A 72,089-nucleotide genomic window follows, 5' to 3' on the forward strand; every position below is an offset into this window, starting at 1 on the left:
TTTGCTTCCATTGGTTTCTGCTCTAATTTTTATTACTTCTTTTCTTCCACTTATTTTATACTGAATTTGCTCCCCTTTTTCTAGTTTCCTATGGTGAAAGCTTAGATAATTGATTTCAGATTGTCCTTTGTTTCTAAACTATGCTATAAAATCCCCCTAAGCACTGCTTTTGCTGCATTCCATGAATTTTGATAAGTTGCATTTTCATTTTCATTTAGTTCAAAACATTGTTTAATATTTCTTCAGATTTCTTCTTTGACCCATGTGTTATTTAGAAGTGTGTCGGTGTGGGGGGATTTTCCAATTATCTTTCTATTATCTATTTCTAGTTTAATTCCATTATGCTCTCTCTGAATGCAGAAATTATATGTCTTTTATTTTAATGTTGTTAAGGTGTGGTTTATGGAACAGAATGTGGTTCATATTGGTGAATGTCCCATGTGAGCTTGAGAAGAATATGTGTTTTACTGGGTTGGATGCAGTAGTCTATATATGTCCATTATATCAAGTTTATTGGTGATGTTGTTGAATTCAACAATGTCCTTACTGATTTTCTGCCTGCTGAATCTGTCCATTTCTGAGAGAGGGGTGTTAAAGCCTCCAACTCTAATAGTGGATTCACCTATTTCTCCTTATAATTCTATCAGTTTTTGCCTCACATTATTTTGATACACTGGTATTAGGCACATTAGGGTTTGTTATATCTTTTTTTTTATGATTTTATTTATTTATTTGTCAGGGGCAGGGAGAGAGCACAAGCAGAGGGAGAAGCAGGCACCCTGCTGAGCAAGGAGCCTGATATGGAACTGGATCCCAGGACCCTGGGATCATGACCTGAGCCAAAGGTAGACGCATAACCGACTGAGCCACCCAGGCATCTTATGTCTTCTCAGAGAATTGACATCATTATCATTATGTAACACCCCTCTTTATGCCTGATAACTTTTCTTGCTGTGTAATCTGCTCTGTCTGGGATTAAGATAGCTACTCCTTCTTTCTTTTCATTTGTATAGCATTTAAAATTTTTCTCTATCCATCTATTTATAATCTCTATGTGTCTTTATATTTTTAAAGTGAGTTTCTTGCAAACAACATGTAGTTTGGTCTTAGTTTTGATCCACCCTGACAATCTGTTTTAATTGGTGCATTTAGTCCATTCATATTCAAAATGATTATTGATATATTTGGATTGCTATCTACCATATTTGCTATCATTTTCTATCTGTGGCTGTTATTATTTGCTCTTATTTTGTTTTCCATCTCTTTCTGCCTTTTATGATTTGAATTGAGCATTTTATGATTCCATCTTCCCATTCTTATGTATCAGTTATACTTCTTTTTTCACTTTTTATAAGTGGTTGCTATAGATATTGTAAAATACATTTACAACCAACCCAAATCCACTTTCAAATATCTCTATACCACCTCATGGATAGTTCAAGTACCTTATAATAACAAAATATTCCTGATTCCTCCCTTTTCCATCCCTTTTATCATTGTGGTTATTCATTTCACTTATACAAAAGCATATGTGCATATATATAAAAGAATACATTGTTGCTATTATTATATTGAACAAACTTGTCTGTTAGATTAGTTAAAAATAAGAAAAATAAAAGTTTTTATCTTATCTTCACTTATTCTTCCTCTGATGCACTTCCTTTCTTTATGTCAATCCAAATTTCTAACCTATATAATTTTTCTCTCCCTGAAGAATTCATTTAGTGTTTCTTACAAGACAGTCTACTGGAAATAAATTCCCTCAATCTTTATTTGTCTAATAATGATTTTATATCTCCTTCAGTTTGGAAAGATAATTTCATAGGGTACAAAATTCTACATTTGTGGGGTTTTTTTTTCCTCTCAACACCATAAATATTTCACTCCACTCTCTTCTTGCTTCAATGTTTCTGAGGAAATATCAGATATAATTCTTATCTTTGTTCCTATATAGGTGAGGTTATTATTTTTTCCTCTGGCTTCTTTAAATTTTTTTTTTTTTTTAATCTCTGATGTCCTGAGGTTTGTATTTGATATAGTTAGGTGTGGTTTTGTTTGCCTTTAAACTATTTGATGTTCTCTGAGTTTCCTGGATCTGTGGTTTGGTGTCCAACATTAATTTTGGGTAAATCCTCATTCATTATTGTTTTAAATATTTTTGTTCATTTCTCACTTTGTTCCCTTTCTGGTGTTTTCATGACATGTATGTTATATCTTTTGGAGTTGTCTCACAGCTATTGGATATTCTGTTCTTTTTCTTTTTCTTCAGTCTTCTTTTGTGTGTGTGTGTGTGTTTCAGTTCTAAAGGTTTCAATTGAGATATCCTCAAGCTTAGAAATTGTTTCCCAGCCATGTCATGTCTCCTAGTGAGCCCCTCTAAAGCATTCTTCATTTCTGTTACAATGTTTTTGATCAGTAGCATTTATTTTTTCATTCTTTCTTAGAATTTCCATCTGATGGCTTACATTATCCATCTGTTCTTACACGTTGTCTACTTTTCTTATTAAAGCCCTTAGCATATCAATCACAGCTTTTTAGATTCTTGGTCTTGTAATTACAACATTCCTCCCATATCTGATTCTGGTTCTGATGCTGGTTCAGTTTCCCCAAACAGCTTTTTCTTTATAGCATGTCTTGTAATTTTTTATTGAAATGAGGACATGATGTACTGGGTAGAAGGAACTGTGGCAAATAGGTTTTTAATAATGTAGTGGTACTGTATGGGGGTAGAGGAAGCACGGCATAGTCCTATGATTAATCTCAGTCTTTTGGTGAAGTTGTGCCCCTAGACTATGAACTTCAACAGTGTTTTTCAGTTTCCCCCTCTTTAGGTCAAACAGTGTGTTCAGAAGCGCAAGAATTGGGCATTTCTCTTCTCCCATGTGGAAGGCTAGAGCCTGCTGAGGTTGAGTATTTCCCTACCCTCAGTTTGGTTAAGCTCTGCAAAAACCTTAGCGGATTAGACTCTGGTAAAAAATAGCTTCTCCTGAGGGCAAGTCTTGTTTTAAGAACAGAACGCCCTGGAGTATTTCAAGATGATTATTTTTTCCTTCCCCCTGCCAGAAGCACAAGGGGATTTTTCTCTGGGATTTACTGCAAGAATCACGTAGAGACTAAAGGTAAAACTCACCAAACTGGGAGACAACCCCCACACCACCATCACCGGGAGTGCTTGGAGTTTTTAACTCTCAGACTTGTCTACTCTGAGCCTTCAGCAATTTGTCAAGTACAGTTCAGATTCATTTGCCCCAACACTGGCTCCCCACGGGGTGTCTGCTGACAAAAGTTGTGATTCTCTTAACCACTTGTTCATCTCTCCAATTTGGGGGGGCAGGAGTTTGCCCTGTGATCTCACTTCTACAGCATATCTAAGAAGAGTTTTTGACTTTTCAGTTTTTTTCAGCTTTTCATTTGTTGTGAGGACAGAATGGTGACTTCTAAGCTCCTCACATGCTAGGTCTGACACTGGAAGTCCTCTTCTCTTTTCTTCCACATTTTTATTCAACTTCTAATAAAGTACCACATAGTTTATATTGATTATATATTTTCTGATATTGATATCTAAATTGTTTATATATGTTAACAACTAGATGTTAAGCTTCCTTTGTTGAGGAAATATACCTCATATAGTCTTCATTCCACTGTGCCCACTTGGTACAGTTGCTTGGTACAGTTCAATAGGTGTCCAATAAATGATCAATAATTGATTGAAGTTTGTTAACAGTTTCTAATCTGTGAGCACTAAAAAAGTCTGTGACCCTCTACCCAACTGTAAGTGTATACTGAATACCTTGATTATGAAAATGTGCAATAAAAAATCTACTAGATATCAGTAATGCATCTAAATATGCATTTTATCAATGCAAAAAGCATTAAAAAGAGTACATGCATTTGTAAGACCTAAAATTTATTTTGTACACATATAGAAAATGCTTGTGAACAAATTGATTCTATGTGCATTCCTTGAAAAATCTTCATAGCACCTAAGTACCTCCCTGCCTTCCCATCACTCACCTGAGACAAGTGTAGTCCAAATCTTGGCTTTGTCACTTACTAGTGATGGGGATTAGTAGGTGTCAAGGGGAAGTAACTGGCAGTTAGTTTAACCTCTCTGAGGCTCAGTCTTTTTGTATATAAAACTGTGATTATTCCTCCCTGTGGGGTGTTCATGAAAATTAAATCAAATGGCATACATAGAGTCGTTAATGTAATACCTGGAACATAGTAGGTGCTCCGAAAATATTCTCTTCCCACTTTTCTCATATATTCCATGTCAAAATCACTTTTCAAGAAAATACAGTCTTTCTAAATGAATGTATATAGGTTCTCTGTTGCCAGAAAATAGAAGCTCTGTAATTCAATCTCATTTCCCCCTCAGTTTTCACTGCCAATAAACTCTGAGCCAAATCAAATGCCCCAGTGTTTTGATCCACCAATCTGTATTTCTGCAAGACTCTACTTTCTTCTGCATCTTTTATATGGATGAGGATCAGTTTTCAATGATATAATCTCAATCATCACAAAATGTCAAATACAAAAACGCACATATCAATTTAGGTACAAATCATACATAATGGGAAAAGCACTGCATTAAAGCATAAGAAAATTTGAGATTTACTCACAGCTCTAATACTAACTAGCTTATATGCTTAGGCATGTAATTTAGTATTAATAGGCATTAGTAAAATTAAATGATTTGTGAGACCATTTTAAATTATAATTTGCAATTATTCTGATCTTTAAATAGGGACACATTCAGAAGAGACATTATGCTCTATATAATTCTCTTACTGTGTCAAATTTTGAAGTCAGAAACTTAATGTACATCTCAAGAAAATGTCTACTAATATTTCTCTCTTGAGCGTGCTTTTAGGTAGCTGAAAGTAGGGTAGAAAAGACATTTAAATCCCTACAACTAAGAGAACTTGATATTTTAGTGAAGAAAAAATATTATTTTTTTAAACATTTTATTAATTTATTTGTCAGAAAGAGAGAGTGCGAGCATAAGCAGGGGCAGAGGGAGAAGCAGGCTCCCCGCTGAGCAAGGAGCCCAATGTGGGGCTCGATTCCTGGACCCTGCAATCATGACCTCAGCCGAAGGCAGACACTTAACGACTGAGCCACCCAGGTGCCACATGGAAGTTCAAATCTTCTTGAGGCCCTTTTAAGAATGTTTCTTGGACGCTTGGGTGGCTGAGTCAGTTAAGCCTCTGCCTTTGGCTCAGATCAATCGCGGGGTCAGGGGATCGAGCCCCACATCGGGCTCCCTGCTTGGTGGGAAGCCTGCTTCTCCCTCTCCCACTCCCTCTGCTTGTGTTCCCTCTCTCACTGTCTCTCTCTGTCAAATAAATAAAATCTTAAAAAAAAAAAAGATTTGAACTTCCATCTGATGCCGGTAGTATCTGCATTTTTGCAGAAACATTGTCCAATGGAAGGAACATCGGATTAAGGGGGGGAATAAGAAAGTATGCTGGGTAAGTAGTTGTAGTTAAAATAAAAAAAGCTCTACAATAATACTAAGGTATTATTTTTATAAGGTCCCTAAATGAACTGCTAAACATTTTTACATACTCAAATAACAATATTTTAAAAACTTAACTATTTAAATTTTAAATTGTAATATTATTTTTATTTGATGAAAATAAATAAGAATTGTTTCATAAAAATGATAGTAAAATGAAGCTATCTCAGCATTAATTAATGTATGTTTCTAATAGTGGTGATAAATTCATGCCAATTTATCCATTCCATCTATATTAATGTATAATATATTTTCATGTATTGACATAATTCACTTAGACACTAATTATCCCATCTTGCTAATATATGTTTGCTTGATTTCATGTTGGGTCCTTAGTCATTTTCCTTTGTTATTGCTGTTGTTAATTATGCAGACAAAAATGAAATAAACTTATCAGGGCGAAGACATATTTATTTATTCAATTCCCTATGTCAGTTCTCCTAACTTACTAAGAAAAGCAACCATTTCCAAGTATCGTACCTTACGCCAAAGATTTGTTTGTTTATAACCTGTTAAGTGCCTTCTCTGAGCCAGCATAACACTAACTGCACTCATATGTAGTCCTGTAAACAGAGGGTACATCTGATCATCTGACTCTCATGGCACTTTCTAGTGTAGCTTTCTGGCTAGAGAAGCAAAGTTATCCACCCATGCCTACAAAATACTTTCTTTTACTAGAACCTACTTATTCATTAGGTGAGTATCTGCAGGGACTGAAATATGTCAACAATCAAAGTCCTCATAAATACTTAAGGATAACGGCTTTACTAATATACCACCCTTAATGACATAACTTTATCCTTTTTCAATATTCTACTTGTTTCATTTCCTCAAAATGACCTCTAATACCTTGAAAACAGGCTTGGCAGATTAACTGGAGTTAAAACCACAGAAAATACCAGACAGCACATCATGCTTTACCAGCGTAGGCTAATTTCGAGTCTGACTTTCTCAGAGAAGAAAATGAAAAAGCTAGATTAAAAAAAAATATTTTAAAAGAATGATTCTTTTTCTCAGATATGTATTATGCTAACAATATTTCAAGAAACATGAAAATGTTCCAAATATAAATGAAATGCTGGCACCATTAAAACATGTAAATTAAGGAAAAAAGGAAACCCAGGGTTAATTCATAATCCACTGCAAAATAACGTTTGCAAGGGTTCCATATGCCATTTCTTCTGCTAAATGTCTTCCTTTCACATGTGCTAACAACCTGTATTCACTGCAGGATATCAGGGGCAGGAAGTGAATTGTATCCTTTTCTTCATCATTTGATGTTTGTAGGTTAGGGGGAGCACGCAGAGAACACTTGCTTAGATAGCTGGAAACGCTGTTCTACCCTTACTAGGGCATTTACCAACTTTAGAATGTGAATGAGTCCCTTCACTTTTCTGCGCGATTAGAATTTACCCAGCGTTCTGTGTTTGTAAAATATAAGTATGGCTTCAAAAAAGTAAAGGACAAAGGGGATAGTTTCTTCCAGATAAGGAAGAGAGCTCTAAAGGAAAACCACTTCAGTTACATAGGTTTTTGGAAGGCCAAAGGCCCTCAGCAGTGAGGGAAGACAACCCTGAAAACATCCTTAGCAGGATTGTCAGCACAGATCACAAACCATAAGCGTCCCGCCTGACATAGGCCCTTCATGAGAACTTCAGATCTGAGTGTTTCCCTTAAGCTGATGCTCCCAAATCCAACCTCATGACTGAATGGTCTTTGTTTTTGGTTTTTTGTTTGTTAGTTTGTTTGTTTACACAATCAGGGAACTTTAGAAACGGGAGGTTATCTAGAAGTTAGGGAAAAGTGGATTATGAGAAGGGTTAACAACTTGTCCCAATTTGCTCAGTGATTTTCCTGGGTTTTTTTTGTTTGTTTGTTTGTTTTTTTGACTGAATGATCTACATTTTTAGGAAACCTGACTTCCTGTTGCTTTTTGCATTTTACTATGTAACCCAGAGGAGTTAGGACCTAAATCATTTATATGTTATTGTTAATTTGTATATCAACACCTAATCCTGTATGTGTGATTACCATGTGGCTCCTATCAGGCTCAATGCCTCATCTTCTGCCATTAATGATACACCCCCATACACACACCACAACCCTGCCTGTGCACGCTGAGCTGGGCATGCATACACAAAGCCACCAGGGATCTCAATTGAGAAGGAAACTAGCACACTCGCTGAATTTACTGGACCTCATTTTCAGTGGCTGGTAATAAGGCAGTTAGAATCAACTACATTGGAGAGGTAATATTCATTATTTCAACTTTGGAAGCCTATTCCAGTCCATTTTGAAATTACAAGACATTATATCTGAGAACAGAAGAAAATAGGTGGCTCCACATAAGATGAAATGGAGAAATGAAAGGATCATTGTCAGTTTCGGCTACTAAGAGTTTCAGTCTTTGTACAGTGACTTTCGTATCTTGTTAGAGCAAAGCAAACCAAAGGGGTTGCTAACAACTGTGGCAGCCGAGGGGAAGCAAGGGAACGACAGATGCGGTCGGTTGAGTGATGGCACCCCCAAAGTATCCTGGTCCGAAGCCCTGGAAACTATAAATCTTACCTTATATGGCAAAAGGGACTTTGCAGATGTGAATGAGTTAAGAATTTGGAGATGGAGAGATTATCCCGGATTATGCAGGAGGGCCTTAAATGCAGTAACAAACGTCTTTATTAGAGAGATGCAGTGTGAGATCTGACACAGAGGAATGCAACCTGACACTTCTGGCTTTGGAAATGGAAATGGAGTGAGGGAGAGAATGCAGTTCTAGAAAAATGGAAAAGGCATGAAAACAGAGTCTCTGCCTGGAACTTCCAAGCGACCACCTTAATTTTAGCCTAGGGAAACTGATTTCAGATGTCTGTCCCCCAGACCCGTTAAGACAAGAAATGTGTGTTGTCTTAAGCAACCACATTTGTCGTGATTTGTCACAGTAACTATAGGAAATTCATACAGAACATGCCATTAAGGAAGCTTACACTAGGACAAGGCTAATGGGAAGGCAAAGGAAAAGGGCCCAGTTTTCAGACTGAGTAGTAAGACACCAAAATCTGCTTTCTGACAATGTTAGAGTGATACCGAATACAATAGTAAAGTGAATAAATCCACTTCCAGTTGATTCTTTTGGACAACAAAATTAACAACAGAAAAGGAATGGTCCTTGTCACAAAAATATTGGCAGTTAAATCTCATCTGAAAATACCTCCAACGTCCAGACCACGAAAATAAATGAGTCAAAGATAGGCATGTTATAGAAAATATATATCACACTTGAAATAAGTGATTTTTGCAGAAAATCATTAAAGATCAGGAAACTCCATTTGGGTGCTCGTAGTTTTGGGGCAAATCCTTTGCAAAAATAAACAGACAAATAGCAGAGCTCTTTTTCATTGAAATGCTCACCAAAAGCAAAGCACACACATGCAAAATATCAACAATCATAAAAACAAGAGACATCACGGCAATAGTTTTCAATATTAGTGATACTACACTATAATGGCTGGAACTCTTGCCCTTTTCCAGAAGGTTTGTAATCTTTTGACAGATAGATCAAAGACAAACATGAGGAAGGATTAAAGGAATTTAGGCTATATGTATGTTAAGAAAAACAAATGGGTTTTGAATAAGAAACTTAAGAAAATCCTCCATATTGCAGGCCAATATTGATGAAGGACACATTTTGTCTAGGGCCACTTATGGGCTAATAAAAATGCTTCATACTCAATTATCTGTGATAAGGCAGGATTAAGAAAAGACCTGATTTACATACCCAATGAAATGCAGATTTTAATTTTAGTGAGATGATACCCTTCATCCTCTATCTTCCTCTTCTCAGCCTTGTCTCTTACAATATGACTGGTTAGATACACCCTCTCACTAAAGACAATGAAAGACCCAGATTAGACAAAATATATATGACTTCTTTTCAAAGCTAAAAGTGCTGCCAAAAATAAGGAAATACTAAGTACAATATACAAGCAAAGCTTGAAATTCGGGGAAATAAACAGATTTCTGAAGTCAGATATAGTCTAAAAGCATTTTTCAAATATGGATAAAGTTAGTTTATATTTTCATAGTCCTTCATAGTACTTGGGAGAGAAGACAAAACTTAGTGCCCCCCAAATGGATGTTCTTTTTATTTTAATATTTTATTTATTTATTTGACAGAGAGAGAGAGAGAGAGCATGAGCAGGGGGAGGGGCTGAGGGAGAGGGAGAAGCAAACTCCCTGCTGAGCAGGGAGCCCGATGCGGGGGCTCAATCCCAGGCCCCTGGGATCATGACCTGAGCTGAAGGCACACACTTAACCAACTGAGCCACTCAGGCACCCCTCAAATGGAGGTTCTAATAGGAGATTCACCATTATAGATCTGAGATCCCAAAGGGCTGTACCCTCAGTGTTAATGTGAAGCAAAAGTAAACCCAAGTGACATTCTATTCCAGGAGGCAACAAAGAAAATTGTGTTGCCAATAGAAAATGGAGTGGGGTCCAAAAGATCAATTGCAACCAGAAAAGCTGTAACTGGAAGATGACCCTTGTAACTATGACAAAAAGATTTGTAATTCTGAATCACATTACCTGTATTATCCAAAATAATCTCAAGTCATTAATAAATCAAAGAAATCCTGCAAATTTTACTGACCCAAAGTACCAGGCAGAAACAAATGCAATACTATCTGCAGAAAATACATCACTTTAGGTCTCAAAAAGAATAAAAAAATATTTTTAAAAATGCCTCTTAATTAAAACTCAGAAAGCAAAGAAGAAAAAGTCACTTGACTGACAGCCCACAGAAACAATAGAAAAGGAGGCCTTGCAAAGATTTTAAACATTGGGATAATCAAGTATGAAATATAAAATTCTTTTACTTGATAATCTTTAAAGGAGTAAAAGATAAGTTTAAAATAATGCATAGAGAATTAAAGTATTTTAAAAATAACAGAATAGATCATCTAGAAAGGAAAGCTATAAGAATTAAAATTTAAAATTAAGTGAGTAAATGTATAACAGATTAGACATAGCTGAAGACAGAATTAATAAACCGGAAGGTGGGTTTTGTTGGAATTATCCAATGAACAACATTAAAACAAAAAAAAAAAAAAAGAAGAGAAGGTAAGACAAAAAGTTGAAAGGATGGGGTGTAGCACACAGTTCACTGAAGTCTAAACTGAAATGAAAAGTTCAGCAAAAGCAATATTTCAAGGAATATTGGACACTAATTTAGGAAAGATATTAATGCATAGATTCAGAGAAACCAGTGAACCTCAAGTGGGATATTTAAAAAGAAATCCACATCAAGACATTATCATGAAACTGAAGAACATCAAAAACAAGGAGAAAATCTGGAAAGCTGCCAAGTAAACAGACAGATTATCTTTTAAAAAAGTGACAAATATTGGAGAAGCTGGGTGGCTCAGTCTGTTAAACTTCAAACTCTTGGTTCTGGCTCAGGTCGGGATCACAGGGTTGTGAGATCAAGCCCTACGTCAGGCTCCATGCTCAGCACAGATTCTGCTTAAGACTCTCTCTCTTTCTCTCTGGACCCCCCCCCCACTCTCTCTTTCTCTCCCTCTTTCCCTCTCTCTCTAAAATAAATAAATAAATCTTTTTAAAAAAGTAACAAATATACAACTATCTTTCCAACAGTTGTATTATAAATTAAAGACAGTGTATTGATCTTCACTGTCAGATAAAGTAATGGCCAACCAAAAATTTTTTACCCAGAAATATTGGTTCCAAGAATGAAGCAAATATAATTTCTAAAAAAACAAAAACAAAAAATTTACCACCAGCAGAAGAAAGAAAAGGAAAATTCTCAAAGATACATGTCAGGCAGATGGCAAGTCAAACCACATAGAAGGATGAGTAAGAAGCAGAGAAAATCTAAAGTTACATTCCATAAAAACTAATAACCTGGTGTTAGTTTAAAAGCAACAAGTTAGGGATGCCTGGGTGACTCAGTTGGTTAAACATCTGCCTTTGGCTCAGGTCATGATCTCAGGGTCCTGAGATCAAGCCCCACATTGGGTTCTCTGTTCAGTGGAGTCTGCTTCCTCTCTCCCTCTGCCCCTACCCCCCACTCAGGTGCACTCTCTCTCTCTCTCCCTCTCAAATAAATAAATAAAATCTAAAAAAATAAAAACAAGATAGATTGAAAATACATGAAAGTAATAGCATAGAACATGGGGAGAAGTTAATGGATTCATTGTGTAATAAGGTCCTTGTTATCATTCACTTTAGACTCTGATATTTTAAATTTGTGTGTGTAATTTTAGGATAACCAGTAAATAAAGAGAAAGTGTGTAAAACCTCCAAACTGGTAGAAAAAAGAAATGGAATAAGAAAATCAATCTAAAGAAACTAAAAGGGAAAAGAGAAAAAGAATACAGCATACTTTGGAAATGAAGGAATATAGAGTAAAACCTTGTATCAGACTCTAAATAAATCAGCAATCATATGAATATAAGCAGACTAAATGCTAAAAACCAAAGACTGTCTCATTAGACTTTTAAAATCCAACTATATACTATTATGAGGAATATATCTAAAACTTAAGAAAACAGGAAGGTGAAAATAAAAGTACAGAAAAATATATACCAGACAAATTTCTACCAAAAGAATATTAGTGCATCAGTTGGTATGGTATTACCAGATTAAAAAAATATTTTTAAAAGAAATAAGCACTACTATATATAAGGGTATTTACTGAAAAATAAAATGTTCAAGTCACCAGAAAGGGAAAACAGTTATAAATATGTTGCTACTTGAAATGTTGCCGAAAAATATACATAGAAAAAACTGACAGCTCTGAAGAGAAAGAGACAAATCCACAATCATACTGAATGATAGAACTGAATACACTTCTCAGTAACGGGTAAGATAAGCCAAAAAACAAAACCTCAACAAGGATATAGAGGATTTAGAAAACACAATCACCAAGCTTGATTCAATGTAATTGGTCCCTAAGTAGACAGTATTTTTTAAATGAAAAAATAAAATAAAATAAAAACAGCCAAAACTATAATATGGAAACATTTGGTATCCATAAAATCAATAAAGAATTAATATCCACATTCTTTAAAAAACTTCCCCAAGTAAGTTTTAAAAAGAAAGGTTAATATAACAGAAAAATAGGCAAAAGCCTTGAGCAGTTACCTTACATAACCGGTGGCTGCAACGGTTTCTGCACAGAAACCATTCTGATATCTCCTTTGGGCATTGTTCCCATTGGCACAGACTCCAAGCCAGGTTCTCCGACAGTACTGGAGATGCTGTGAGTCTAATGTTATTTAGTAAGTTTCTTTTATGCTCAAGCTTGCCAAAGTAGGTCTTTATTTCATTTGCTTGTTTGAACACAAACTCTGAATAGCGCAGATGCCAACATGTGACTTGGATAGCAAAGGTTGGGCATCAGTGACTCTCTGTAAACTTACTAAGGTGCAAGCTTTGTGCAGCCACCACTAGCTGACACCCACTGTCCGTAATCTTTCCAAATATGCCATCAGGTCCTAGTTCTGCTGGGTCCAAACTCTCTTCTCATTGGACTGTCCCCTGGCCCCTCTTTCTAACATCAGTGTTTCAGTTTCCCCAGCATGCCAACAAACTCGGAGCTGAGTATCTCTACAAGCCACTTTGTAGCAGAATTACCAGTGTTAAAGCAGAGATTATATTTCCTAAATCACACTGACCAACCTTCCTGGTAGCCAGAGAGGAAGTAGGAAAAGTGTAGGAAAGGGAAAAGGAATCACTAAGACCTATCAAACAGAGACCATTACAGAACAGAAAACATAACAAACCACATCTTTTCCCACTGAATTATATTTCCTGAAGGGGGAGAATCATGAGGATAAACTTTTTACTAGCCTCTTTTTTTCTCATAACTTATTCTGCCCAGTTACGAACTTGACCTCTTGCCCAAAATTCATATTCCCCAGAAATACTATCATCGGCTGTCATGCTAGAATGGTTTGCTTATTAATTCCATTCTCTACACTATGGCTTTCTCTGTTTTGTTCAACCCAGAAAGCCTACAGTCTTGCTTACAAATAAAGCTCATTGACTATTGATTCTACTGTTCTTTAAAAATGATGAAATGATAGTTTGAACACAGTAGTTAATTGACTCATCAGAGTAAGCAGGTCCTCGTAAAAGACTGAGGTAAACAGAACTAAATGCCCATACTCCAGACCCCTCACTCGGTGACATTCTCCTATCATCATGGGTATGGGGACACTTGTGCCTGAAACCACACAAAGTGCAGCTCAGCCTTCTCTGCTAATCTTCCACCAAGTATGTAAACCCTGTTCTGATTCCTTCAGAGCTGCCACAATCACTATCACCCAGTTCAAATCACAAGGTATGCATTAACTCTCTATTATATACACGACAAATCTACTCCGGGAGCTTCAAAGTTAAGCAAGATGTAATTCCTGTGTACTCTCTATTTTATACTCAGTAAGTTCTCTGGCCAACATAGTCCTGCTGGACAAAAGCAGGCTATTATTTCGCCTCTAGTCCTGAATCAAGTGAGTGAGCAGAAATCTTGTCTTCTCAGTACAATTTTCTTTCCAGATAGAGACACTGGAGAGTAGAAATAAAATAATGTGACTTCACAGGTACATGGTGATTTTGACCTCACCTGAGAGGAACAGCAGGTGCTTACAGAGACTCAAGTTAGCCATATTTTCTACATACCCAGCCTTAGTCCTTCACAACTGCACCTATTGTCTGTGGCACAAATCCTTCCCAAACTCCAACCTGACCTTCTGCTTGGTGGGCTTCAGGGGACCATTTGGGATTTCATCTCTAATTAATGTTCGCATATGGTTTTCTTTACAATGGCATTCCCACAAAGAAGACTCCTGCCACCCTCGTGACAGTCCTTTGGATTCTGCCCAGTGCAGTCACTATTGAAACCTTCACCTGACTAAACTTTCCCTGTGTTTTTAGATTCATAAAATGTTGTTATCAAAAGAATGGAAATATTCCTACTATTGCCAGACGGCTCTCTCCTTGTTTTTTGTCATTGTTGTTGTTCCTGTTGTGTTTTTTGTTTCTGTTCTCATCATTTTCCTTTCTCCCCCTCTCTAATTTACCTCAGGGTGGAGCTGAACTCGATAGTTCCCCTACATGTATTAATGACATTTTAACCCTTTTTATTTCTACTAGCTATTATGCCTTTTATTCCTCCTCCAAAATAGATCCCCTTCTTAATTGCACTTCTGATCAATCCTCCCAATTCAATATGCCTCAGTCTCTGAAAGTGTCTTTCTGATCTTTATTGTCTCTCCATAAAATGGGTATATTGTGATTTTTCTCTGCATGCCTCCATTTCGGTTCTTTTGTCACAATATTACTTTGCTATATTACCTCAATGCTAAGAGAAGAAGAGATACATTATTGCTGTAATTCTCTTCTTAAACTACATAAAATATCAATTCTCCAGTTCATTCTTCCAAGGTACAGTACACTCTTAGTGAGCTGCCTGTGTTTCATTGGGAAGCAATGCTTTAAACTCTGTAGATTTGACCCACTTCTTGTTTCTAATTGTGCTGCGTTCCTTCCACTGTTTTCTCACATATTTTTCATTGCTGTGTCAGAACCAGTCCAAGCTTCTTGTTTTTTGGGGGTTGAAATGTAGCTCAGACTTGGAGATGTTCTCAGGAATAAAAATATCCTGCAGGTTAAGACACTTTGACTTCTGTAATTAGCTTTGCACTGTTTTTACATACATGTTGGAATCTTCAGGACCCCAAAAATAGCAGCTTTTTTTTTTCCTATCCAGGATCTGAACAAATTGTGAAGTGGAAACAAGTAAGTGGCAGATGAAAGAACAGAATACTATATTTCCAAAAATCTAATACCTCATGGTCTGCAAGGCATTTTGCAATTTCAGAAATAATAAATGTAAGAAGTACATCATTGTTGAAATGTGCTAGCACCTGTATTCCTGATAAGGGATAGGCTGTAGAGTGTGATTTCTGTCCTTTGGAAGGTGTCCCTACTCACAATGAATTACAGATGAAGACTCCCACGCCATCACAGGCAAGGCTGGCCAGGAGCACCTCCCCCACAGAAAGGAGGGTTGGTACAGCCCAGGTTAAGACTTGTGCCTTAAGAAGCAGAATACATCCGTGCCCTACTGGCAATTTATTCCTAGGAGCATGATGCAGGCAGAGAAGGCTGGGCTATGCCAACCCATTTTCTCCTAATCTCAGCAATCAAACTCCTCATTGCCCCTCCTCCCCCAGCCCAAGGCAAAGAATGATTGAAGTGCAAAGAGAGGCCAGGAATGCTCCCGCAAGAGTTGCTCCTTCCTTATGGAAGAAAAGAAATCTGGAACGAGGCATGCATGGCCTCTCTGTCCCACCACACTCCTACCCTGCAAAAAAAAAAAAAAAAAAAAGAAAAATCCTGTACTTTTTAATATAAACTGCCTCGAAAAAAATGTCAGCTACAAGGCATACACCAAACCAAACAAGCCTCTAAAAGAAATCTTGAGGTGGCAGCGACCAGAGATTATTATTTTGGGGCACCACTCTAACTCCCCATAGAAATGTGTGAAAGGCAGTTACTCTTTCCCCAACCAAAGGGGCAGGAATTACAAGCCTGTCCCTGATTATTATGCTCTTGCCACAATGCAATCTTGGGCCCAACTCTTTATACAAACTTTCATTTCCAGACAACCGCATGACATTTCACAATACTATTAAATTCTGTCTCATAGAGGACTACCACAATTTTACGGGCTGAGTAGCAAAAGTATAAGTTACTATACTAGTCCACGAAAAGAGCCATAAATGATTCGGTTACAGAAGACACAGGGAGAGCCAAACATCTTATGCAAAATTCCTCCATATTTTACATGTCTTTCTGCATTTCCATTTTCTCTTGGAAAAAAAAAAAAAACACCCTCTGGATTTGATAACCTTTCAACTGACTAAAACTACACTGTAGGATGCATGTCATTTGGATTACACAATAAACAGCATCCCCTATAGATGTTAGAAACTCAAGTATATTAGAGACACTTTTTAGCATTTTGGGTTTGTTTCCGTTTTAGTGTGATCACAGACATACAGCCTCTTGAACATCCTCCTCTGTTCCAACAGGCTATCATTTTTCTTTCTGATGCTCAAATTCTAACAGCTTGGCCACTCACAGGCTGCTTTTTCTGCTGGCCTCTTTGTCAAACACAACCCCAAACATCACGGAAAATATCTTTGCTTTCTTGCCAGAAGGTATTTCAGGTCCATATTTATTTATTCTGCCTCAAGATACGGCCATAGTTCTTCTCCCTGGAGTTCTGGTTGCCTTAGTAAATTGTATTAGTGCTCAAAAACTGGGGGGTCAAGAGTAGCATGGAACTAATTTCCACTGGGTGCTTGCTGTAGACAGAGAAACTCCAAAAAAATGATGGGGGGGGAAATACTTCCTCTAGGGTAGGAGTTTACATTGACATGTTCAAACTACCTCTATCTTCAGCTCACCTCTTTATTTAACTTGCTCAAATATGAAAGCTTAATAATCCAATTTTTCTGGGTTTTTTTTTTTTTGGACTACCTCCTCTTTCCCCACTTTGTCCACTGTTCTTATATATTTTTTAAGATTTTATTTAATTTGACAGAGAGAGAGACAGCACAAGCAGGGGGAGGGGCAGAGGCAGAGGGAGAAGCAGACTCAGCGCTGAGCAGAGAACCTGAAGTGGGGCTTGATCCCAGCACTGCGGGCACATGAACTGAGCCAAAGGCTGACGCTTAACGGACTGACCACCCAGGCACCTTTGTCCACTATTCTAAATGTGCATTCTATATACTGTGTCACACCAAGCCCTCTTCCCATTACCAAGTATACATTTTCCCACCTTCTTCATTGACTCAGCCAGTGCATCCGGGAGTTGACTCCACAGTGTACAGGTCAAGGTGATTCTGTCTAGAAATGATAGCCCACCCCAGATAATTTGAAAGCAAATTACTAACTATGCACTTAATAAAAGCAAGGATGTGTGCAATACAGTACAGCACCAGCCCTCAAAATTCTCTCTTTAAGCTCTACTGTCTTTCCCTTCCTTTTCTTCTTCTTTTATTACTTTGTCATTGGCATTTCGGGGATTGATGTTAGTCCATTAACAATTCCATATTTACCTTTTATTTAGATATCTGCCATTTTCATTACAAGTAATTTCAGGAAAGTTGTCTTTAAAACTGCTGAAATAGAACCTGACTTACCAGGAAAGATACCCACACATTCTGAATTACAGCATCAGATGCTCCCTCTGCAGTAAACACAGATATCGCTGAAAGCTAATTAATTCAAGTAACTGGAATATACTCAGAAGAATCATAGCACCTCCAGGCCAGAATATATTACTGTAAGGGAAGCAACTTTCACGCACATTTCAAAACGGAAGTACGTGGACACAAGCATCCCCTCGATGTGGAAATGGGTCAAAGTTATGAGTTGGGGCTGAAAGGAAGTGTTTCCTGTCAGGTATGTTTTCTGACATGTGCTTATTACAGAGCAAAGTTGACTGGCTTTTGTGATCTCTCTTTTCTGAAATGCGAGAGCCCTCCATTTCAGGGGGTGGCACATCCTCCTCCCATTCAGCAAAACCGCTCCTAATAAGGTTTGTATGTAGGAAGGCTCCATACACTTCAGGAGGCACTCTAAACCTCTAATCCTTGCTACTTTGAGTAAAAGGTAAAGTATTAGGGACTTGAGGCTCCTGCCACTGAGTTTTGGGGAAACCCGTTTGCTGCGTGTGACAGGCATGTGTCCACCCTGACTGTATTTCAGAGTGATCTCTCTGCTTAAGTGGGGCTAGGTGTTACAGTCAGCCTACCAGGCAAAGATCAGGTATAATCTAAATGACCCTTCTAAAATTCCCGTAAACATGCTTACCTTGTCAGGACACAAGACCTTGGACTCTTAAAATTAAGAATATGATTGACGGTTTCTCTCTGCATTTTGGATTTTTCCTCTTTTCCTTCAGAAAGTGGAGACCAAGAGATAGAGTTTGAAGATGGGAAAACAAAAGAATACAAAAAAGGGATGTTCCTCCTATTTAGGTGAATGCAATTAGGTTAAAAGGTCGTACAAGGCCATTCAAAAATATAGTCCAGATATTTGACAGACGTTTACCGATCACTTTCTAGGTTCTGGAGATATACCGCTAATAAGCCAAACAAGTGAACCTTACATTCTATAATGGTAATTACACTTCAGGGATTCCTAGTTTTATTGAAGGAGGGTTGTTCGGGTTCCTTTTCCCCATGATTTTTTTTTTTTTTTTTTTTATCTAATCGCTAGCTTGTTTCAGAAAGGAGATGAGGTAGAAATACTGTTATTTTGCTGTCTTTAAGAAGTCACCGTGTTGGGTTGGTTTCATTTTGTTCTGTTTGAATGCAATGCCATGATGAGTGGATTAGAAAGCAGCCTCGTTTATCTGGGTCAAAATAGCAGACAGTATTCATTGCACATTGTAGGGCTTCATGTATGCTTGCTGACTCACTGAACCAAAACACCCACACTACACCTAAACACACCCGCATACAAGCACACAATATTTAGGGCAAATAACAGGAACTTAATGTAAATTTACGGACGTGATAAAATTAGTCTATTGTCTCTTGACTAAATTTTTGTATTAAAACCTATAACCTTTTCCCACAGTTTCTAACGTCTATCCAGGTTGTCAAATCACAGAAAAGAATTATCACCAAGGTTTTTGTTAATAGAGTACCAGTCCTCATGGTCGCTGTTCTCTCTTCTCTACTGCAAAAAAAAAATAAAAATAAAAAAGAGATCCTATATTTTTACTATCAGAATTCCTCTAATGCATCATCATTTCTAAAATTGCTCTGAGACCTATTTTCCGGCTAGAGAACCTAGCAGCTCCCTGTGAATAAGATAGCAACTGTCATTCATTGTATTCTCTGAGGCTAACTACATATGCCCTTCTTTATCAGAATAGTAGCCATTTCTGCTGTAAAATTCTTATGGTCCTTGTCCATTTCTGCCCAGATTGTTTTTGACAGCAGTATGAGCCCTGCCTCTGCCACCTTCTACGATTTCACTGCACCCAAAGTTTGAATTACCATGCGATGCAAGCACAAGCCCGTATTTCTTGCATAATTGCCTTTGATTCAGTAAACTGTGGGATAGGTAAGACCATCATAGCTCATAAAGAATATTTAGGACTCCTACTGAGATAAAACATTTCTGATAAGAACATATTTTGCATTCTCTCCACTTAGACCATGAATTACTACTGAATACGCTCTGTGTTACTAAAGTAATTGATTTACAAAATAGCTTCTGTGTAGCACATACAAACCCACTCTTTTGCCAAATATGAAAGATTTTCAAATGCAACAGTTTGGTAGAGCAGAGAGCCTGCTGAGCTGAAAAGTAAATACAGCTATCTGATTAATTGATTCTGACCTCATAAATATTATACTTTGGGGGCTCTAATGGAACTTCCTAAGGGTAAATTGTACGGTTCACCTCATTCATTTATATCTCTGGCTGACAGATGTACATTATAAAATGTCACTGAATATGGTGGCAATAAATGAGGTATAACATTAGCATCTTGATTCTGTGGTGGAATTTTTATGGAACGCTTTTGTTAAATGATTCCAACAGTAGTAAAAATATTGCAATATTATTCACTATAAGTCGTCCTTTCTATTTTAATCAGTCTCTCAGCATTCACATTGATCTCTTTCCTTATAATTAAAATGTCTGCACTTATAAAACAGGGGGTCTCTCTTATGCTGTGTGCTACCTCTCCCCCATAATGAGCAATTGCTGACTATTGCTCGCAAGAAGTTTTGGGCATTCCAGTTGTCGTGCAACTTGTAGTATTTATTTAACCATGTAAATAATTTGATGCAAAATTTTAAGCAAGATGAGGCAAGACTCAAGAAATATATCACACATTGATAGTATTGCTTAGAATTTAAAATTTTAATCTCCTGATTATGAAGAAGCTATCCTTTCATTTAAAGAAACATTTATAAATGCGAAGACTAGATGACTAAAGAAAAAAAAATTTTACACAATTATATAACATATTTTAACATAATAGTATATTTTGTTATTGTATGAACATCTCGCCGAGAAAAATGTATTTTACATATGCTGTGAGCCTATAAAGCATGCAAATTTCAGTGAACATTAATCTTGCCAATGAAAGGATGATTATTTTAAAGACAATTTAGCTTCAGGAAAAGGATAAAAAGGGAACTAACATATCTGCCAAATGGAGCAATTTAATAATGTACTTGATTGAGGTGCCATTATTCTTGTTTGTTTTGGGTTCCTGGAACTCAGGGAAATAAAAGAAAATTCACTTTCCAAAAGTTAAATTTAAAAAGACATTCAGTTCTTTTCATGAGTAAAAGATTTGTGGATTCGGATATTATAGATAAAATTTCCCACTGGTAACACGGTTATCACCATTCTTATAAGGCCTCCATTTTCTTCATTTTGCTATAATCACGTATGTATTGATATGCCATTATTTTTATAGATCTGGAAGGAAGACATATTTGACCTTATTCTTCAAGTTGGAGGCATGAATATAGGAAAGCTACAAAGCTTGGTTATGGTTTAAGGAAAGCGACAGTCAAGCTGGTTATCATCAAACCTCAGAATTGAATTCAGTCAGATTGGATGGGTTCAGTCTGTCCTTTTATATTAATGGAAGCCCAGCTAAGTAAGTCACTGCAACCCTCTGAAAAACATACAAGTCGAAATGCAGATAATTTCTAGCAGTATCGTTAGTGGATTTACATTTACACTTCCCAGGTAAAAAGAAATAGAAAGGCACGTGGTGTTGTCCACCGTAGAAAGAACCACATTCATTAGAAATACAAATAAATTGGCAGTGAAGTATCCAGACCCTGCTGGTGTAAAGGATTAAGAAGTAATTAAAATTTACGCTATGGATATATTTCCAGACTTCCTAAATTAACTTTTACACATCCTTCAGATCTCCACGTCTGACCCTAATGCAGGGAAATCTTCCTTGATCCTCTTTTCTCTGTATGTTATTGTTACTTTCTTTTTTATCCCATTACGCTTTTACATTCACGGGTGAGACTTTGATTAAGATCCACCTTTCTCACTAGACAGTCAGGCTATGAAAGAAGGAACTAAACATGTTTATTGTATTCCCAGAGTGCTGGGCTAATCTCCTGAAATTTTAATTTTATATTACATTTAAGTAAAACTTCTGATTTTCCTCAGATATTTGTGATATAAATTCTGTGCTCTATAATTATATTAGGTTTTAATTTGCTAGACGTAGCTCCAATATTCCTATTCCCTATAAATGTTCATTATCAGGTGGGAAATAATAGCATTAGATGTCAGAAATTTTTATTTTTCATTTTTATTTCCTTTAAGATTTTGTTTATTTTTTTGTTTATTTATTTATTTGAGAGAGATTATGCAAGGGGCAGGGAAGGAGGGAGAGGGACAAGCAGACTCAGCACTGAGCACGGAGTCCAACCCGGGGCTCCATCTCATGACCCTAAAATCATGACCTGAGCTGAAATCAAGGGTCACTTAATCAACTGAGCCACCCAGGTGCCCCAGAAATTTTTATTTTTTATGGCATTCCATTACACCAATATGTTCACATCCCTTTACAATCCTTTGATTTCTCCTATAGCATATAAACATTATGTTTGTTATTGTTTAAGAAATGGATTTTATATTTTTATTTCATTCCTTTTAAAGCTTTTAGGTAAAAAGCACAATTGGTTTTTTGATAAAAATCAGCAACTTGATCATTTGGCAAACTGACTTTCAATAAATTGATTTAAGGCAAATTAACCTGCTTCTCATTTCTAGTATCACTCACAAATCCTCGCAAAGTAAGTGCGTTTGGTTTTATTTTGACTTGTAATCTGTAAAGTTCTATACAAACAGTAGTTTTTATAACATAGGAAAGATTCTTGTAAAGCTCCTTTAGATAGATAGAGGCTGAGTCACTTCAAAAGGACCTGTTAACCTTTCTCAGTCATTCTTTCTTCCTTTGAAAAGAAGACACCAACAACTCCCAGGGTCTGACTCCGGAATTTGGGAGGGATTGTCATGTAGATGCAGGCCTTTTGTAAATTGTGGAGTACTATAAAAATACAAGGCAGTCACAAAGCAGCTCAAGCTAAAGGGTCATTTCATATGACCCATCTATCTTTGCAAAAATTTTCCACACTCGAGTTAACGTTATCCGGAAGTCTGAATGGCACATTCATTCTTGAGGGCTTTTGGAGCTAATCCACCAGAGGTCCAAGGTTATAGCAGTTTCATGGGTATTTCCAGGGCATTTGTCAAATACCTTTTTTTTTTTTTTTTTTAAGAAAAGCAAACATAGTATTTCTTTCTTTCTGGAATTCCTCTAGGATTGTAATCCACAGAGGGTTTGCACTGCAAACCAGGACCAGCTGATTTGAAGTCAGGAGGAATCAATTTGTCAAGCATTAGGAAAAGTGTCTAGAGCCTTCACTAAAGGAACAGAGCTCAAGGCGGTGGGGAGAAAAGAAGGGTGTTTTTTTTCTTCTACATTCCTGTTTTTTAACACTCACAAGGAGGAGAGAAAGCATCTGGGGATTCCTCTCCTTCATAAACTCGCAGACACCTTTCTTGCTCTTTCTTAGGGCTCTTAATGTATAGGTCTAGAGATGTGAGTTTAAACAGCAAGGTATCAGTTCTTTTCTTACCTCAAAATTTGCCAGTGAAATAAGAGATGTCCCAACTCCTGGATCTATGTAGGTGGATGTCAATGGTGGCCTCATGGCAGAATGACTAGAAAAGCATCAGTGTAGTCCATTTTGTCCCCATTTTAGAGATGAAAACAACTGGAGCGTAGTGAGCCTCAGAAGTTGGTCAGTGGTTGAACAGCTAGTAAACCTTGGAGCTGGGAATCAGCCCTGGGGCTCTGTGGTTTAGAAAGCTGTGCCCTAACTCATTGTAAGAGTTAGGTGGCTGGTACCCTTCCCACAAATGCTTTCCTCTTCAAAACCAATAAATCATTTCTCAACCATTCATTCACATGTAACTTAATGCAAAATACTTCCAAATTTTTCTCTTCTTTTTAACTGCTGCTCATAAAAGATAAAATTTACTCTTCCTTTCAATACAAAGACACAATACAAAGAGATCTACTCTAAAATCAAATGTCAGTGACAAAACTGATTCATGATTTATGAAAGCCAGAAACCCTCCAGCTCCATGTTTTGATTCCCACGGTGACCTATGAAGTCAGATGCAAGGGGAAGCAAGAAACTTGAAAGGAGAATGGTCTTGCATCTTAATGGCAAGATTGAGCTCTACCTCCACTCCCCCACCCCCCAAAGTTCTTCATTCGACAAGACCACTTTGCCTAATTGCTGAGGCTCCACACCCCATTTCTGGAGCCCCTAACACTTTGAGCTACTTCCTGTGCCCTTGGGTCCCTGGTTCCTCAGACATAAAATGAAAACAATAATATTACATAATCTTTAGGGTTGCTATAAGGATTAAATGTGATGACAGAATAGTGACTGGCATTTAGGAAAAGCCAAGATACAAGCTACTGCTATTATTGTCATTATTATTAACCTAATTATAACCAATCAAGAAAGAGAAGGAAGATGAGACCAAATGAAAGGATGAGAAAGAAATCCATGTGTTTTTGTAGATATCTAAGAGACAGAAGCTAACAGAGAACACTCAGTTGGTAAGGTGTTGCCCTTTTCCAGTCTCATGCCTGCCAATCTCTTCCTTGATCCCTCTGCTCTAGACATACTGGTCTACCTGCCACTTCCTAATATACCTTTCTTTTGAATACTCTAACCTTCTGCACATTCCATGACTTTTCTTTAGAACAATGTAATTGTCCATCTTATAATTCTTTGCACAATTACTGATGGGCTTCACAAAGTTCATACAGAAGTATAGTTATGCTTGCACACATTTTTACTCTACCAGATTGCACCTTCCTTAGAGAAAGAGGGTCTTATTGGCTTTTGTATCCTCTATGGCCTCTGCAAATGTTTATAGAATTAAATCAAATTTCCACGATTTTTATTTTTCTTTTGTGGGGAAGCAGCTAACTGATCTATCATGGTTTTCTAAAACTCCTCTTAAAGTTAAAAATAAATATAATCTTTTTGTATTCTTTTACCTAATTTTTTTTTTTTTTTTTGCCAATAGAGTTGCTTCAGAATACGACTGAACTTAGTGCTATGATGGAAAACTCAGTTCTCAACCCTAAATGTATTTTCAAATCACACAGAATCCTATGCCCAGTACATACCTCAGAAGAAATAAATCAGAATCTATTTTGGTATATGTTTGGAGGGGGTGGAGGATGGGCAGACACAGATATTTTTTTGTTTTTAAGATCCACAGGTCATTTCAATGTTAAGCCAGAGATGAATCACTGGTTTAAGTCTGCAATCTTATACTTTGATGAGAAACAGTCACCAAGCACTGTCAATCTGTATTTCAGATCATGGGAAAGCCAACTTGTTTAACTTTACCCAAAGAATGACTTGAAGCCTATCCCATTAGAGTAGGGCAAAGTGGTAGAACCAATAGCCAGGACACTGATGTGATTAATAATTTGTAAGTTTTGTGGTCAATGACACATTTCCCCCAGACATAGAGATTATCACTGAAAGCAGAGTAAGCAACTTGAGGGATAGATCCCTTTTAGCCAAACGATGATTAATAGTGTGGTAGAAAGAGTTCAGCTTTGAGGTCAGACAGAAGAGAATTTGAATTCTAAGCCTTCCATTTATTTACTATGGGCAAGTCTCTTTGCCTATATAAACCTCATTTTTCTCACATATAAAATGAGAATAATAATACTAACCTTAAAGAGTGGCTGTGATAATTAAGGGAAGAAATATAATTTGGCTGACAAGTCCTAGCACATCAATTTCCTAAAACTCTGGCCTTGTCCTCCAAAAATTATCTTCCCTCAAATCTAAACCATAGTAGAGGATTCTTAAGAAATACATTTACTCAGGGCCACGGTGAAATCACACTGACCTTATCCTATACAGGCAACAAATCATGGCTTGCTATTTGTGAGTTTCATCCTTGAATTCCAGTTATATCTGTTGGCCAGAAACTCCTTTGTTTATAGGCTGCCCTTTAAAAGACACAGAATTACTCATGTCCTTAAAAATCCTGGACTCGCATCAGCGAGAAACTTTGAGATTCACTCCTTCCCACCCGCACACCCGTCTTTACTTTCAGTCTTTCATCCCCTTCAACATGACACTGCTGGCAGGATGCCTGGCAGGAAACTCATAACCCACACAGTTAGCTTACCTCAAGAGTAGTAGACAGGCTTATTTAACCCAGAAGGTACCAAGAAATAATAGCCTGGAAATGGAGACTGGACTGAGCTAATGCACAGGCAGCCTGGAGAACTATCATTTATAGAAGGGTGTGCAGCATTTGAGCACAGATTAGCTCACTCTGAAGGCAATGAGCCAGAAGCCAAGTTTCAATGTTAATTATAAGATAACTGGTATGTCTCTGCTATACATATTCAAGGGAATTTGGTCAGCCAAAGACATGTATATCCATCTTGCTCCCACGCAAGCCGCCATGAGCAAATTTGTGACTCAAACAAAGGTAATGTAATATATTCAGCTATACTTTCAATCCCTTCCCACTAAGTTCCCCCCAAAGAGAAAATCATAAAATGTTATCAGCTTTACATAAGTTTGAAACCTTAATTATCTCCAATCTAAAACAATTATTTTGGTATGAGTACATGTGAATGTACTTTGAAGAAAGTTAGGGAGAAATCAGGTTCTTTCTCAAACATTCCGCTCCAATGACTTACTTCTGCTGCCCAGTTTAACACATCTGTAACAGAAAATGAGAAAATTAAGAAATCTGAGTGAGAGAGAATTGAAGAAAAACGAGAGAACCTGGTGTTACCCTCAGGCTGCCTTTTTCAAGTCTTTTTATGTCAAAGATGTGCATTCACTCTAGAGCTGGAAAGGAAGAATTACGACGGAAATCTTACTTTGTTAGTTTAACAGGCAAAACCAGTGTCTAGTAACAAGCACAATCACACTTGACCCATTGCTTTTATTCTCCTTCCTCATTAAACATTAGCCTGGTACAGTGATTGAGGTTATTATTATTATTATTATTATTATTATCATTATTACTATTATTATTTCTTGTTGTTCCTAAATAGTTCCTTGGGGAGTAGTGAAGCAATGTTGGAGGCACAACACCTTGAAGCGAGAATGTCCTCTCCTGAACCAAGGCGGGGGGTGGGGTGGGGAGGGGGCTGGCTGCCACAGGGCTAGGGAAAGACAGGGATGGGAAGAGGAGGGCATGTCATTTTGCCCCTTCTACTGTTAACTACAGTTGACTATCATTTTTCTAAAGCAGACACCTCTCTATTCAGTAACTTCCGTGGGCCTAAAATGAATCATAATCCATAAATATATGACAGTTTTCAGCTGTGAGTTGTAATTGCAAGAAGAGATGGAGGAGAGCCACTTATTCTATCATTTAACAAATATTTGTTCAGTCCCTGTTATGTGCCAAGGATTCAGGTAGATGCTAGCACTATGACGATATAGACCATGTCGTTTCCTAAAGAGCTCACAGCTCATAATGGAACATAGATGTTTATAAAAATGATTTCAACATCACATGATATTTTTATAGTGGTATGGTGTCATGCACAATTTCATCAGTGCCACAATAAAGTAGAAGAGAATGTAAGCCTAGCTAAAGGCTTGAGGGGCTTCCACATAAAAGTTAAATATATTGAGCACTTGAACTGAGCCTAGAACAGGAGTTTCCCAGACAGAACAAGAGGAAGGCATTATAGGCCAACAAAGAGCATGGAAACGAGTAGATGAGTAGTAGTAGCAAGATTAACTTGAGGTTTAAAAGATGAGCCTAATGGAAGGGACAAGGGACCGGGATTTGGGTTTTTATCCTCTAGATGATGGAGACTCACAGAAGAGTTTGGAGCAAAGAAATAACATGGGCAGTTTCAAGGCTGGGAATATTCATCTCTGCTGGAAGCAGAGGAAGATGTGCATTGGAGGAAAGCAAAATAGAGACGGGGAGGTTGCTGCAATGGTCCACATGGCAGGAGGATGGCAGTGCCATTGGAGGTGGAGAGGAGAGTAGAAATATGAAAGAACATAGGGGCACAGAAGACATTTGAGTATTAGGGTCAAAGATGTTTGACTGGGCAAACCCAAGAGAAGCACATTAACGTAAGAAAATTCATTAAGTAGTTTCCAGGAGCATGTGGTTCAACTATTGAGCAGTACTAACTTGAATTATACAAAATATTCTATATTTGACAGAATGGTCCAGGAAATATTTAAATATTAAATTCTCTCATCATTTCAATTTCAAATGATGAGAGAATTCCAGAGGGCATCTGGGTTGAAGGGAATGAAATAAAGGGGGGGGTGCAAAAAAGTAAGGGTGGCTTAACTCCCCTGTTTGTCCCCATAGCCTCTGATCTCCCTTTGCATAGAAAGTATTTGTGAGTGTGGAGATCAATCAGAAAACCTGAGTTAAGGGAATCACTTTGCACAAGTTTTTTCCTCCCTATATATTCTTTTTTTAAAGATTTATTTATTTGAGAGAGAGAGTGCATGGGGTGAGGGGCAGAGAGAGAGAGGGAGAGAGAGAAACTTAAGCAGACTCCTCAATGAGATCATGCCCTGAGCCAAAATCAAGAGTCAGTCGCTTAACTGACTGCACCACCCAGGTGCCCCTCCTTCCTATATATTCTTTATCAAGTGAATGAGTCTCCGGTTCAAGAAAGAAATTGGCAGCAAACTGCCAAACACTGTAAATTATGATATACTCAGAATATAACCAACATGTATTTATTGAGGACCTACCTTGTGCCAATAATCTTCTAGGCCTCGTGCAAAGAAAGATAAGTAAAGTATTGTGACTAGTATTAAAAACATAAAAGTGAAGATACTGGAATTCAAAGTAAAATATAGTGCTTGATACATCTGTAAGGGGGCTTGTATTGCATGGAAAATTTCCCCAGGTACTGATATGTTTGTTAAAATTTTTTATCATTAGGACTTTACTTCATCAAACTAAGATGCCTTCCTCATAATCTACCATAGGGCACATGTTTCTATGTGCAAGATAGTCATCATTTTTCCTGGAACCTAAAATAACCTCCATTTTTATATCTTTATTCCTCCTACCTGTGATGGTTAATTTCATGGGTCAACTTGGAGGGTGTTTTGGATGAGATTTACATGTAAATTGATAAACTCTGAGTAAAGCAGATTGCTTTTCATAATGTAGGTGGGCTTCATCCAATCAACTGAAGGCCTAAACAGAACCAACAAACTGACTTCCTGAGCCAGAGGAAATTCTCCAGAAGACTGCTTTCAGACGCTACTGCACCATGGGGTCTCCTGGTCTCCAGGTTGTTGGTTTTCCAACTGGAAGTGTACCAATGCATCTCTGGGGTCTGACTGAGGCTGCTGGCCCACACCACAGATTTGGGACTTCCCAGCCTCATAATTGCGTGAGACAATTCTTTATAATAAATATTTTTTAATACATACATACATTCTATTTATTCTGTTTCTCTGGAGAAACCTGACTAACATACCCCCTCAAATTCATTATTCTTCCGAAAACCCCATTTTCCTTTTTCTAACACAAGGGCAGCAAGATCTAGTCACATCCCAAGAAAGGTAAGTAACACGTCATAAACACCGAGCATGAACACATGCGCACACACAAACATTTATACATGACAAAATGTCTGAATATCTGGTCAATTTAATTTGTAATCAGAGTACCGATATCGTATGATATGAAGTCATTTCTAGTCCCAAGTGCAAAATAAGGTTTTTTTTCAGCTTGCTTCCATTTTTCTCCTTCACCCCATTGCTGTTTATCTGGCTGTGACTGGCTTCATGGTCCTGCCAGCAGGTTCTCCCTGTAACAGGGCTCCTCATCATGCCCTCCTGTGCCGTATCCTCAAGCAACCATGGCCTTCCCTCTCTACAGTCAACGAATCACCCAGCCCCACTGTCTCACCCTCTCCTGTTTGTGCCCTCTCTTCACAGTACTGGAGACCCAGCAGCACTGAAGGCCAGGCTCCATTCACCCCTAAGAATGGCACTATTTTTGATGCAGCTGAGGACCCCTTAAGGCCTGGGTTTGGTTTGACTGCGTAGCGTGTGTGTGAAGGAACATGAATAGGAACATGCATACGTAGCCTATGCACAGTGGGCTTGAATTCTCTATCACGAATGGGAGGGGAAGGGGTATTAAACATGCCTTGTTCAGATAAAGCAGACAAGAAGACACTTATGTAATTGCATTAGAGGCTCTACGGAGGGAAGACAAACCCATGAAGCATTGCTGCAGAAATAAAACCAGCTTTGGTCAGGGCCACGGATGTGCTTTCAAAGGTGGTTGCAATTATGGCTGGAAAAAGAACACTTTAGATCCTGAGGGGCTTTCACAGGTTAACACAGAAACACTCTACAAAAGGCCCCCTGGTGTCTTTTCATGACAGAAATGGTGACACAGCAGTCCCATGCCTTGCTTTGGGCACCACCATAAATCAATGTCAACTTCAGGAAAAACAAAACCAAAGGAGCATCTTGCCTTCCTGTCCCCAGCCTGTTTTCTCAACAGTCCCACTTGCTCCGCCTCCTTCCACTACAGCTAACCCCTGGGATCCAAGCCGCACAGAAAAAAAATAAAAATCACACGGTGTGGAGCAAACGGAGGAAGGGAGACCCAACTAAATCCCTGACGATAAAGCTGGCAAGAGTTTTCATACCGTGAAATGCAAAACACCACTTTCCTCAGACCTATGGAGCCCTGCTCATGTTCTGGGGGGTGGGGGCATAGTGAGCGGTGAGGGGAGCCCCAATCCCTTCACCCCAGTCCAACTGTGGAGGCTCCACTCATTCTGTTCTTAAATACTGGGATCTCATGGCATTTTTATCTGAGGAAAGAGTTCCACCCGTTGTTTTTTTCAATTGAAAACACTGTTATCGGGTAGCAAGTACTATATGAAGAGTCAGGGCAGCTGGGTTCTAGAACTGTCCTAGAGACTCCAACACTCTGCACCTGGCTTCTCATTTGTCAGTGGAGGGACCATCAGCTCCCTTCAGTGCTCCTTTAAGGTCTTTGCAAAACTGGAAAATATTGTGCCAATGTCAATTCTGTGTTTGCAGCATTGGGCTGACCATCTGTCACCTCCTTAACAAAAGCTGTTCGGCGTTGAAGCTCAAAGCTAACCTTTATCCCATTTCCTCCACGATATCAGATCCATTGTATCAGAGCTGTTGTAGAATATGCAGCCCCCATGGCTAGGATGCTGTGCCTTTGTTCTGTAGTCTTGAAAATGTGGTTTTGTTGCTGTTGTTCCTACATGTGTGTTTTAAGAACATTTTTTATTTTTTATTTATTTTTATTTTTTATGTGAAGCTTATGTGGAATGTCATCAAGCCCAGAGCCCAGAGCTCGCCACCCTGCCCCAGCCACCCCTGGGAATCCTGGGGCTCACCTGTCCTGGTTGAACGACTCCCTGGGCTCACATGTGCGATGTTTGCACCACCTCCCACTTTTCTATTCTGATACTGAAGTGTCATCTTGTTGCCTAAAGGATGTTATTCAGAGATTTTCCACTTTGTTCAAGAGGCCATGGGAGGGCTTCAAAATTTGTAGTGACATGTTCATTTTAATTAACTTTTAATTCTCATATTTAATTGTCCTCTTAACCAATTAATTAATTAATTTAAATTCTGCCCTTCTTAACAGCTTGAGCTTTGATTTGAGGAATTACCTTTTCTCCTTTGTCAAGTCCTATTGAAGGGCCATGAACTGAGGTGTCCAACTCCCACACATTAAAAAAAAAAAAAAAAAGATGGTCAAGTAACTCAGGCTAAGCCAATCAGAGTTTCTACTGAATCCCCAAATATGAGTTAAGTGGCACAGGATAGAAAAAAATATGATGGTAAAGTGCATTCATCTGGGTGATGGAACCCAAATAAATCTCTTGAGTCTCAGGTTCCTGAGGTCAAGAACCTTGAGCCAAACTGGCTCCTGTTCCATCTGACTTATTTCAAGGCTGTTTCTCTAGCCTTCTCATCCATCCTCTAAGCTACTTTGTATCCTTTTGCATAAACCCTTTTTTTTAAAAAAAAACCTCACCCCGATTTTCTTTTTGCTTATGAAACAAAGACATGAAAACAAGACAAAACTCTAGCTAAGTCTATGTCCTGAATAACCCTGCAATTGCACCAGACTGTATTTAAATAAACTCTTAAGGAACTAATCATGTACCTGCAAAATTCTGCCACGCACCTGTTATATGCAGATGTTGTACAGGGCACGTTATATATGTTTCCTAATTGAGTTGCCACATGGTACGATGAATAGATATGGTTTTCTCAGTTTTACAGATGAACAAAGTCAGAGTCAGACAAGTCATATCACTCTTGGAAGCTTATGGAGCAGGCAGCCTAGCCGTTCAAAGACAGATCTTCTTAGTTTCTCAACCCTGATTCTTTCAACTTACCTCTTTGTTATGAGTTCAATTATTTGGCTAAACAAATGCTTTACTTAGTGTCTTGATTAGAATTTGAGGTTGTGGTAGTATCCATTCTAGTTATTGGAATAATTAAATATTAATTAGAGGATAAATTTATTTGCATTTCTATGTTGAAAAGGATGGTATGGGTGTGAATACATATTTCAAATGTTAGTGTTGTTGACAGGGCAATTACAGCATCGAGGAGATGTCACATTTTACATTACGTCCTATAGATATTCTTAGCCCAAACCTGCTTCAGCTAAACATTTATCAATTAAGCATCGTTCACCTCTCCTGGAGGTCAGGAAGCACCTTGGTGTTTTATTAGTAATTCTGCTGATACGGATGAGATCATGTTTGGTTCCAGCCTTTAGACCAGAATATTTCATCGATTTCTTAGAGGTTTGGGCATATATCTGGCATTTCAGATCCAATTTAACTCGATCTTTTTTTTTTTAGTTGTTATTTAGGAAATATAATACTATGGACAGAAAGAAGTAGTCAAAAATGTTAAGGGATGTATGTTCCCTCTCACCTATGAGAGCTGCAATGACTGGTATTCAAATTCGATCTGAAATTTCTCTACCTGCTGTCTTACCTCACAGACAAACCATGCCACGGAGTGTTCATCTTCCAGACCAACAAAAATCCCCATTTTGTGAAAAATGCATCTGCATGTAACAGTTTTAAATTAAAGCTATTAGAATTACCTCCCTACACATATAACATGCAATATTGATGCATGTGTGTATATGTGTGTGTGCGTATATATATATATATATATATATATATATATATATATATAATCACTTCATGTAGTTTCAGGGATCTCAATTCATTTAAAATATTCCTAGGTTCTGTTAGTAAGAAATATCTATTTCTTCACTCAGTAACTTGTTCATTTTCCCCAATCAATATTTATTTGAAATTCACCTACTAGGTGCCAAGAACTGCACTCGCTCCTGGGCTAGGAGTAAGGGAGATACTTCATCCTGAACCCCAGGGCTTGCCATGGTCTAATAGCAGCACAGGTGATGCACAAATGAGCAGAATAGGATTTGCGAAGAGTTGACATGTCCAGTGAAGGAAACCAAACGATAGACATCACTGTGGAAGAAAGGCTAGTTCTGCTAGATTGCTCATTTTACATTGTTTGCTTCCTAAGGTACTTGTTCTGCAAATTGTTCCCTAATATATGAAGCATACAACATTTAGGCAGAGCACTTCCCAGAAATGAAGGAGACAAGGGAGCCAGAAGGAGCATTCCAGGAAAGACAGAAAAGAGGATGGGTCGGGAAAGATCCCAGGCAAACGCCAACCCATGCTGCCTTAGACATGGTGCCTTTATGGAGATGCAGGGAAAAAAATGGCAGGAGGGGTGGAGGGGGGAAGGGAAGAAGAGAAGGAGAGAGGTTTCTCTTGTTTCTTATAAAGAGAATAACTTTTGTGAAAATTTATGCAAACATTTCACACGTGTGTATCAGGTAAAAGAATAAGGAAGTAAAAACATACCCCAAATTCTACCACCTTGAATCAGATACCTTTCTCCACACTCAACTGCACAAAACCATCCACAGATGCGCACAAAAACCCACAAGATATGAGACACACCACTTTCCAGCTTGCTTTGTTCATTGTGGAAATCCATTGATCCATTCTTTCCCCATGGATGGGTTTTCACCTTATTGCCACAATAAGCAATGCTGTTTTAAATATCTTTACTCTGCGTTGGTATTTTTATTTCAATGGTGGAGAGTCTCAGGAGTGCAAGTGAAGGGTAAATGGCGTCCTATTCCTTCCCAGAAATGCTATTAAAATTCCCATTTCTATCAGCAATATATGAGAATAAACTTCTCTTCACATATCCCCCAACCATCACTAGTATGTGGTATTCTTTCTAGCCACTTATCCCTTCTTCATATGCAGAAAACCTTCATATGACAGCCTCTGTGTACCACATACCTGCAAGACAGCCTCTCCATGAGAACCTAGTGACATAAAGACGGGAAAATGTAGAGAATCCATCCTGGCAAGGATGTGGAAGAGTTCTGTCCAACTCCGAGAGAAAGCAATGGGATTAAAATCCAGTGAAAGTAGAGTCTGATTTTGGACATGTTACGTTTAAGATGTCTTGTCACTTCCTAGTCGAGATTACCAGCTAGACATATGTCTAGGGCTCAGAGGAATAGTGCGGGTTACACGTAAGAAAACCAGCATGTGGATGATAACTAAAGCCCCGGCAGGCAGTAGATATTACCATTCACTGAGAGGATGCAGAGAACAGAGAAGAGGCAGATCTCAAGCCTGCACCTTGAGGAAGTCCAAATTTAGAAGTCAGTCTGGAGTGGAGTCCAAGGAGCACACTCTGGAAGAACCACCAGGGAGGCAAGAGGTCAAGCAGAGCACTTTGAAATTAGGAAAGATACCTGCTTCTAAATTCTTTCAACGATCCCATCAAATACAGACAGAGGTGTGCACTGCCTGTGGCAACTGGAAGATTTTGGAGACGTTTGCCAAGAGCAGTTTCCGGTGAGTGTTGGAGCAGAAAACTGATTGAGGTATGTGGGGCAGAGAATAGGGAAAGCAGAAAGGGAAGTGCTGAAGGAAAGACACATCGAAGGCACCTGCCCTCATCTGCTCCTCCAGAAAATCTTCAATGTCCAGGAGGAAGGATGTGCACAGAAGTTGAGAAAAGGCTCCGAGGAGAGGGACTCTTATTCTGCCCTGTCTGAGTTTTTGGAGAAGGCCACTGTGACAGGTGACCTGTTCCCACCTACCAGGACATGATTGATGGTGTGGTGCCACAGAGAGGGTGGTGTGTGGCTCCTGGGCCTTTTTTGCCCCACCATGTGGGACAAAATGAGTTGAATGCCTCCACACCTGCCATGGGATCAGTGAAGAGAAAGGAATGGGGAATAGTGGAAAGTCAAACGTCTAGACGGGGATTTGGATAACAGATAAGGCAGAAAGTTCAGGCGGTGTGTAGTCTCAATGACAGCTGAACTGAAAAGAGTCATAAAAAAGTCAGCTGGACCCTCGCTTAGCCTTAATGGGTCGTATAGACAGCTCTGCCATAGGAGGCATATGTGTTCCTAGAATCACCATGCTGGGCAAAATAGCACAAGAAACACCTCAAAATGGAAGCACAATTTACACGTTAAATGATTTAGAAATGCTACTACACGGTTAACAAACACTACAATGATAGGGCAGTGTGCCTCGAATTAGAGCTGGAATTTCCAGGTGGATCTGGGCACTGGAAGGGTGGCAGTTTGGGAGTTAGGGGAATAGTGGGAGTGCAGGAAGTTACAACACTAGGTGGGGAAGGGAGTGGTTCATACCACACGGGTGAACCGAGGCAGCTGGGAGATGCTTGAGGCGTGCGCATGCCTGTTGTTTGTTTGCCCACGAGGACTTGGCTCTGCTGGGTGCAGTTTTCCGCATTCCCCTAGTGTTTCCCGCTCAAGAATTTGAGCAAGGCAAATGGAGGCAGGATTTATGCTCAATTATTCCCTAATATATCGATCGTGTTTTCAAAACAATCATTAGAGCAGAATTGACTGTGCCATGAATTCGTCGACTGCAGACAGTAGCAGATGTGAGCAAAACAATCAGAGATAGAATGGCTTAACCCACATATTAGCAGTTGTCAGGCAGGCACCTTCAAGAACCAGCATTAGAGTCTGGGGATCTTTGCCTCCAAGGCCATGCAGACTTTTTGTTTGTTTATTTATTTCTTTGTTTTCTGGGGGATACGATTTATTTCTGTATTTTTCAATTTTTTTTATTTTTTACTTTTTTATTATGTTCAATTAGCCAACATATAGTACATTATTAGTTTTTTTTTTTTTTTTAAGATTTTATTTATTTATTTGAGAGAGAGAGAATGAGAGATGGAGAGCACGAGAGGGAAGAGGGTCAGAGGGAGAGGCAGACTCCCCGCCGAGCGGGGAGCCCGATGCGGGACTCGATCCCGGGACTCCAGGATCATGACCTGAGCCGAAGGCAGTCGCTCAACCGACTGAGCCACCCAGGCGCCCCAGTACATTATTAGTTTTTGATGTAGTGTTCAGCAATTCATTATTTGCATATAACACCCAGTGCTCATCACCACACGTGCCCTCCTCAATACCCATCACCCAGTTACCCCATCCCCCAACTCCCTCCCTTCTGTAACCCTCAGTTTGTTTCCCAGTGTCCAGAGTCTCTCATGGTTTGTCTCCCTCTCTGATTTCTTCCCACTCAGTTTTCTCTCCCTTCCCCTGTGGCCTTCCACGCTATTCCTTATGTTCAAGAAATAAGTGAAACCATATGATAATTGACTTTCTCTGCTTGACTAATTTCACTTAGCATAATCCCCTCCAGTTCCATCCATGTCGATGCCAATGGCAGGTATTCATCCTTTCTGATGGCTGAGTAATATTCCGTTATATATATGAACCACATCTTCTTTATCCGTTCATCTGTTGAAGGGCATCTTGGCTCTTCCACAGTTTGGCTATTGTGGACACTGCTCTATGAACATTGGGTGCATGTGCCCCTTCTTTTCACTACATCTGTATCTTTGGGGTAAATACCTAGTAGTGCAATTGCTGGGTTGTAGGGTAATTCTATTTTTAACTGTCTTGAGGAACCTCCATACTATTTTCCAGAGAGGCTGTACCAGCTTGTATTCCCACCAACAGTAGAAAAGGGTTCCCCTTTCTCCACATTCTTGCCAATATTTGTTGTTTCCTGTCTTGTTAATGTTAGCCATTCTCACTGGTGTGAGGTGGTATCTCATTGTGGTTTTGATTTGTATTTACCTGATGCCAAGTGATGTGGAGCATTTTTTCATGTATCTGTTAGCCATTTGTATGTCTTCTTTGGAGAAGTGTCTGTTCATGTCTTCTGCCCATTTCTTGACTGGATTATTTGGGTTTTGGGTGTTGAGTTTGAGAAGTTCTTTATAATCTTGAATACCAGCCCTTTATCTGTAATGTTATTTGCAAATATCTTCTCCCATTCTGTGGGTTTGTTTCCTTTGCCGTGCAGAAGCTTTTTATCTTGATGAAGTCCCAAAAGTTCATTTTTGCTTTTGTTTCCCTTGCCTTTAGAGATGTGTCTTGAAAGAAGTTGCTGTGGCCATCAACTTTTTTATGATTTATTTATTTATTTTAGGGAGAGAGCATGGACGAGGGGCAGAGAGAGAGGCAGAGGGAGAGAGAAAGCAGACTATGTTGAGCACAGAGCCCGATGCGGGGCTTGATGTCACAACCCTGAGATCAGATCTGAGCTGAAATGAAGAGTCGGACGCTCAACAGATTGCACCACCCAAGCACCTCTGTATTTTTCAATTTTTCTACAATAATCCTGTGTATAGAAAAAAATTATTTATTTTTTCTAGTTTTATTGAGATATAATTGGCATATAACATTGAATACATTTAAGTGTATGGTGTAATGTTTGATATTGTATATATTGCAAAATGATTACTATAATAAGGTTAATTAATATACCTGTCAGCTCATATAGTTACCATTTGTGTGTCGTGTGTGATGAGAACTTTTAAGATCTACTCTCTTAGCAACTTTCAAATATACAATACAGGGCTGTTAACTATAGTTGCCATGCTGTCCTATTAAATCTCCAGAAATAAACATTTTATAACTTACATCTGTGCCCCTCAACCACCTTGACCCATTTCCCTCCTATCCCACCCTGTTTCCCCCCAACCACCAATCTACTGTCTCTTTCTATGAGTTTAGTTTTTAAGATTCCACCTATAAGTGAGACCATATAGGATCTGTCTTACAAGTCTTATAGACAACCTGCATACAACCATTTGCCATCCTAGAGAGGAGCAGGTAAGGGGAAGAATGAGAAGTTTGAGCAGTTATATGAAGGGATCAAGGAAAGCTCTAAGAGACTGTAGTAGAATTTACTAGATCATTTTCACTTTGGGTCCAATTTTAATCCCACCACTCTTCCCAGAGGGCCATGGGATTGGGGAATGGGAGGGGACAGCTACAGAGAAATAAAAGAGCTACAATGTTGCTGTGCCCTTTCTTTCTCTCAAAAAGCATGAATGGAGGTAATTAAGTGAAGATGCCTATAGACAGCCATTTTGGTAAGTTTGCTGTAAGGAGGAGTTGAGACATGGACAGATGACTGAAATGATATATGAGTTCTACAAGTAACTTTTTCTGTATTTCTTTATATTTTCCTAAGGGAAGACTATTCATTTGACTTGTTTTGTTTTTCATATCCAGCAACTCCACTACAAGCAAGGGGATGATCTCCAAGTAGAAGTAGATTTCAAGACAGACTCCAACACCATTTCCCGGTCCTGACAGATAGGGGGCATAAAATATACAAGTGACTACTCCATGGGAAGACTCAGAGAACAGCAAGGAGAAAGAGAATATCTCCGGAAGTAAATGGCCATGCAGGGGACTGTGCTGATCCCTGATGATTGAGATAGGGCCATGGAGTGAATGGCCAAGGAGTGGAGGGGATGGGCAGAGAATGGCATCAGATTCTATCATGCAGAACTATAGAAGGAAGAACGTGCAGGAGCTAGTCAAGTACTCTGGAAGCTTGCCACTTCTGGTGGAGATTATGGTGAACATGGATCCATACATGGCCTCATGATGGTGCTGGGTTAAGGTACTGCAGACCTAAATGCTTTGGTCAGTGGTACTGGGAACATGATTTCTCAGGAGAGAAAGTTAATGATTAGCAAATACTAACTGGAGACTTGTGTTGTGTCTAAAGAGTGGCACTCACATGTGTAGGGCAAACCCTCTGACATGTAGAAAGAGGACTGTAGCAGAGAACGGCAGCCTCCATTAAGGACAGGGAAAAAACTAATGTTTCTTGAACACTCCCATGCTCACTCAGGTCATGTTTTAAGTTTGTCATCAATTTCTCTGATTCTCTGAGGGTGGAATTATCTCCAGTTGACAAAAGGAGACAACCAAAACAGAAACGTTAAATAATTTGTCCTAACTCACACAACCAATAAACAGAAGAGATGATACTCAGTTTTGACTCTAATACTGAAGTCCACGTTATTTCTTTAACACCCATCATGTCCTTTGCTCCTCCTACATCACCTGACCTCTATTAATAATGACCTTGTTAAACATGCAAATTGTTGTAAATTCACGAAGGAAAAAATCAGATGAAATATATATTTCTTGCTGTGATACTGTATTTATCACTGTATTTTATATATATAAAGCAGTTCATTGGTGCGTTTTTTTCTTTTTGGTGAATGAACAACTGAATATGAAAAAATAGTGCTATTAATTCATCCAATCACCATAGATTAGAAGATCCTTATTGGATCTTGATCCAACGGACCATGATCCATTTGGGGGAATCTGGTGCAATGGGAAGTTTTATAATCACTACATTGTAAGATGCCAGTGCCTAAAACAGTAGCTGTAATATAGTTAATTCTTAAAATGTTGGTCATTGAGTTGAGGAATTAATGAACTTACTCAAGTAAACAGGCTTGAGTCCAGCCATCTCTACTTATTAGTTATTAGATCTTGGATGAATTAGACTTTGAGGTTCTCTGAACATTTTACTTTCTTAAATTTGTAAAATAAAGATAATGAATGGCCTCCCTAAAGCTCAAGTGCATTCTAAAAAGCAGGTGAAGAAAGGAAGAATAGAAACTAGCATTTATTGAATTGATATTGGACTCTTTGATAGGCAATTTCCCTATATTACATTAAGGAGGTATGGTTATGAAAGACCTTCTCAAAGTTTTTATAAGCCATCCCTTATTAAGCAATTTGTACATGAGCTTCTATTGCATTGGTATTCACCCAGATGACATGAGAGGGTATTCTAGGAACTTGAATGACTTATTTAGGATGAGTTAGATGAAATATCATTAAAAAAAACCAAGCTTGGAACATATTACAGGAGGAATATGGAAGTAATACAGAAGAAGTAGAATAGGCAGGACACATGACTGCATTAGGAAAGATGGAAACAAATGACCAATGACAGAATCATGAAATGACTGCCACAAGTAGCTGATCCTAGTAAATATTCATGGCTAATGAGTAAGTGGAGAGCCATGCCCCCTCACAGTGATTCAAGCAGTAGAAAACTGGATTGAATAAGCACAAGTCTGAACCAGAGTGGCACTACAGCCTAGAATATTGGTCATTTTTCCAAGGTTGTGCAGAAAGTCAAAGACAGAACAGGAAATGTGGTTTAGCCCTCCTTTGCTACAATCTAATTTTATCCCCTTCAATATACATTACCAAGTTCACATTCTCCCGGGAGGTTTGGGGTTATTTCTATCCTGCATTCCTGTTTTCAGCATTCCGTTTCACTAGAATTCTATAAGCAGCTCACAAAAGTAGGACAGACTGTGCCAAAACAAGGAATAGCTCTTGTTCCAATGAGTGTATCACCTAAAGGCACAAATAATGCAGGAAAAGAAAATGAAATCGCTATGTAGTAGCAAACAGTATAAATGTAATTATTTTTAGGCTGGGCACTGGGAACATGATTTCTCAGGAGAGAAATTTAATGATTAGCAAATACTAACTGGAGACTTGTGTTGTGTCTAAAGAGTGGCACTCACATGTGTAGGGCAAACCCTCTGACACGTAGAAAGAGGACTGTAGCCTTGGAAGAGTCCGCATTCCTGTTCTCTCTACCCTTTCAACTCTGGAACATTCAACCTGGCTCTTGTTCCTATGGCTGGAGACACAGTGTCTGGAGACACTGATATGAATTGCCAGCCTAACATTTAAGGTCTGTGCCTCCCATGGTTATGTACTTGCTGATAAGGGACTCCCTAATATTAAGAACCTTCAAGATTTGGGGCACCTGGGTGGCTCAGTCATTAAGCGTCTGCCTTCGGCTCAAGTCATGATCCCAGGGTCCTGGGATGGAGTCTCGCATCAGGCTCCCTGCTCCGCGGGGAGCCTGCTTCCCCCTCTCCCTCTGCCCCTCCCCTTGCTTGTGCTCTCTCTCTGGCAAATAAATAAATAAAATCTTAAATAAATAAATAAATAAATAAATAATAAAAACCTTCAAGATTCAACGGCATTATCATTACTGGTAGAAATGAGAGAGCAATGACAGAGGTTTAGTATTTGCATCCTGTGTTATGGTTCCAAGATTTTTTTCACCTCCTTTTTTGAATGTTGTTCACCAAAAACTTGGTGAGTTAGATAAGATATATCTTTCCCCAAAGATTTTCCTCCAGTCACTGATTTCTGAGTTGCAAAGCTGAGTTGCTATCAGCCCTCTCCTCTCAAGCCTACCACCCACTGGGACTGTTCATACCACTCATCTTGCATGGGTACCTGCTCAGCACCAATCTGAATTTATAAACCCTCCACCCTGCAAAACTACCATCTTCTGTATGGCCTTCTAGTATATTTATTTATTCTATATAGTTGTAAGTTTTTAGTATACATCCATTGTATTCTAATTTTTAAATTCGATACATAGAATACATTTCCATGTTCTACATGGTAGTCATAGTTGTCTTTTTAATGGCCCCATAATATTGAAACTACGGTATTTTCTTGCATATTTCTCTATTGTTAGACATTATTGCTACTTCTATTCGTTACAGTGTTTTGTTTTTTTCAATTTTCAACAGCTTTGGTGAAGAGTTTCATCAGTACAACTCTTTCTTTTTTTTATTATATCCTTAGACTAGGCATCTAGAAGTTGGATTTTAATAAGCATATGTAATTTTATACCTTTAGTATCTATTGCTAAATATCGTTCCAAAAGTATTGAACCAATTTACATCATGAATAGCAATATATGAAAATGGCCAGTGTATTGCTCATTGTGCATGCCTTTCTTTCTTCCATAACCCAACAGACAAAAATAAATTTAATGCAATTCATCAAACATTTGTTAAAAACCAACGATTAGCCAAGTATTTTGCTAGACCCTGGAAATGCAAAGGCAAATAAGAAAGGCATGCAGCTTACTCTCCAGGAGCTCTGGATAATTTTGCCACAGATAACTCCAGAGACTCAGGAGGCAGGAATCATGTGCAACCAGAACACATATTTGTTTAGTGAACAAATTATTTTAATAGGATTTGAGTGGTGATGTATCTTCCAGCATGTGTAACTCTATCCTGAGTACATCATTCCTACTCAGTTGTCAACACTCTCATGAGCAGGCCATAAGCATCTGTTTATATTCCACATCAAACCCGGACAAAAACAGATTTATCAGCTCTTCCTCATATATTTCCCAGATGAATCCAGTGATTCGAAGCCCAAGCAATATTTCTTTTCAAATTTTCAGGTAAGAGATGTCATAACACTTTTATAGCTGTTCCTTAGTACCAGAAAAATGTGTCTGTAAGGAAGAGACACTAGAGGAAAATCAGAAAACTTTGCTTTAGTCCTGCCTCTGCCCCTAAGTATGTGATCTCTGGCAAGACATCTAATGAGTTTGTGTCTCATGGGTAAAGTAGATAACGATAGTTTCCCTGTCTACTCCATGATAATCCTGATTTAACTGATTCCCATCATAAGCTAGCTTTCTGCAGGCCCATCTTCTCAGATTCCTTTAATACCCCATACTAATCCAGGCTGAGTCCCAATTTTGGAGCCCCAGTGGTTCAGTAAAGGTCTAGCTCAGCTAGCACCACCTCCAAGGAGCCTTCCCTAATTCCAGCCAGCCGTGATGTTTTTCCCTTCCATCCCACCCCAGCATGCGATGATGTTGAATTCAATGTTTTACTCGAACTACTGCAAATTGTCCCTAAATTGTTTGCTAGATCTTTATCTCATCTCCCTTGTACTTGCCTACTAAGTCTGCCCAAAGATCTAAGCAGAAAATAAAATTTTGTTTCATCCTAGAACACCAGTCACCATGCCAGAGACACAGTAGGTAGTCAAACGTGTGTTTAAAAGTGATCAAAGCAACCAAAGGAGTCCAAACTTTAAGGAACTCAATGCTGGAGAGAAAGGAACTGCAGAAAAAAAGAGGCTAAAACTCTGCTCACCGTCCCCCACGTTGGCATTTTGAGATTCTGGAAGTGCACACATGAGAGAGGCAGCGAGTATGCAGCAGAAAATACTGCAGGGAAAAGAAGCGAGCAGGCTTTTGGCAGCTGTGGATGCGGAGGTTGGAATTCCAGGCAAGCCAAGGTGAAGGGTGAACACTCGGGGCTCTAAATTAAACCATCCCCAAAGGGCAACAAAGTAGAATTGAGGGCTATGCCTTAGGAGCAAGGGCAGGCCAGAGAAAACAGCTATGACAAATCCTGAAACTCCATGTCGGCGGATTAAGGGGATGTTACACTAGAACTAGAGCGCTGGAAGGGAGAGTGAAAAAATCCTGCAGTACCTCTTGGGAAGAGGAACATGTTCACAGCACTACCAATGCTTTCTTTTCTTAACGTCCAATCATGGACAAGTCAATAATTACATTAAGTTAAGCTTTAAATTACCATAAAAATGCACAGTTTAAATTATGCCATTTGATGAAGTTACAAATGCATATTCCTACAAAAACATCATGACAATTATGAAATAGGTATTTCCACTTCCTCATAAAGTTCCTTCATGACGCTTTGTGGAAAATCCCACCCAGGGCGCCTGGGTGGCTCAGTTGGTCAAGTGACTGCCTCCGGCTCAGGTCATGATCCTGGAGTCCTGGGATCGAGTCCCGCATCGGGCTCCCTGCTCGGCAGGGAGTCTGCTTCTCCCTCTGACCCTCTTCCCTCTCGTGCTCTCTAGCTCTCATTCTCTCTCTCTCAAATAAATAAATAAAATCTTTAAAAAAAAAAAAAGAAAAGAAAGTGCCACCCACCCAACTTCCAGGCAACCACTGAAATTCTTTCTGCCACTATCAATTAGTTTGACCTGTTCTAGAATTGTGTGTGTGTGTGTATGTGTGTGTATAATAATAAGGTGTGTCCTGTTTTGTGTCCTATCTTTGTTGTGCTCCTTTTTATTGCTAAATAGTATCTCTTATCCGAGTATCTCACAGTGGGTTTTCCATTCAATTGTTGTTGGACATTTTGGTTGTTTACAGTTGCCGCTATAAGTAAAGCTGTGATAAACATTCATATACAAGCCTTTTTGTGGATATATATATATATAATTTTATTTCTCTTGGGTAAATACTTGGGAGCGGACCTGCTGTTGCCTGGCACGAATATACTTAAGTCTATAAGAAAGTAGTAAAGTGTTTTCCAGAGTAGTTTGTCCTCCCAAATAGCAACAGATGATAGATCCAGATGCTCCACATCCTTGCCAAAATGTGGTATTTCAATCTTTTTTTCTATTTTATTTCTGTCATTCCAATGCATTTACACTGATATCTCACTGTGGTCATACTTTGCATGTCCCTAATGACTAATGATATTGAGCATTTTACCACCGACTTATTGGCCATTCACAGCCCTGCTTTTCCCATTTTTTTTTATTGGATTATTTGGCTGCTTTCTATTGGGTTGTGAGAGTTTCTTGTTAGATATATGTATTGAGAATGTGTTCTCCAAACCTGTTGCTTTTCATTTTCTTAATGCTGTCTTTCAAAAAAGCAGGAGTTTATCATTTTTATGAAGTTTAATTTATCAATATATTTTTTTGTTCGGTTAGTACTTATGGTTTCTAAGAAATCATTGCCTATAACACAGCCACACATTTTCTCCTTTGTTTTCCTCAAAAAAAAAATCTATTTTAGCTTTTAGTTAGGGTCTATAGTCCATTTCACCTTAATTTTTGTGTATGGTGTGAGTTAAGGATTAAGGTTTTTTCACGTGAATATCCAGTAGTTCTAGGACCATTGTGGAAGCCTATTGTTTTCCTATTTAATTACCTTGGTTACTGGGTTGAAAATCAGTTCACCACAGATATGTGCATCAATTTCTAGACCCACTATTTTATTCCATTGATCCATTTGTCTATCACTGTGCCCCTACTACACTGTCTTGAATGATAGTCTTTATTGCAAGTCTTGAAAACACATAGTGCAGGCGCCTGGGTGGCTCAGTTGGTTAAGCGACTGCCTTCGGCTCAGGTCATGATCCTGGAGTCCCAGGATCAAGTCCCACATCGGGCTCCCTGCTCAGCAGGGAGTCTGCTTCTCCCTCTGACCCTCCCCCCTCTCATGTGCTCCCTCTCTCTCTCTCTCTCTCTCTCAAATAAATAAAATCTTTAAAAAAAAAACACATAGTGCATGTCTTTCGATCTTGTTTTGTTTTTTCAAAATTATTTGCCTATTCCAGGTCCTTCACATTTCCACATAAATTTTAGAATCAGCATTTCAATATCTAGTTTTAAAAAAGTCTACGAAATGGGGTACCTACGTGATTCAGTCGGTTAAGTGGCTGCCTTAGACTCAGGTCATGATTCTGGGGTCCTGGGACCGAGCCCCACGTCCAGCTCCCTGCTCAGCGGAGAGCCTGCTTCTCCCTCTCCCTCTGCCTGCCACTCTGCCTACTTAATACTCTCTCTCTATCTGTCAAATAAATAATAATAAAAAATAATCTTAAAAAAAGTCTACTAAAATTTTGATTGGGATTATGTAGAACCTATCAATTAATTTGAGAAGAACTGACATCTTAATGATATTGAATCTTCCAATTAATAGTCATGATATATATTCTTTATTTATTTAGGGTCTTTAATTTCTCTCGGCATTGTTTTGTATAACCTGGTGATGCACTCTAAAACACATGCTTAAATGTATCCCTAGAGATTCCATCTATTCTAGGTGGTATTGGAAATAGAAATATTTTATATTTCAATTTCCAGTTTTTCATTGTTACTGTATAAATATATAATTTTTTTAGTATTTTTTATTTTTGCTATTTAGTTGTAGGAGTTCCTTATGTATTTTGGAAATTAACCTTTTATCAGATATATGGTTTGCAAATATTTTCTCCCATTCTATAGGTTGCCTTTTGACTCTATTGACTATTTCCTTTTCTGTGTTGAAGCTTTGTAGTTTGACATAGTCTGTCTATCTTTCTTTCTTTCTTTCTTTCTTGACATTGTCTTTCTCATCTATTTTTGCTTTTGTTGTTTGTATTTTTGGTGTCATATTTATGAAAACTTTGCCAGGACCAATGTCAAGAAGTTTTTCCTGTAAGTTTTCTTCTAGATGTTTTTGCAGTTTCAGGTCTTACATTTAAGTCTTTAATCCATTGTGAGTTGATTCTTATGTATGATATAAAATAGGGTACAATTTTATTCTTTTACATGTAGATATCCAGTTTTCCCAACACCATTTGCTAAAGAGACTGCCCTTTCCCCATTGTGTATGCTTGCCACCCTTATCAAAGATCAGTTGATGTCTCTTTTTAATTATCAAATTGGTCTCTTAGGTATATACTCTGCTCCTTCAATGGCATACTCATATTCCTGGTATCTCATTGATTTAATGCAGGACCACAGGAGAGGACTCTTAGAGCTAATACCTTTAATTCTGAAGAAATATGCCTCCTCCTCAAGATCTGAGTGTCTATGTAAGTTTTCATCTTCCTTTTTCATTTTGATCCATATTCCACAGTTAGTTGGTGTCTGCTTTGTATTTTCATTCAAGATTTTCAGCATTTCCTGTTACCACTGAAGATATTTTCTTCAATGTTTATCATAATTTTGTTGGGTTGGTGGGTTTTGTGGAGGTGGATGGGGTTAATTAGCCTTTATTCCAGTATACTTAACCAAATGTCTCTCCTTAAATAAAGGATAAGTCACTTGACAATGAGATTTCTAGTGACCGAACAGCCAGCCTGTCCATCGTGAACTGCTTTTTGTTTGACTCACCAAGTCAAAAGTTTGGGTGAAGAAAATGGCTTCATTCAAGGTCACAGCTGTTTCCAAGGGAAGCCCATGACTTTCCTTAGCTCATAAATATATCATTTATTTTTTATCATTGTTCTACAATCCATATACTAGTTCAATACTTTCTTGTACTTTTCATAGAATTTGATACACACACAATCACACACATACAATCACAGAATACGTGAATTTAGAGAGTTCTACTTCTTTTTTACTCTGTGTGTATTTTATTTATTTTTCTTAAACTATTGCAATATCTTCCAGAATAATATTGAATAGAAGTAAAGAAAGTTGGCACCTTTGCTTTATTCCCACTCTTGGGGAGAAAATGTTTAGTTTTTCACCATTAAATATTAGTTACATACTGAATGGAGCACTGAATGTTATACACAAACTATGAATCATGAAACACTACATCAAAAGAAAAAAAAAGAAGATAGTAGGAAGGGAAAAATGAAGGGGGGGAATCGGAGGGGGAGACAAACCATGAGAGACTATGGACTCTGGGAAACAAACTGAGGGTTCTAGAGGGGAGGGGGGTGGGGGGATGGGTTAGCCTGGTGATGGGTATTAAAGAGGGCACGTTCTGCATGGAGCACTGGGTGTTATACGCAAACAATGAATCATAGACCTAAAAACTAATGATGTAATGTATGGTGAGTAATATAACATAATAAAAAAATAAATAATAAATAAATAAATAAAAAGTAAAAAGTAAAAAAAAACTACATCAAAAACTAATGATGTAATGTATGGTGATTAACATAACATAATAAAAAAAGCAAAAAACAAAAAACAAAAAACAAAAAAATATGAGTTACAGGTTTTTCAAAGATGTATTTTATCAAATTAAGCAAGTTTTCCTACTATATAGCTATAATGTAGGTATGGATACAGATGACAGATGATACAGATACAGACAGAAATTAAAAAACATGCGAGTACAAAAGACATGAGGAACACCGGGAAAATGATGATGTTTAATTGAAGCAGTAAAAGGGAGCAATATTTGAAGAAATGCTGGCTGACAATTTTTCAAAACCATCTAAAGACATCAAGTCACAACATCAAATCTCAAGCAGGAAAAATACAAGAGGAACCACATCTAGTCGTATCACAGCCAGACTGATGAAAAAGAAAGAAAGAAATTAAAGCACAACTGGTGATAAAGGAAATATTCCCTTCAAAGGATTACTTACCATGCACAGAGTGGTCTTTTCACCTGAAACCAGGGAGCCCAAAGACAGTAGCATGGCATTGTTAAAGTGCTGTAATGAAATGTTATCAAATGAGAATTCTTATCAGCTAATATATGTGCTTTAAAAGAGAGGAAACCTAAAAGGTGAAACAAAGTCTATAGAATAAAACACAATAAAATCATCATGTTCTTGGGTAAGCAAAGATGTTAAAGAGGACTACGATGCACTAACCATTAATGGAAAGACTTATGATTGAACTACATTAAAATGAAGACTTCCGTTCACCACAGGATGCCGTTAATGAGGGAAAATGCAAGACATGGAATGGGAGAAAGTATTTCCAACACATTTACTCAACTAACATTTTTATTCAAAGGATATAAAACTCCAAGATCAACAATAAAAGGGAAGACCCACCATTTTTTTTAAGCGGGCAAAGGATTGTCCAATAAATGCAAGAAAATATCACCCCCATCATTAGTCATTGACAAAATGCAAATTAAAACCACAGTATGATTCCAGTACATACACTCATCAGAATCCTTGAATGGATAAATAAATTATGGCATACTTATGCAGCAAAATATTATGCAGCAACTAAAAAGAGCAATGTACTGTTATACACAACAATCTGGATAACTCTCATAGACATAATGTGGAGTAAAAGAAGCCAAACAAAAAAAGAATGTAAATGACTGCATTTATATGAACTGAAAAACAGGCATAACCAAACCACAGTAGGGTAAGTCTGATTAGTGGTGATATATGGGAAAGGAAAAGATGACTTCTGGGATCTGGTCTCATTCAATGTTCTTATCTGGATGTTTATTATGTCAGCGTACACATATGCAAAATTTAATCAAGCTGTATATTTAAAATCTGTTCATATCATGTGTATTATATTTTAATAAAAATGGAAACAAAAAATGAGATGAAGCCACATAAAATATCCTATTTTAATATATTGTGATCCAACCCAGGCATTCAACAGGGAAAGATTAAAAGAAGCAAAAAGGAACTTGGTAAACATACATTTATTTCTCTCCGAAGATAAAATGAAGTAAATACATCACAATAACAGAAGAGAATGTGATGAGAGTGCTTTGAAAAATATTTTAAATTATTTGTGAATATCATCTATTATCATGGTTATCACAATGCAAATGTTATTTCTATTAGAAAGATAATTCATCCTCCCAAGCACCAAATGTCTAAATTTTCTGAAACTAATATTGACATATTGGGTGCTTAGTATATTCCAGACTCTATAATAAGCATTTTCAATGCATTACCATAATTTATAGTTTCAGCAACCCCATGAAGTAGGTACAGGTACTATTATTAGGGCCATTTTACACATGAGGAAATTGAAGTTTAAATAGCTTAGTAACTTGAGCAAAGTTATGCACATGTGGCAGATCTAGGTGCTCAGGGCAGGGCTTGTCATGAGCATACTGAAAGCACTCAACCAACAGTTTTTGAAAAATGAAAAAGGTTTCTCACCCTCTTCATCTATGCTCTGTGTTTATAAGAAATCATCTTACTTTACAAAGGGGACCCATAAAATGTAATGCAAAGTTGGACTGAGCTTGAAATTGGGGATGAATACAATAGTTCATTACTAATGCAGTATGTGTTAAGCATAGTGATCTTCATAACTCTTGATTTCACTTTCTGTTGACTGATCCATTCAGCAAGTATTTATTGAGCATCTACTGTGTACCAGAGCAGGGAATGTGATGGCAAACAACAGAGACTAAATTCCTCCTCTTGTGTAGCTAACAGTGTGTGGGAGAAGACAAATAAGGAAGGAGGGAAGGAGGGAAGGAAGGAAGGAAGGAAGGAAGGAAGGAAGGAAGGAAGGAAGGAAGTTAGGAAGTTTAGAGAGTGATAAATGCTATTAGTAATAGTAAAGTAAAGGGGTAAAGTCTATTTTAATGAGGGTGCCTAAAGAAAAGCTCTCCATAGAGGCAACCTATGTGACATGACAGAGCCAGCCACACAAAGACAGAGGAAGTGCATCCCATGAAGAAGGAACAGCAAGTGCCAGGGGTCCCAGGTTCACCGGGTAAGTTTGAAGCGCTCTGAGAAGATCAATATGCCTAATGCATAGTGAGCAAAGGTGCTCTTCAGTACTGACAGTTTTTAAATATTTAATTTATGTATTTATATGAAGGAGAGAGAGAGCATGAGCAGTGGGGAGAGGGAGAAGCAGGCTCCCCATGAGCAGGGAGCCCAACGCCGGCTCCATTCCACTGGGATCATGACCTGATCCGAAGGCAGACGTTTAACCACCCAGGTGCCCCTCAGTATTGACATTTTTAAATGTTTGTTTTGGGTGTATGTAGACTATTATCTATGCTCATCATGACTTGAAACTCAGGTTTACTAGTATTACTCAGCAATAGTCAGTCTCTGCTGTATTATGAACGATTGAGCTCTGGCCCTGAACTCACACACTTTGCTTAACAAAGCAAAAACCCTGAAATTTGCTAGATGTACCAGTTCAAAGAATCAGTTTAGTGAGCAACTATGAGCATGTCTCTTGGGATATAACTCTTCCTAAGCAGTTTATGAAAGTAATACCTCTAACCGCATACTATCCCTAAGACTGTTTTTCAAATAATGTGGCCCTTGGTATCTTATTGAAACAAAAACAAAGCGTGGTTCAGCAGATCTGGGTGGGGCCTGAGAATCTTCATTTCTAAAAAACACCCAGATAATGCCTGTGCTGCTGATCCTTGAGCCATACTTTCAGTAACAAGGCCTTAGAAACCTTCTAATAAACAAAAATTTGTTTTCCAGTGATATTTAAGTACCCATACATTTTTAGTGCCTATCAGAATGACATTTGGCTCTTCACCTAGCTCTGGTTTTGATAATTAAGTTAAATAACACGTGTACACATAATAAGTGTACAATTATTATTATTTGTATCCAGTGTAAAGTTAACTGCCTCAAATAGAATTTGAATTACTGATGATGAAACTATTAAAATCATGGTAAAACACATTCATAAACACACTGGACTTCTCATGACTTTATATACAAAGTGGGATCAGTTAACATATGGTGCACTCTCTTTGTGTTCAGCATTATGTTAAACACTGAGAGAAGAGAAACAAGTTTATAGCATAGTCTTTGCCCTCAAGGATCTCCAATACAGTTGAAAGAGAGAAAAAAAAATTAAAGAGAATATAATTAGCTGCTAATTCTAGTGATGGCACATTAATTACTATAGGGGATCTGAGGCAAGTGAGATCAAGGGGTCTGATGTTGGCTCCCTGTTCTACATCCCACCATGGGCAGGCAGGCCCAAGGAGGGAAGGAGATGGATCCAAGCCACCAACTACCTTGACTTCGCTATTCCCGGGCCAATTCACAGGGTACAAGGGCGATGGGCTTCCATCTTTCCCCATTGTGCTGTTTCCTGCTTGTGGCAATGTCCAGGGAATAGATAAGGCAACACAGACATGCAAGTACATGATTTATTGATCATATAGACCTGTCCAAAGACAGTAGAAGGAGCTATAGGGCTGTGTTTCTCCAGTTCTCAAATGTGCATGCTTGGAGACACATGCACACACGCATGCATGTACATTTTTAAGACTCTTCATTCTTCTGTTCCTTTTCTGCGTCCACCTGGGTTTCCACTCTAGACTGACCTTGAGACACTTTCATATTTCAGTTCATCTTTTCGTAAAACAAGAGGTTTGATAGCAGAGTCTACCTTCTTTGGCATCTCGACAGCCCTTCTTTGATGATAATGAAAACTAATTGGTTTCCTTCTAAGTGAGCAAAATGTAATACTCTCAAAATTATGCAAAAGAAAAGCCTGATTTATTTTCATCAATTGGTTGGTTTAAACTGACCTTTCTTATATACTTTCACTTCCATGGTGAGTGTGTGTGTGTGTGTGTGTGTGTGTGTGTGCGCACACATGCACGTGCCTGTGTGCATGTTTAGAGAAAATTCTGAAAGCAGCTTGGGACAAGAGGTCTGTAACCTACAACGGTAGAAACATTAGATTGGCAACAGCCCTATCCACAGAGACCTGGCAGGCCAGAAAGGACTGGCATGATACCTTCAGAGCACTAAATGGGAAAAATATGCAGCCAAGAATACTATATCCAGCTCGGCTGTCATTGAAAATGGAAGGAGAGATAAAAAGCCTCCAGGATAAACAAAAACTAAAAGAATTTGCAAACATGAAACCAGCCCTATAAGAAATATTGAAAGGGATCTTCTAAGCAATGGGAGACTATGGACCATGTGTGTATATTTTTAGAAATAAATCTTTTAGAATATGATTTGAACTTCAACATAATCATATATTTTATCAACAATGTTACTGCTCACCATTTTACTTTCCAACACCTATAATAGTCAAGAAAGGAAAGAGAAGAACTTTGACTAAGCCTTAAAAAATAATAAGACTTCAAGGATGCCTGGGCAGCTCAGTCATTTGAGTGTCCAACTCTTGGTCTCAGCTCAGGTCTTGATCTCAGGGTCATGAGTTCAAACTCCGCAATGGGCTCCAAACTGGGTACGGAGCCTACTTTAGATAGATAGATAGATGATATAGATAGATAGATAGATAGATAGATAGATAGATAGATAGATAGATAGATAGATAAAATAATAATAATAAATGAGACTTCAGAGGACCCAACTGGGGATGGAACTTGTGATAAGTTCCAGGTAAGTGGAAGAGCAGGAGGGCCCAGGTAGTAAAGGACATCTACTTAAAGCAAATAGTACATATTGAGATGGAATAAAGAATAGGCTTAATAGAATAAATGAGGCCACATAGGGGAAAAATTTAGACTGAGTCAGGAAAAAAAAATAACCTGACTATTTGATTTCAAGGAATGACATGACATAAATAATGTTTATGGAAAAATGAAATCTGAATTTATGGAAACTTAAATTTATTGGGATGATTTAGGCATAACATAACTTGGACCCAGACTAGAGTTTAAAATTAGATAAAGGGATGATAAAAAGGAAGGTAATGAATTACTGTACATATAGCTGCTATATGGATGACAGATGCCACTTGAGATATCCAGCAACTTCATGGGTACTTCTGGAATACCTTATTTTCAATAATTCTAGAGTGGAATAAGTTAAACTTATGAGTTGCTCAAGTCCTCACAGACAACTCTAACATGTGTGCATGCCTCTGGGACTGGAATGTAATAAGCATCTTAGTTCTAAAGAATTCAAGACAAATGTGTAGCTTCGGATAGTTAAAATACCAGATAGCTAGATTCTTTGAAGCATTAATTCAGAATTTGATCTTAATGGATTCTCAGCACCTTTTGACTATACATCCTTCCATCTCCCATTATTAGAAGACTCACCTGCAGAATCTTGATTTTTCTGTGCCCTGTTTAAATATAAGATATTAGCGCTTTAATGAAAGTCTTAGAAATGTGTTTTCAATTCTCCATTGACCTGCCAAAAGCATATGGTGAATCTAAACTCTTGACACTTCTTACCTTAAACTTTTCATGTAATAATACCAAACCACTTATAATTTACTACATACTCTTCTAGACTCTTTCTCCTCCATACACAATATCCTGCTCACCCATTTGCCTAAAATGTCCTTCCCTGTTGACTTTCTTTATGTGTCTAGTTCCTATTGATCAACTCATCTTTCCTAAGATAAAAGTTACTCCTATTTTTATCTCTCTATTCTTTACTTCTCTAACTCCTATTGATCAATTCATCTTTAGAATTCATCTTAGCCCTGACATCCTCTGACCTTCCCTACTGCATTCAGGACTGCAATTAGATGCTGCTCTCTCACATCCATGACTACATGCGTTATGTATTATATATAATCTCCATGAAAGCATGTAACCACGATGTATTGCAATGACCTCTTTGTGAGTCTTCTCCACCATGAATTCCTTAAGAGAAAAGATTTTATGTATTCTCAACACATATTAGAGTACTTAGAAAACAGTGCTCAATGAAGATTTGCTGTTGGAATGCCTGGATGAGTGTTTGTGTTCAATGCTATTACTAAAATCATTACCATTGTAAATATGAATAGCAGTCCCATCTAGCCTCTTGAGTCCAAGTTTGGAACTCCAATCTCATAGTGAAATTTCCATAATTCCTATCACATTCTGAAACTGTGAAGTTCTAGCAGAAGCTCCATTTTCAGGGATTTGGGAAACAACTATGTAGCATAGAGAGCAAAGCATGAATTTTTCCCCAAGAAAAACTTTTCAATAAAATCTAAGACAGAAATCAATCTTCAAGAATAATTTCAGAAAAACTGGCAACTCTAGATAAATCCCTAAAGCATCAACATACATTTCTGAAGCTACCAGAGATGCAGTACACTGCAGTGGTTTAAGATTCAGACTCCCTTACATTCTAAGATTCTGTCCAAAAATTGGACTATCTTGATTAGAATTCTCATTTGGATAATCAATAACTGAATAAAACCACCAACAAGTAACTTTTCTGTGTCTCAGTATTCTCCTCTCTAAGATGGAAGTAATAATAATACCTAGCTCCTGGAATTGTTACAATTCATTGTGTTACTGTCTATTCAAAGCATTTAGAATATCACCTAAGAGTTATCATTCAGTCAATGTTTTGGGAAGACATGGTGGTGGTGATACTAGTATACTATTCTTAGTGTTGTTAAAAGTATATATAGAGAGGGCGGAGCAAGATGGCGGAGGAGTAGGAGACCTGGATTTCGTCTGGTCTCAGGAATTCAGCTGAATAGGGATCAAACCATTCTGAACACCTACGAACTCAACAGGAGATCAAAGAGGAGAGTAGCAACAACTCTCTGAACAGAGAAGCGACCACTTACTGGAAGGTAGGACGTGCGGAGAAGTGAATCCGAGGCGATATTCGGGAGGACAGACAGCGGGGGAGGGGGCCTCCGTCGGCCGCTTCTGGCAAGTGCTAGAGCCGCGGAGCACAAAATCGGACCTTTTAGAAGTCGGCTCCGCGGAGGGACGTCGCTCCAGTGGCTAAGCGGGGGGTGGAACCCTCGTGGGACAGTGTGGTCTCAGGACGCTTGGGGTCACAGAGAGACCAGGGGTGCCTGCGTGCGCCAGAGCTCCCAGGTATCGGAGCGGGGAAGCCGGCTGCAGAGACGGAGCAGAGTCGCGGGCTCTCAGCTCGGGGTGGCCATAAACTGTGATCTGCGGCCCAGTCGGGGCACGGCTCCCCCAGCAGGGACCCAACAAGCGGCAGATCCGGGGAGACTCCCCTTCCTTCCCGGGGAGGAGCGGTGCGGGAGCGCACCGCAGGGATCTGCTGGGTTTGGAGACTCCGCGCGGGGTCGGGTGCCAGAGATAGCAACGCTCGGTCACAGGCCGGGTGAGCACGGAGTGCGGCCGGAGACCGGGGACACGGGAGTGACTGCTTTTCTCTGGGGGCGCACTGAGGAGCGGGGCCCCGAGTTCTCAGCTCCTCTGGGTGGAGATTGGGAGGCCACCATTTCTGCCCTGGTCCTCCAGAGCTGTACCGAGAGCTTGCAGGGAACAAAAGCTCCTGAGAGCAAACCGGAGCAGCTTCCTTAGCCCGGACCGACAAGGGCGGGGCAATTCCGCCTCCGGCAAAGACATTTGGAAACCACAGCAACGGGCCCCTCCCCCAGAAGATCAGCACAAACAGCCAGCAAGCCAAGACCAAGTTGATCGATCAAGGAGAATAGGAGAACTCCAGCGCTAGGGGAATACTGCACATAGATTCATGGCTTTTTTTTTTTTTTTTACCATGATTCATTATTTCATCAAAGTTAATTTTTGTTGACTGTTTTTTTTATTTTTCTTTTTCCCTTTTTCAACCAACATCTTATAAATCCCTTTTTAAAAAAAAAAAAACATTTTTTATTTTTCATTTTTAGAGTCATATTTTATCCCTTCATAGTAGTTACCCTTATTTTTGGCATATATATATATAAGTTGTTCTCTCTTTAAAATTTTGAGGTACAGTTTCTTCTAACAGATCAAAATATACCCTAAATCACTAGTGTATGGCTTTGTTCTAGTCTCCTGCCTGATCACATTCTCTCCCTTTTTCCTTTTTTTTTTTTTTCTTAAATCTTCTTTCTTTTTTCAAACAACTTATCTTACCAAGTCCTTTTATAAAATCTTTTATAATTTTCATCTTTACAGTCATCTTCCATCCCTTCATTGTAGCAACCCTTATTTTGTACATATATGTCTTTCTTCCTTTAAAATTTTAGGAGGCACTTTTTTCTAACAGACCAAAATACGCCCAAAATCTAGTGTGTGGCACTGATCTATGCACTAGCCTGATCATATTTGATCATATTCTGCCTTTTTTGTATTGTTTTGTTTTTGTTTTTATCTTTTTTTTTTCTTTTTCTCTTTCTTTTTTCTTTCTTTCCCTTTCTTTTCCCCTGGTTTCAGGTCTTTTCTGATTTGTATACACTATATTTGCTGGGGACGTTGTAAACCTGTTAGCATTTTGTTCTCTCATTCATCTATTCTCCTCTGGACAAAATGACAAGACGAAAGAAATCACCTCAGCAAAAAGAACAAGAGGTAGTACCGTCAGCCAGGGACCTACTCAATACGGACATTAGTACGATGTCGGACCTAGAGTTCAGAATCATGACTTTAAAGATACTAGCTGGGCTTGAAAAAAGCGTGGAAGTTATTAGAGAAACCCTTTCTGGAGAAATAAAAGAACTAAAATCTAACCAAATTGAAATCAAAAAGGCTATTGATGAGGTGCAATCAAAAATGGGGGCACTAAATGCTAGGATAAATGAGGCAGAAGAGAGAATCAGCGATATAGAAGACCAAATGATGGAAAATAAAGAGGCTGAGAAAAAGAGAGATAAACAACTACAGGATCACGAGGGCAGAATTCGAGAGATAAGTGATATGATAAGACGAAACAACATTAGAATAATTGGGATCCCAGAAGAAGAAGAGAGAGAGAGAGGGGCAGAAGGTATATTAGAGCAAATTATAGCAAAGAACTTCCCTAATGTGAGGAAGGAAACAGGCATTAAAATCCAGGAGGCACAGAGAACCCCTCTCAAAATCAATAATAATAGGTCAACACCCCGACATCTAATAGTAAAACTTACGAGTCTCAGAGACAAAGAGAAAATCCTGAAAGCAGCTCGGGAGAAGAGATATGTAACCTACAATGGTAGAAACATTAGACTGGCAACAGACCTATCCACAGAGACCTGGCAGGCCAGAAAGGACTGGCAAGATATCTTCAGAGCACTAAACGAGAAAAATATGCAGCCAAGAATACTATATCCAGCTAGGCTATCATTGAAAATAGAAGGAGAGATAAAAAGCTTCCAGAACAAACAAAAACTAAAGGAATTTGCAAACACGAAACCAGCCCTCCAAGAAATATTGAGAGGGGTCCTCTAAGCAAAGAGAGAACCTAAAAGCAGCAAAGAGCAGAAACGAACACAGACAACAGACAGTTAACAGTCACCTTACAGGTAATACGATGGCACTAAATTCATACCTTTCAATAGTTACCCTGAATGTAAATGGGCTCAATGCCCCAATCAAAAGACACAGGCTATCAGATTGGATTAAAAAACAAGACCCATCCATATGCTGTCTGCAAGAGACTCATTTTAGACCCAAAGACACCCCCAGATTGAAAGTGAGGGGGTGGAAAACCATTTACCATGCTAATGGACACCAAAAGAAAGCTGGGGTGGCAATCCTTATATCAGACAAACTAGATTTTAAAACAAAGACTGTAATAAGAGATGAGGAAGGACACTATATCCTACTTAAAGGGTCTATCCAACAAGAAGATCTAACAATTGTAAATACCTATGCCCCGAACATGGGAGCAGCCAATTATATAAGGCAATTAATAACAAAAGCAAAGAAACACATGGACAACAATACAATAATAGTGGGGGACTTTAACACCCCCCTGACTGAAATGGACAGATCATCTAAGCCAAAGATCAACAAGGAAATAAAGACTTTAAATGACACACTGGACCAAATGGACTTCACAGACATATTCAGAACATTCCATCCCAAAGCAACGGAATACACATTCTTCTCTAGTGCCCATGGAACATTCTCCAGAATTGATCACATCCTAGGTCACAAATCAGGTCTCAATCGGTACCAAAAGATTGGGATCATTCCCTGCATATTTTCAGACCACAATGCTTTGAAACTAGAACTCAACCACAAGAGGAAAGTCGGAAAGAACTCAAATACATGGAGGCTAAAGAGCATCCTACTAAAGAATGAATGGGTCAACCAGGAAATTAAAGAAGAATTAAAACAATTCATGGAAACCAATGAAAATGAAAACACAACTGTTCAAAATCTTTGGGATACAGCAAAGGCAGTCCTGAGAGGAAAGTATATAGCAATACAAGCCTTTCTCAAGAAACAAGAAAGGTCTCAAATACACAACCTAAGCCTACACCTAAAGGAGCTGGAGAAAGAACAGCAAAGAAAGCCTAAACCCAGCAGGAGAAGAGAAATCATAAAGATCAGAGCAGAAATCAATGAACTAGAAACCAAAAGAACAGTAGAACAGATCAACGAAACTAGGAGCTGGTTCTTTGAAAGAATTAACAAGATTGATAAACCCCTGGCCAGACTGATCAAAAAGAAAAGAGAAATGACCCAAATCAACAAAATCATGAATGAAAAAGGAGAGATCACAACCAACACCAAAGAAATACAAACAATTATAAGAACATATTATGAGCAACTCTATGCCAGCAAATTAGATAACCTGGAAGAAATGGGTGCATTCCTAGAGATGTATCAACTACCAAAATTGAACCAGGAAGAAATAGAAAACCTGAACAGACCTATAACCACTAAGGAACTTGAAACAATCATCAAAAATCTCCCAAGAAACAAAAGCCCAGGGCCAGATGGCTTCCCAGGGGAATTCTATCAGACATTTCAAGAAGAATTAATACCTATTCTCCTGAAACTGTTTCAAAAAATAGAAATGGAAGGGAAACTTCCAAACTCATTTTATGAGGCCAGCATTACCTTGATCCCAAAACCAGACAAAGACCCCATCAAAAAAGAGAATTACAGACCAATATCCTTGATGAACATGGATGCAAAAATTCTCACCAAAATACTAGCCAATAGGATCCAACAGTACATTAAAAGGATTATTCACCACGACCAAGTGGGATTTATCCCTGGGCTGCAAGGCCGGTTCAACATCCGCAAATCAATCAACGTGATACAATACATTAACAAAAGAAAGAACAAGAATCATATGATCCTCTCCATAGATGCAGAAAAAGCATTCGACAAAGTACAGCATCCTTTCTTGATCAAAACTCTTCAGAGTATAGGGATAGAGGGTACATACCTCAATATCATAAAAGCCATCTATGAAAAACCTACAGCGAATATCATTCTCAATGGGGAAAGGCTGAGAGCTTTTCCCCTAAGGTCAGGAACGCGGCAGGGATGTCCACTCTCACCACTGCTATTCAACATAGTATTAGAAGTCCTAGCCACAGCAATCAGACAACAAAAAGAAATCAAAGGCATCCAAATCGGCAAAGAGGAAGTCAAACTCTCACTCTTTGCAGATGATATGATACTGTATGTGGAAAACCGAAAAGACTCCACCCCAAAACTGCTAGAACTCATACAGGAATTCAGTAGAGTAGCAGGATATAAAACCAATGCACAGAAATCAGTGGCATTCCTATACACCAACAACAAGACAGAAGAGAGACAAATCAAGGAGTCGATCCCATTTACAATTGCACCCAAAACCATTAGATACCTAGGAATAAATCTAACCAAAGAGGCAAAGGATCTGTACTCAGAAAACGATAAAATACTCATGAAAGAAATTGAAGAAGACACAAAGAAATGGAAAAACGTTCCATGCTCATGGATTGGGAGAATCAACATTGTGAAGATGTCAATGCTACCTAGAGCAATCTACACATTCAATGCAATCCCCATCAAAATACCATCCACTTTTTTCAAAGAAATGGAACAAATAATCCTAAAATTTGTATGGAACCAGAAGAGACCCAGAATAGCCAGAGGAATACTGAAAAACAAAAGCAAAGCTGGCGGCATCACAATTCCGGACTTCCAGCTCTATTACAAAGCTGTCATCATCAAGACAGTATGGTACTGGCACAAAAACAGACACATCGATCAATGGAACAGAATCGAGAGCCCAGAAATGGACCCTCAACTCTATGGTCAACTTATCTTTGACAAAGCAGGAAAGAATGTCCAATGGAAAAGAGACAGTCTCTTCAACAAATGGTGTTGGGAAAATTGGACAGCCACATGCAGAAGAATGAAACTGGACCATTTCCTTACACCACACACAAAAATAGACTCCAAATGGTTGAAAGACCTAAACGTGAGACAGGAGTCCATCAAAATCCTAAAGGAGAACACAGGTAGCAACCTTTTCGACCTTAGCCGCAGCAACTTCTTCCTAGAAACATCGCCAAAGGCACAGGAAGCCAGGGCAAAAATGAACTATTGGGATTTCATCAAGATAAAAATCTTTTGCACAGCAAAAGAAACAGTCCACAAACCCAAAAGACAACCGACAGAATGGGAGAAAATATTTGCAAATGACATATCAGATAAAGGGCTAGTATCCAAAATCTATAAAGAACTTATCAAACTCAACACCCAAAGAACAAATAATCCAATCAAGAAATGGGCAGAAGACATGAACAGACATTTCTCCAAAGAAGACATCCAAATGGCCAACAGGCACATGAAAAAGTGCTCAACATCGCTCGGCATCAGGGAAATCCAAATCAAAACCTCAATGAGATACCACCTCACACCCGTCAGAATGGCTAAAATTAACAAGTCAGGGAACGACAGATGTTGGCGGGGATGTGGAGAAAGGGGAACCCTCCTACACTGTTGGTGGGAATGCAAGCTGGTGCAACCACTCTGGAAAACAGTATGGAGGTTCCTGAAACAGTTGAAATTAGAGCTACCGTTCGATCCAGCAATTGCACTACTGGGTATTTACCACAAAGATACAAATGTAGGGACCCGAAGGGGTACGTGTACCCCAATGTTTATAGCAGCAATGTCCACCATAGCCAAACTGTGGAAAGAGCCAAGATGTCCATCGACAGATGAATGGATAAAGAAGAAGTGGTATATATACACAATGGAATATTATGCAGCCATCAAAAGGAATGAGATCTTGCCATTTGCAACGACGTGGATGGAACTGGAGGGTGTTATGCTGAGTGAAATAAGTCAATCAGAGAAAGACATGTATCACATGACCTCACTGATATGAAGAATTCTTAATCTCAGGAAAGAAACTGAGTGTTACTGGAGTGGTTGGGGGTGGGAGGGATGGGGTGGCTGGGTGATAGACATTGGGGAGGGTATGTGCTACGGTGAGCGCTGTGAATTGTGCAAGACTGTTGAATCACAGTTCTGTACTTCTGAAACAAATAACGCAACATATTTTAAGAAAAAAGAAAAAGAAGAAGATAACAGGAGAGGAAGAAAAGGGGAGTATGTCAGAGGGGGAGACGAACCATGAGAGATGATGGACTCTGAAAAACAAACGGAGGGTTCTAGAGGGGAGGGGGGCAGGGGGATGGGTTAGCCTGGTGATGGGTATTGAGGAGGGCACGTTCTGCATGGAGCACTGGGTGTTATGAACAAACAATGAATCATGGAACACTGCACCAAAAACTAATGATGTAATATATGGTGATTAACATAACAATAAAAAAATTTTAAAAAAAGTATATATATAAAAAAAAAAAAAAACAGCAACTAGGAAAAGCAGAATATGCCTGGAGATCCAGGGTAAAAAAGAACTGAAGTTAAATTCACTGACTTTCAATTAAGATTCTTGAGATTATATTTTAACAGGTTATTGATGCTTACTGCTATTGATTATCTTGTTACATAGGTAAATGTGAAACAAGAGAGAAGCAAACATCATATATTGCCTAAAAGGAATGAAAGTTTAATGTATCCAAAGGCTATAAAAGACAGCAAAAATATATAATCACAGTCCTAAATGCTAGGAATCATTTTCAAATTTTGAAGCCAGAAGAAGAGCAATATCATGAATCAGTGAGCTCTCATAGTGTACAAAGTGTTGTAGTAAGTTGTAAGTGGGATATTTGAAATGATTGTGAAACAGGAGAATAGTAGTAGAAGTAATGAACAAAACATAAACGATAAAATTTCTCCAGGACTTGCCTTTCTGACCTTTCTCTGCATCACCAAAAGGCCTGTTCTCCACCTGGCCTTGGTATGCTGAAAACTGCTTATAATTTAGTCCAACATTTCTCAGATATGTCATGCTCACATTGCCCTCCACCCTACCTACAGCATGTGTAGTCGGGGACCCATGCTGACTATGCCAAATTCCTTTAACAAATGTTACTCTCCATAAGGTCAAAGACCTTGTCTTTATTTGCTTTGCATCCTCAGCTACTATAAAGATTAAAAAACTGTGTTTGTACTTCTAGTTTTCCCACTTAGAACTACACTTCACACCACTTTTTAATACATTTTGATGGATTTTGTTTAATTCTTTTGTGCTACTGTCAAGTATTTATTGGCAAGGTACATTGATCTTTGTGCCACAAATCATGGTCTCTTCCTATGAGGCTCTTAAAATAATTAAAAAGACAGAAGGTGTGTGCACAAGAACATTTTGGATGTTCACATAAAAATTCTAATTATATGACGGTCATTTAGTAAGTCATTTATTTATCCAATAAAATTTTAGAAAATACTAACCAGGCACTATGAGATCTGAGAATAAAAAATGACAGGAAGGATTCCTGTCTTCAGAGAACTTACCTGTTAGTGAGAGACAAAAATGATGAAATGAGAAATTTGCATAAAACATGAGAAGTGTCACAATAGGGAAAACATCGTGTGCTAAGAGGACACATGGAAGGCACTACTAACCAAAGCCATAGGTTCAAGGGCAAATCCTGTGTGCTGCATGGGTCAGAGACCTAAGGGAATAGTGATGTAAACAAGATAGAAATGTATTTCACTCTCATGTGAATATCTGAAGATACATAGTTGCACAGCAATGTTTTCTGCATCCACTGGGGAGCGAGGCTTCCTTCTTGCCGCCATACTCCACTCAGCACACTACCTCCAGAGCCAAGACGGCTGCCTCGGGTGTAGGAATTCTATGCACTCCAGCCAATGGGAAGGATGCAGGGAATAGAATGTGCTTTCTTCAAGTGACACAGTTATATCCCACTGGGCAGTAACATGATCCCACCTAGCTCCAAGGGAGCTCCACCTCCTTTAGCTATTCATTTATTTATATCAGTATATATGATATAATAATAATTTTGATATACAATTATAATTATAATATAAAGATATCTATACAAACAGAGGCCTGGACATGAGGTTGCAGCTTGTGTGTGACTAGCTAAATAAATGAGGGAAAATAGACAAGTCTCCCATGCAGAAGAATTCCAAATCATTTATAGAGGCACTCTGCCCTTAAGGAGTTGGAGCTGAATCCTCCACTCCTTACATGTGGCTGTGCATAGTGACTTCTTTCCAAAGAGTACAGTATGGGAAGGGGGGAAAAAAGAGTAAATTTACACTGGAGAAACAGCATACACAACTTCAGCCAGGTGACTAAGGTTAGTATCAAGATTATTAAGTCATGTTGATAGTATATACCCTTGATATGATATGGTGAGAATGACATTTCATCTCCATGTTCTTCCTCTGAAAACTCATAAACATCACCCATTCTAATCATGAGGGAAACAACAGACAAATTCCAATTGAAGGACTTTTTGCAAAAACCTGACCAATTCTCCTCAAAACTGTCAAGGTTATAAAAACATGGAAAAACTGAGAAAGAGTTTACTAAGGATGCACAATGTAATGTGGTATCCCAGACAGGTTCCTGATACACAAAAAGGATAGTAGGTGAAAACTAAGGAAATCTGAATAGAGTATGGCCTCTATCCAGCAAGAATGTATCAATATAGCTTCATTAATTGTGATAGATGTGCCATATTTGTAAGATATTAATAATAAATAAAACAGTATAGAGTATATGAGAACTCTGTACCATCTTTTCAATTTTATGTAAATTTAAAATGATTTTTAAATGAAAAATTTATTTTAAAACAGATAACAGCCCTAAATAAAGTACTACTGAAAAATAATTTAAATATTTAGACCACTAAAAGTGAAATAACTTTGATTTTTTTGTATATCCCTGGCTTCTGTTAAAAACTCAAAAATGTTCATGATGGTTTCATAATAAATATTTATTATTTTATTAAATTCTATTAAGAAGCTATTGCATTAATAAATACAGTTAACAATGACAGCAGTGATATAACCTTGAAGATAATTAGAGAAATTTGGCCAAATTACCCAAAGGTTTAGGATTGGCTTCATGAACAGTTATGTGTGAAGCTTGCCACATGCTGTGTAATGGTTTCTATTATCACTGGTTGAGGTGTGAGTGTTCATATAATCATAATGTGATATTTTATTACAGCGCATAATGGAAACAGATTTTTTTTATAATTGAACCTTTTGTGTGTGAGAGAATCTTGTACAGCAGAGGAACTGAAGATTTCAAGAACACAAAGTTCAGTAAAAGATTTTACAAGAGACCACACATTTAAAATATTGAAAGGGAACATGCTAACTGGGAAAATGAATTGCCAACCAGTTTTCTCTCCTGCTGGTCTCATAGGAGATACAGCAAGCTGAGAAAATCCAGTTGTACTCTTGCCAAAGAATCTCATATGTCAGAGAAAAGATGCTCTGTAGGATTCTGTTTCTGTGAGAGATCAAAATAGATTTTCCTTAAAGCATGCGTGTATATATGCAATATAATGGGGCAAATGTTAAAATGAAAGCATAAACTCAGAACACTTTTGTCTCCAGAATTAATTAATTAATTAATTAACTTATTTATGTAATAGGGATATTGGCCCTAAAAATAAAATACTCCCATCCAAAAATGTGAAATCAAGACTTTAGCACATCTGCTCTAACAAGATTTATATCTGCTCTTCATTGTATGCCAGACAAATATCCAAACTTTCACACAAATCTGAATATAAGACCATTTAAAATATGAGTATTCCTATTGGACAACTTACCTTCCCCACTGGAGATATTAGTTTAAAGATTCAAAATTCTTCAAAGGAATCTACATACCTAAATAATTTTTTGTAAAGCTAAATTTGAATTCAATTATGATCTGACATATTGGCAGTGATGGAAAGGATGCAGATGCACAGGAATCCCCTATGCAGAGGTATTAAGTGCAAACCTTGGATTGGATAGCATCATGAAAACCACAGCTATAAGAAAACCAAGCACAGATCTTTAGGAAAATCCATCTTTAAATGACAGGAGGTAAAAAAAAAAAAAAATAACAGAAAAGTAGAAAGAGCAATAACTTTGAGAGTGGGATGGAGAATCAAAATGCAAAGCTCAGTGCCACTATTTCTTGAGTATGAACATTAACCCTTTGACACTATTTGCTCAACTGTGAACAAAGGAAATTAATTCTTATTTCACCAGCTCAAAGAAAATATTAATGTAATTCAAGTAAAGGGCTTAGCTCAGTTCATTGTGCAAAGTGAACACTGAATAATAGGTGTTAGTTTCCTTCCTGATGAACACTTATTTCTTTAAAAAGGAAAGTGAATCATGGAAACCAATAAAGAAATTTTTTTAAGTCATTGAATCACAGTAGAACTCAGGAAAACAACAATGATCCTATAAGAAAGGCATGATATTTCCACGGTGCACTTTATGCAGGACCCACATTACTCATGGCCAACAAATTCTGACTATATTCTGATTTTCTCAGAGCTAGCTTTGACCTCACCAAATGGAAATCATGTTTAATGAAGATGGTGTGCTTGTAAGCAGAGCAAAGATATTATACCTCAAATTCAGAAATTCTTCAGAGTAGCATCTTTGTTGCCAGTTTCTCCTGGCCGTTCTGTTGGTCCCATTTGAAAATATTCATCCAAAACTAAAACCAAGTTGACAAAATTTAGAAAATCCAAATATATTAAAAAGAATCAAACTACAGGAACTGGAAAAGAAGTTAAGTAACACAATATGTCTCTGTAAAAGATGTAAAATCTCAGTTGCTCTTGGATTTGTTAAACGCCTGTTTTCCTTTTAAAATACTTTAGGGAATAGGCAAAACCCAAAAGGTGTTTTACTAAGCACTTTTTCTGTTCATGTAGAAATGTCCCAGAGGAAATTTAATCTCCATGTTTCTGATACTTTCACACTTAACATCAAAGAATAGTTTTGTAAGAGTTATTTGATATATTAAGAGGCTTTTTGAGTTTTTTTTCCAAGGCTTTCAAATTGTTTTTCTTGGACTAAATGCAGTCACATATAACCAGGGGGAAACTAATTCATACGCCACTAAGTTCAAATTTAGTTCAAAATTCTGATGCCAAATTATCAAAACAAAACAAAACAAAACCCTTTCCTGGTTAAGAAAATAATAACACTTCCTCCATTATAACATTTCAGCCAAACATCCCCACTTTATAGCAGACACCTATAAAATTCTTTATTACTACACTAATTTCATATATATCAATACAGAAAGAGGTAACTCCTTATATAAAGGAAATGAGAAGTTTGCATGTTCTGATATATTGTTCTCACAAACTAAAGATGGATGAATGACTTCACACAATTTTGTGGGGAGTTCAAAGAGTGAATGGATGAGAATGGGAAGTCGTAGTCTTAGCTGGTTAAATATCTGAAAGTTGCTCAAGTTCTCTCTACCAAGAGCAAAATGATTTACTCCCCATTTAAAAAAATCATTATAGTCTTGGACTTTTCTAATTGTCAGCCCAAAAATATCTAGACACCATCATCTGCTATCTGGACTACAAAAATAACCTACTATTTGATCTCCACAATTTCTATTCCCTCTGTTCAGTCTATGTTTCATCAAGGAACTGGCTCTCATATCTACCCAAACCTTCAGGCCATTCTTCATAGAACAGCCGGCATTATTTCCTTACAGTTAAAACTCGATTATACCTCTGATGTGCTTGAAGACAATCGGCAGCTGTTACATATTTTGTGTCTTCCCCAAAATTCGTATGTCGAAGCCTCATCTGTAAAGTGATGATATGTGGAGGTGCGGTTTTGGGGAGGTGATTAGGTCATAAAGGTAGAGCCCTCATGAATGAAATTACTGTCTTTACAAAAGACACCCAGGGAGCTTTCATCATCCCTTCTATCGTGAGGACAGAGAGAAGACCGGTGTCTATGAACCAGGAAGCCAGTCCTCACCAGACACTAAGTCTGCAGGTGCCTTGGTCTTGGACTCTCCAGCCTCCACGACTGTAAGGAGTAAATTTCTGTTGATTATAAACCACCCAGTCTGTGGCATTCTGCTACAGCATCCTGAATAGATTAAGACAGTGACCATTTTCCAAGAAAAATGAAACAAACACTGAATGCCCTGTAAATATGGCCTCTCACTCTATCTACTACCAATCCTGAGCCTTGCTGACCTTCTCTGAGACCAACCATGAGGAAAGCTAATGTCAGAAACAGTGTCTTTGCATATGCTTTCCCCTCTGCCTGGACTGTGCCCACCCACCCTTTTGGCCCAATAACCTCTACTTATTATTTGTGTTTTCATACCAATCCTTGCCGTGGAGAAGCCTTCTCTCACCCTCATGCATTCTGCTTTACACTCACTGAACATCTTTTAATAATACTTCTAAAAAATTGTAAATAAAATTTGGAGCTTTTTAAATGTTTCAATAATTGAACTCTACTTGGCTTTTAAGCTCCACTTTGATTCATTGCAGAAAACTTAGTCTGATAACATCCAGATAAACCAGAGTCATCTGTCTGTCCCTTTAAATAAATCCTCAGGTCTGTTTCCGCCCATCTTCTCCTACACCTGTGATCTAACTCCGAGAGTCCTATCTCCTATTCAGCTACTGATGGTGGAAGGTATCTCCTTCACTTTTTGGTGAAGTAGTTCATTTTGTTGGATCTTTCCTTAGCAACTGCTAGTCCCCTCATACCCACCAGAGTTCTACATGTTTCGTGCAGACTCTTCTGAGCTCCCACTTGGTTTCTGTTGGCATCCTTTTTGGTATCTCTTTCTCAATAATATAGAAAATTGTAAATGCTGCCAGTGTTACCTAGTATGTGTGTGTATGTGAGGGTATGAGGGTGTCTCAACATCTGTCCAATAACACCATACAGCCATTTATACTCTATCCTATTGCCACAGAGGGGAAGTAACTTTTATTTGAAGATCCCGCCATTCTTGATCTTCATCCTGAGAGTGAAGATCAGTTTTGCAATGGGATATCTACTGACTTATATGTATTATTATCTTTACTCCCAAAACTCTGAGTTGTACCCACAGAGAAGTAGGATATATGGATTCATGGCAACCATCCAACTGCATCTAGGTGTTAGTAGTATCTCTATTAATAATTGGATATTCTCTCAAATTTTGTTCCAATACATTTTAATAGTGTTAATATTTATTTCCTTCATTAGTTTATGACTTCGTTCTCAGTATCTGACACAAATTCTAGACTATAGTAAAAACTTGATACTTGTTGAATTAATATACTAACATGATAAATATTATAGAATTAATTGCTGATATATATAATTAGATTAATATTTAAGATAATTCAATTGACAAGACATAAAAACCACAGTATATACGAGGCCTTTGTATACATTTTTTGCCTGACCAATGTGGTAAATTTAATATTAATCCTAATACTTTACTTCTTGTAGTTGTATTATAAATCCTTGTCATGTTCTCTTAGTGAGTAGAATACACCTCCTTGTCCTTTGATTTGGGGCTTGCACATACAAGTTGCATTGACCAGATGGTGTTTAAGTTATGAGGCAAATAGACTTAAACTGAATTTGAATCCTAGATTCCAGTAATAGAGAATATCCCTTATTGGATCAACCCTCCAATATAGATCAATCTATATCTATAGATTATAGATAACAATAAACACCAGACAAAATAAAACCAAACAAAAAACCACCACCTTGAAAATGCTGGAGAGCAACCAAAAGCAGAAAAAAGCTTAAAGGAAATCTACACTTAGAAGGCAAAGGAACTGAGTGAATCTCTCCTTCTTAGGGTCTTTGTATTTTTTCCATTAGGACAGGACCAAATGAGACCTTGCAGGGTAGTTATATTTGAGATAGAAAATCTGCAGCCTTATGGGCTTGAATGACAGAGGACAGAGTTTAAGCAAACATAATAGGTGGTGAGTAAAGGAGTAAATCCAAGAAAGGAAAGAGCTCAGATGTGAAGCCCTAATTCTGCATATAAGTTGCCCAAATTCCTGCTGACCCCTGTGCATGAACAGGAAAGACTTCAAGCAGCCAAACTAAGGATAAAAGAATTGAAGAGAGATTTTTAGCTTATGCTTATGCCAGAAATGACAGTGTTTGAAGTTTGAGTCCAACCAATAAGAGCATTAAAAAAATCCAGAGTTTCTACAATGTATCTTTCAAAAATCCCAGGTTTCAATCCAAAATTACTAGACCTTAAAAGCACAGGAAAACGGAACACATAATCAAGAAATAGGTCAATTAATAGAGATTGAACCTAAGACAACACAGGTGGGAAAAAATTTTAAAGGATTTTAAAGAAGCTATTTTAACTATATTCAGAAATGTAAAGAAAAATATGTTCTTAATGAATACACAAATAGGAAATCTAAGCTGAGAAATATAAACCATAAAAATGTTAAAGCTGAAAAAAATCTCAAAATAATCTCTGGATGGGCTGAACAGCTGATCATAGATGACAGAGGAAAGAATATAAAGACAGAATAGAAGTTATCCAATAGGAAGAACAAATATAAAGCCCTGCTATACAATGTAGAATGCCTTTAAAAACTACCAAATATATCAAAAGGTTTCAAAGCTATTGGAGTCCCAGAAGAATACAAGAGAGAAAATAGGGCAAACAAATTTATTTAAAGAAATAATGGCTGAAATTTATCTCATGCATGAGATGGATCCATAAAATAGCCTGGAATCTGAGTCACTTCTCACTGTCTCTAACCTTAATAATATGGATTTCCTGTCGGGGAACCTTGTCCCTTCTTCACAGAACTTAGTATACATCTTTCCCTGGAGTCAGGGAAGTTAAAAAGGATCCAGGGTGAAGTAGAATAATTGTAGGCCCAGCTGCTACCCTGAGCCAACAAGATTAGCCTTCCAACTAACTACAATACACACATGATACAAAAGTTCCTCATGACGGTGTCTCAATATTTCAAGAGTTAACAATATATGGCTGCTGACTGATGTACTTCTATTCTTCGAATTTTGCACAAAAATGTCTCTTGTCACTCAATGTAACAGAAAATGTATAGGGAAGATAAACATGGTTAGATTAGCTAAATTGACACATTACAAAACCCAGTGCAGCCCACTCCTTGTCCCATTGGCAGCCACACATGTATCTTTAAACTTTACTTATTTCCAAATATAGTCTTCTTTCTGCCTAGCATTATACAGTTGCGTTGCCTACTATAAAAAATGGGTATTAAGGAGGGCATGTACTGCATGGAGCACCGGGTTTTATACGAAAACGATGAATCGTGGAACACTACATCAAAAACTAATGATGTATTGTATGGTGACTAACATAACATAATAAAATTAAATTAAATAAAATTGAAAAAAATAGTGCTAACACTAACTCCAGAACAGAATGTGAAATTTCTTTTTGTCTTTCGATGATATTTGTTCTTCTTCTAGTTGATTTACACTCTGATTTTGGAAATGTTACTAAAATACTGGTATAAAAAGATATCTTCTATTAGCAAATCGTACGTTTGATGGTAAGAAAATGAGAGAGGAAAAGAAAGCAAAAATACTTGGTTTATATATAATCAAACTTTCAAATCAAAATAATGAAGGAATATTTATAATTATTATAGTACTCATTTCTGCACATGGTCACATGAGTGGTGTGTATAAATATATTCTTCCAATAATCATTTCATATTCCCTCTGCTCCCAGAAAGTATTACAGCTGGGAGGCGCCTGAGTGGCTCAGTCAGCTGGGCATCTGACTCTTGGTTTTGGCTCAGGTCATGGTCTCAGGGTCATGAGATGGAACCCTGCATCAGGTTCAGCACAGATCCTTCTTTTTTTTTTTTTCTTTTTTTCTTTTTTTTTTCGTTATGTTAATCACCATATATTACATCATTTGTTTTGGTACAGTGTTCCATGATTCATTGTTTGTTCATAACACCCAGTGCTCCATGCAGAATGTGCCCTCTTTAATACCCATCACCAGGCTAACCCATCCCCCTACCCTCCTCCCCTCTAGAACCCTCAGTTTGTTTTTCAGAGTCCATCATCTCTCTTGGTTCGTCTCCCCCTGACTTACTCCCCTTCATTCTTCCTCTCCTGCTATCTTCTTCTTTTTCTTTTTTCTTAAAATATGTTGCGTTATTTGTTTCAGAGGTACAGATCTGTGATTCAACAGTCTTACACAATTCACAGCGCTCACCGTAGCACATACCCTCCCCAATGTCTGTCACCCAGCCACCCCATCCCTCCCACCCCCCACCACTCCAGCAACACTCAGTTTGTTTCCTGAGATTAAGAATTCCTCATATCAGTGAGGTCATATGATACATGTCTTTCTCTGATTGACTTATTTCACTCACCATAACACCCTCCAGTTCCATCCACGTCGTTGCAAATGGCAAGATCTCATTCCTTTTGATGGCTGCATAATATTCCATTGTGTATATATACCACATCTTCTTTATCCATTCAAGCACAGATCCTTCTGCTAAGGATTCTCTCCCTCTGCTCCTTCCCCCTTGCTTCTTCCTCTCTCGCTCTCTCCTTCTCTCTCTCTCAAATAAATAAATAATCTTAAAAAAATAAAGTATTACAGCTGGT

Source organism: Zalophus californianus, chromosome 7, assembly GCF_009762305.2.
Source record: "Zalophus californianus isolate mZalCal1 chromosome 7, mZalCal1.pri.v2, whole genome shotgun sequence".
NCBI lineage: Eukaryota > Metazoa > Chordata > Mammalia > Carnivora > Otariidae > Zalophus > Zalophus californianus.